This window comes from Erythrolamprus reginae, chromosome 3 (assembly GCF_031021105.1).
Source record: "Erythrolamprus reginae isolate rEryReg1 chromosome 3, rEryReg1.hap1, whole genome shotgun sequence".
In the NCBI taxonomy this organism is placed as follows: domain Eukaryota; kingdom Metazoa; phylum Chordata; class Lepidosauria; order Squamata; family Dipsadidae; genus Erythrolamprus; species Erythrolamprus reginae.
Genome location: NC_091952.1, coordinates 49,590,910 through 49,662,998, shown reverse-complemented (window position 1 = coordinate 49,662,998; position 72,089 = coordinate 49,590,910). Strand labels below are relative to the sequence as shown.

The 72,089-nt window shown below is 40.4% G+C and overlaps 1 protein-coding gene across 1 annotated transcript; it reads left to right on the top strand.

The window, feature by feature from the left end:
* Positions 1-16,406: 16,406 nt before the first annotated feature.
* TULP1 (TUB like protein 1) lies at positions 16,407-69,061 on the top strand. The gene is made up of 13 exons (XM_070748517.1): positions 16,407-16,428; positions 24,704-24,838; positions 26,632-26,784; positions 28,599-28,754; positions 33,115-33,228; positions 37,370-37,498; positions 40,583-40,671; positions 40,810-40,980; positions 46,872-46,984; positions 50,578-50,686; positions 52,832-52,930; positions 55,015-55,186; positions 68,928-69,061. Exons 1-13 carry the CDS (start codon positions 16,407-16,409, stop codon positions 69,059-69,061), a joined length of 1,596 nt encoding a protein of 531 aa, XP_070604618.1.
* Positions 69,062-72,089: the final 3,028 nt, after the last annotated feature.

The following is a 72,089-nucleotide window of genomic DNA, read 5'->3' as shown; positions in this document are numbered from 1 at the left end:
GAATTGTATTTCTTAACAAAAAGCAGTGGAATAATTATGGAAATGCCAAGTTAATTGGGTTCCCACCAATATTTATAGAGTTCATGACATAATTTTAAAATGCTATTTTTGCAACGACTAATCCAAATGTTCAATGCTTGATGAAACCTCAACTGGAACATGAGTGGTTGTAAGCACTAATCGACAAATGCCACATAGTTGTTGGCAATCAGTGCACTATGTGGTTGAATTTGCATCTGTCTAGAAGTGTCTTTTTGAAATTGTATTGCTATGTGAGAAAGATCTGGGAAAGGGGATAAAGAGATGCTGCCTGGGGAATTGTCAGATAAGGGATCACATAGCTGGATAATGGGTGTTCTGCCCGCGTGTCTCAACCGCCTGTAATTACAGGGTTAATTAGTCCAGGAAGACACACACCACACGATAAAAGGAAAGCCCAAAAGGTTTTATAAACAGAAAAACAGAAACAGCTCCCTTTTTAAATGTCAAAGGGATTTTCTGGTACACACAAGGCACAGGTTAAATGCAGTCCAATTGCTCACCCAATAACTGGGAAATTGAGTCCAATTCTAAAGTCCAGAGAGTCCACACACACAATCCTGAACAGCAAAAACCATGATCTTGATGAAACAATGAACCAGATAAACTGCCATGAGGCTAAAACACCAGGGTGCACTAGGAGAGCAATAGGACAGGGGACGGAAGGCACTCTAGTGCACTTGTACTCGCCCCTTACTGACCTCTTAGGAATCTGGATAGGTCAACCGTGGATAATCTAAGGGTAAAGTGTTGGGGGTTTGGGCAAATGGCTTCAGAGTGTTAAGTTCAGTGACACCACAGCACATAGGAAGAGCTAGCCCCCATTTCTTGCACATCGGAGCGCCAGTTCATGACGCTATGTGGATCTACCTACTCTGAGTAAGCAAGTTTTTTTATTCTTACAGAATTAAATATGAAAGATGTGTTCTAAAAAATCCACAAATCTTCAATGTACACTCTTCCCAGAAATATCCCTGTTGTCTACCCTAGATACATCCCATCGTTTAGGAGAGGGTTGAGTGTGTGGCTCTTTCATTAAGAAAGTGATCTTGGTTGGGTGTACAAAGATGTGATTGTACACATAAAGGATGTCAAAAATTTTATACTAGTCAAAAAGGTTTGGGAATGCTTATTCTGTCTTTAGTGATTAATTTGGTTCCTTTGCTTTTTCCCAATACCTCTCCTAACATAACTTGAATTTTTTTTCTTGCCTGCCTGCATCTGGTTAATAGCATCTGGATAATACCCTAGTAGTAAAATGCCACCTAGTGGAAAAATATTCCCCTAGCCCTGAAATGAAACCAGTTAATTAACTGAACAAGATGAGTTCTATCAAAACTAAGATAAGATCGCCAGAAACAATTATCTATGTTTTTAATTATGAGCTTGTTTTTGAGCCCAGTGCAGAATTGCTTCATTAAAAGAGTAGATGAAGTAAATAATCAAGCTTATAAACAGATTCGTGTAGGTTTTTGCTGTTGCCTCCTTACAGGATTCCCACCTCACCCTCATTCCCATCTGAACTTTGTCAAGAAAAGCCAAAGTTAATGAGGCTTAGTCACATTATTTTTAGGGATAATCTCATTGAATGCCTCCTAATATTGGCAAATAATCCATCTGAATAGAAAGGTTTTCTGTAGATTTAAAATGAATATAAAGCATCGGTAGTAAGATAGTAACCGGGCATTTGTAAGTGTTCTTTCGGGCTCTCTGGTAGACTTCTCCCAAAAATTCACAGGTACAAATTTCAGACACACACACACACGTTTGAAAATTCAAAACAATGTTCTTTATAATGAAAAGTCACTTAAACCAAGCCCTCTTTTGGTATAGCAAAGAGCACTCGTCTCCAACCAAACTGGTAATTTGTACAAGTCCCTTATCAGTTCTGTGATACTTAGCTTGCAGCTGTGAGGCAATTCACAGTCCTTCTTCTTTCACAAAGTGAAACACACTTTGCTCTGTTTTAGTTTCAAAGCGGGGAAAAATCAGCACACAAAAGGTCAAAGTCAGTAAAGCAGTCATGAAACACAATGATCAGATAATCCTCCACAATGGCCAAACCCACAGGCTACTATTTATAGCAGCCTCACTAATTACCACAGCCCCACCCAACCACAGGTGGCCTCATTTTCTTTGATAATAATCTCTCAGTTGTTGTTGCCTATGCATCGCTCTCCGCATGCGTGGCTGTATCATTAACTCTTGTTCTGAATCCAAGGAGGAGCAAGATAATTGATCTCCTTCTGAGCTGTCTGCCACACTCTCCTCCTCCCTGCCACTCATGTCTTCTTGGTCACAGGAGCCTTCATCAGCAGATTCCACTGGGGGGGGGCAAAACAGGCCTGCAGCATGTGGATGTCTCCCCCACATCCACAGTCCTTGGGGCAGGAGCTGGGCCAGAGCTAACCATAACAGTAAGGAGCCTACTCTTAGCCATTCCTATTCCATTTCTTAGTTTTAAATTAGCAGCTAAATAAAGCATCCCAAAAGAGAGCCTTTTTGTTGCCTCTCCCATAACTTCATTATTGAAAATGTTCTACTATCTTATAAAGGGACTGTATTTTTTTTTCCCTGAACAATATGTGCATATGAAAAATTAGCATAGCAATAAGGGGGGAAAGTAAGAATCTCACTTTGTTTCTGGAAAACAATTAGCAATATCACAGAACTGCAGGCTTAATATGTTTCAGGTATTTTAGCAGTCTAGCATCTATATTTTGCTTGTTGAGTCCACGTAATATTTTTCAGGATATTGCATCCCCAAGTCATATCGTGACCACAATAGAAATGTCAGTAGACCCAACTGTGCAGTCATTGTCATTGCCTCCAATTATAGTTGCAGAGAGAACAGAAAGCTAAGGAGCACCTCTGGACTGTTGTGGTTAGCTCTGGCCCAGTTCCTGCCCCAAGGACTGTGGACAGAACCAGTAGGGAAATTTTTTTGAATTTCACCCATGGCTTAGATTATAAAAAGGTCCAAGGTAAAATGGAGAAGATACTATTTTCCTGATAAAGGACATATAAACTAAGACTTTGTAGAATTCCAGTACAAATGAAGGCATATACATGTCCTGGGATAATGATGCAAGATCAAATTTGGGTCGGTTACTAGAACCAGAAATGTAAACATCTGATCTTTCAGACTCCAGTTCATGTCAATTTGAGATGGTTACATAGGGCAGATGCTTCTAGCTTGTCCTGGTTTAATGCAAAGCACTGATCCCAGGAAGAAAAAACAATGCTGCTCACCTCAGGGTCACTGCATCATGTGTTACGTTTCTACATTTCTGCAATCCGAATCACCTTCAAAGATTGAACCCAAAGCACAGCACAGCCCTAAGACACAGTATTTCTAGATTTAAACCATTTGTGTTGGGTCAGCAACAGACCCCACTAACCCTCTCTTGGATCCAGAGGTGGGTTCCTTTTATTTTTTCCTACCTGTGTGCATCACAATATTTTGTGTGTCGCCTTCCACAATTTCACGTCCACACATCCTCATAGGGATGATTTTACTTTCGTGAATGCTCAGAGCTGAAAAATTTGCTGAAGATTACAAAAAAATATATGGCGGCCTGCACAGATCAGCACAGAGAGCACCGGAGCTGTTGCACCAAAATTGCATCATCGATGGGTCACTACTGGAGCCCCTGCACCAGATTGTACTGTTAAGAACCCATCCCCTGCTCGGATCTACCAAAATTTGACCTATTGCAGAATACTATGAATAGGGAGAAATGTCTCCAGCAATGATTCATAGCATCTTCATTTCTTGTCATTTTGAACAGTTGTAGGTATTAATTTGTCTAGCCAAGGCCATATAGTACCCTCTTGTGGTCAGTATTGGAGATTACTGATCATAAGACTCAAGGCCATTGAGTATGGATGCTTGCTCATATTTTCTGTATTGTTGTTCACCCATTCAAATTAATCCACCAGGGAACACTGGGGAAATACCTGAGGATTGGAAAAGAGATGATGTGGTTCCCATCTTGGGATGGGGGGAAGATACCCAGGAAACTACAGACTAATTGACCTAACATCAATACCTGGGAAGACACTGGAAAAGATATTAAACAAATCTGTGAACATCTAGAAACAAAGTTATAATTAAAAGCCAGCATAGGTTTTTTAAAAGCAGATCATGGCAATCCAATCTTATTTCATTCTTTGACAAAATGATTAAATTGTAGACCAGCAACATGCAGTGGACATAGTATACTTAGACTTCAGAAGGGCATTCGACAAACTAGATTACAATCTACTTCTTGGTAAGCTAGAAAAATGTGGGATAGACAGCATCACCACCAGATGGAGTTGGAACTGGCTGACAAACAATAGTCAATGACTGACCCTTAATTATATTATATCTACATGGACAGAAGTAAGCAGTGTGGTACCACAAGGTTTTGTCTTAGGCCCCGCACTCTTCAATATCTCCATAAATGACTTAAGCAAGGAAATAAGGGAACTCAACAAATTTGCAAATGTCACTAAGCTGGCAGGAATAACCAACACCCCATACGACAATCTCAGGATCCAAAAACATCTCAAAAGACTTGAACAATGGACCCTATCCAAACAAAATGAAATTTAATGCCAAGAAAAGCAAGGTTAAGGAGGGAAACAAACCAAAGGTACACATACAGATTAGCTGACACCTGGCTCAAAAACAATGTGTGAGTCCCAATGGATGATCAATTAAATGTGAGCCAGCAGTATTTGGTAGCATCCGAAAAAGATAATACAATGGTTGTATAAACAGAGGCATAGAGTCAAAATCATGTGATGTATTAGTATCACGTTATAAAGACTTAATAAAGTTACATCCAGAATTACTGCATCCATTTTGGTCACAACATTACAAAAAAAGAAAATGTTGAGACACTGGGAAAAGTGCAAATAAGAGCAACTAAGAAGATTAAAGGGAGCAATGGCCGGAAAAGCTCTCTTCCTAAATTCCACCAGTAAGAGTTCTTCAACTGATGGGGTCTGCAACATATTATATCATAATCTTTTGACCAGATCAGAGCATTGTTTATTTATTTCAGAAATGCTTCATAGTCTTCCAGGGGAGACTCTTTGCCCCCATTGCTATTCATCATCGCTATAATCCCGCTGTCACTCATCTTACAGAAAACAAACCTAGGCTACCAAACTGCTAGGAATTCACCAAAAATTTCACACCTGCTGTATATAGATGACCTGAAGTTGTACGGAAAATCAGAAACTGAGATACAGTCACTAGCCAACACTGTGCAAATCTTCAGCAATGACATCAGCATGAGTTTGGCCTGGATAAATGTGCCACAGTGGCACTGAAAAAGGGGGAAATCACTGAAAGTGAGGGCATTGAAATGCCAAATGGTCAAACCATCAAGTGCCACCAGCCAGAAGCCTAGAGATACTTGGGCATCTTGCAACTGGATAATATCAAGCATGGCCATGTGAAAACTGTGATCAGCAAAGAGTACATCCAGAGGACCAGAAAAAATTTGAAGAGCAAACTGAATGGTGGCAACACTATCAAGGCTATAAATACATGGGCCATACCTGTCATTAGATACACAGCTGGCATAGTGAACTGGACTGAAGCAGAGCTGGACAACCTGGACAGGAAAACCAGAAAATTAATGACGATCCATCATGCACTACACCCCCGCAGTGACGTTGACAGGCTGTATTTACCAAGGAAAATAGGCAGCAGAGGACTTTTGCAAGTGAAGCAGACAGTAGAAGAAGAGAAGCATGCATTAGCTGACTATGTGAAGGGGAGCAAAGAGTCAGCGTTGATGGAGGTCAACAATAGGAAGCTTCTCAAGGTGAAGCAAACTAAGGACCAGTACAGAAAAAATGTAACTCAATGTTGTATGGACAGTTGGCGGAACAAAGCATTGCATGGACAATTCTTGGAGAAGATTGAAGGCAAAGTGGATAAAGAAAAGACCTGGTCATGGCTTACAAGTGAAACACTCAAAAAGGAGACAGAAGGACTAATACTGGCGGCACAAGAACAGGCCATTAGAACAAATGCTGTCAAAGCCAGAATTGAAAAATCAACAGACGATCCAAAGTGTAGACTCTGTAAAGAAACAGATGAAACAATTGATCACATACCCAGCTGCTGCAAAAAGACCGCACAGACTGACTACAAGCATAGACATGATGCTGTGGCACAGATGATCCACTGGAACTTGTGACGGAACTACCATTTACCAGTGCAAAGAACTGGTGGGATCATAAGCCCGAAAAAGTGGTCAAAAATGAGCAAGTAAAACTACTGTAGGACTTCCGACTTCCGACTGACCGAATTCTGAAGCATAACACACCAGACATTGTGATCGTGGAGAAAAAGAAAGTATGGATCATTGACATTGCAGAATTGAGGAGAAGCAGCTAGAGAAATTAGTGAAATACGAAGATCTAAAAATCGAGCTGCAACGACTCTGGCATAAGCCAGTGAAAGTGGTCCCAGTGGTACTTGGCACGCTGGGCGCAGTACCAAAGGATCTCAGCGGACATTTGAAAACCATCAGAATTGACAAAATCTCCATCTGTCAATTGCAAAAGGCTGCTTTACTAGGATCGGCAAACATAATTTGCCGCTACATCACGCAGTCCTAGGTGCTTGGGAAGCGCCCGACTGGTGATGAAATATGAAATCAAGCATAGTGATCTCGTTTGCTGTGTTGTACTGACATAATAATAATAATAATAATAATAATAATAATAATAATAATAATAATAATAATAATTATTATTATTATTATTATTATTATTATTATTATTATTATTTATTAGATTTGTATGCCCCCCTCTCCGAGGACTCAGAGCGGCTCACAACAACAATACAACTTGTACAAATCTAATGTTAAAAACAATTTAAAACCCTTATTATAAAAAAGAAAAACAATCACACAACCTAACAGACAACCATAGTAGCTAGAGGTATATTAATTTCCCCATGCCTGGTGACATAGGTGGGTCTTCAGGAGCTTTCGAAAGGCAAGGAGGGTGGAAGCAGTCCTAATCTCTGGGGGGAGTTGATTCCAGAGGGCCAGGGCCACCACAGAGAAGGCTCTTCCTCTGGGTCTCGCCAGACGGCATTGTTTAGTCGACGGGACCCGGAGAAGTCCAACTCTATGGGACCAAATTGGTCACTGGGATTCGTGCGGCAGAAGGCGGTCCTGAAGATATTCTGGTCCGATGCCATGTAGGGCTTTATAGATCATAAGGCGCGTGCATAAGTGCACCACTGTGCCTACCGTCCCTGTCCTATTGTCTTCTTTTGTTACTTTTTATCATTACTTATCTAATGTTTAATTTGTACAAATTATCACCCTATAATAGTTTGACAAAATAAATAAATAAATAAATAAAATAACCAACACTTTGAATTGTGACCGGAAACTGATTGGCAGCCAGTGCAAGCTGCGGAGTGTTGATGAGACATGGGCATATCTCGGAAAGCCCATGATTGCTCTCACGGCCGCATTCTGCACGATCTGAAGTTTCCAAACACTTTTCAAAGGTAGCCCCATATAGAGAGCATTACAGTAGTCAAACCTCGAGGTGATGAGGGCATGAGTGACCGTGAGCAGTGACTTCCTGTCCAAATAGGATCGCAACTGGTGCACCAGGCGAACCTGGGCAAACGCCCCCCTCGCCACAGCTGAAAGATGGTGCTCTACTGTTAGCTGTGGATCGAGGAGGATGCCCAACTTGCGGTCCCTCTCTGAGGGGGTCAGTAATCCCCCCCCAGGGGAATTACTTATTTGCTGATTGTTATTGCTAATTGTGAGGGAATTAGGAATCTCTAAAACAGATTATAGCTTTTTTTTTGTTGCTGTTACAAGTGAGCATTACAAAATTGGACTTAAAGTTTATGGAATTATCAATGCCACTATGATCCAAAGACATTTGCCAGTGAGAGATTTTAGTGGGGGGGGGGGATCCAGGCTACAACATTAGTGTGGATAATTGCACAAAAGCACCACTTGCATTATTTGGCAGGCGTAGTACAGACAATCTTACAAAGCTACAATAATCTTCTCTTGGCCCTGTTTAAATAAATTGCAGCGACAGATGTCCCGTTTGTCTAGTGCCAGTCCATCAGCCTCTGAAATCCTATTAGGTAATTTGAAGGAATAAACATAATCTCCATAGCCTTCCAGTTCCTTTTCTTCACTATCTTTCCACCAACGTCTCCGCTAGTTAGCCGAAGAATCCTGGGTTGATGTTTTGTACTGCTTCGGAATATTTTTGAATCAATGATTTGAATCGATGAATTTTATTCAGGCATTAAAAGTTAACACGTGATAGTGGGATATTAAGAAATTTTTAAAAAAGGAACAACCACAAGATGGAGGCGGTGAAGACTTTGGCTTGAAATACAAGGCATTGAAGTCCTATATCCTATAGAACGCTACTTTATTTATGCTGGTGCTGGAGAATACGTTGCATTCTTCCCACACAACTGCAAAAAAAAGGTGACAGTTTTCTCCAAGACCAAGGCTTTTCATCTTTGAATTAGTGGTTCTACATTCTTTACAATGCCTCTTCAGTCAGACATCCTTCGTGAAGTATGGGCGTCCGAAGGGTAAGTCTATGTATATTCTCCTTAAGGTAAGATAGACTATCTTTGGCATGACATTGGCTATCTAGATTGGAAGTCAAAATAGATTATTTTCCAGGTTTGGAATGTGGTGAGACTTAGATAAGATGGCTTCAATTGACTCACCATCTCTGAGTGAATTTTCTCTTCGTTCTAGGATTTACTGGATGCTTACTGGACCAGAAGTCCTTCTCAACATGTCTCAGGATTAAAATAATAGGAAGCTTTTAAGGATGCATTTATGAAAATGTCTATAAAGATTCTCAGTCAACCAAGTCATGGTTATCCAAAAGGTATTTTTTCAAGATGCAATTAGACTTTTTGGGGTGTTTTTGAAGACGTTTTGCTTCTCATCCAAGAAGCTCCTTCAACTCTTGAATAAGAAGCTACCGGTAACTGTTTTCTAAGAAAAAAGAAAGAAAGTCCAGTTTCCTCTTGAAAAAAAGCACCTTTGGGACTATGACAACATTAATCTCAGCTCCAAATGGTTTCCTATGGGTTCTTATAGTACAAAATAAACCACAGGAGTGAAGTAAGAGAAATGAGTGAAAAACTAGTTTAATTTTCCAGTCTCTAAGCTGAAAGTTTGCTCTTTCACATTAACCATTTAACAGCCTGACCTCCAAACTATTTCCTAGACGGCTCGCTTGATGGACTGAAGAATTTTTCTACTTTTATCTTCCATTAATTATAATCAAAGATCAAAGATCAATACAATTTCATTCAATGTTGTGAGCACTTCAATAAATACATTGCTAAGAAAAAAATTAAATAATCTGAGGAGGTTTGGCTGCCTTGTGCTGTTTTGCTCCTATTTTTTAAAAAAATGAGAACTTGATTTGTTTTAACTTTGATCCTAGGATGTGATGAATTATAGAGGGCTAAAGTGGGGTTAGAATGGCATGCATTTGTCATCACTTAAAGATCACTTCATTTGCCTATTCATTAAACTTCCTTAAACTGGTGGGGGGGGAAGAGAATTTGATATGTACACAGTTTTAAAGCTACAGGTTTACTACAGCCATGGGCAACTGAGATAATTTGGCCTACTGTAAAAGAGTCAGGTTTCGCTTTGTGCTATACCCATAATCAAATTGTTTTGAATATCGGTCTTATCATTCTTTGTTGAAAGGCAGGGGTGGGAATTCTACTTTAACATATCTCAGGGGTACCAAGTTTAGAAAGACTGGATTAAAACAGAATAAATCTCTCCCTGGTTACGAGATTAATGGTTGGGCCCCAATCTCTATTATGAATTCACCATATAGTGTCTCTCAGTTTGCACACCATTTGCAATATGGAATTAATCACCCAACTTGCCAGTTTCGTATTACAGTATTGTAAATTTCTATTGGATGCAAATTTCTCTGGACCATTCAAATACATTTCATAAATGCTAGAGAAAACTGCTGACTTAGGCTTTTACTATCTAGAAAACTGTGCTTTTCTATTATTATTATTATTATTATTATTATTATTATTATTATTATTATTAACATTTATATGCCGCCCCTCTCCGAAGACTTGGGGTGGCTCACAACATATAAAAAACCGTATATATCTAGATAAAAATAAGTTAAAATTAAGAGTTATATTTAAAACAGAAACTAAAAAGCCTATTAATATGCACATATACCATTCAGCAAGCTTACTATATATTCATTGGCCAGGGGGTAGAATCTAATAACCCAAGCTTGGCGGCATAAGTGAGTGTTTAAACTATTACGGAAGAGTAATACAGTGTTCCCTCAATTTTCTCAGGGGATGCGTTCCAAGACCGCCCGCGAAAGTTGAATTTCCGCTAAGTAGAGATGCGGAAGTAAATACACTATTTTTGGCTATGAACAGTATCACAAGCCTTCCCTTAACACTTTAAACCCCTAAATTGCAATTTCCCATCCCCTTAGCAACCATTTAGATTATTACTCACCATGTTTCTTTATTAAAGTTTATTAAAAAAAATATTTATTAAAGATGGACGAAGGTTTGGTGATGACATATGACATCATCGGGCAGGAAAAACCACAGTATAGGGGGGAAAAACGCAAATTATTTTTTAATTAATATTTTTGAAAAACCGTGGTATAGACTTTTCGCGAAGTTTGAACCTGCGAAAATTGAGGGGACACTGTATATGTTGCAGCCCCAGCAAACAAGATTCCCTGAGTTCTAATTATTGTAATTTTGGGTCTTGAACGTAAGTATATTCTCATAAATATTTTTGTTTATGAGAATGCCATATACATCCGCCATATAAGACAGTCCAGGTTAAGAAACCAAACTTATACAGGTCAGGACTACTTTTATTGTAAGAAATAAGTCTGGTGGCTTCTCCCTCCCCTCCCTTTATCTTCATGTAAACTAGAGGGGGGGATTGTCTAAGACAGTCATGGCGAACCTTTTTTTGCTTGGGTGCCAAAAGGGCACACGCATGCAATGCCCTCCCCATACAAATGCACACACACACCCTCTGTTGCCCCTCCCATGCATTCACACAGGCCTCACTGAAGCCTCCGGACTTCCAGTAGGCCCATCGGGCTGTTTTTTGCCCTCCTCAGGCTTTGGACCCTGGGGAGGGCAAAAAACAGCTCAACAGGCCTACAGGAAGTTATTTTCCAAATTTCCGGTAGACCCATTGGGTTTGTTTTTAGCCATCCACAGGTTCCAGAGCCTTTCCTGAAGCCCGGTGAAGATGAAAATAGCCTCCCCCACCCTCTGGAAGGCCGAAAATCATAGGACAATGCCTGGCGTGCCCTCAGATATGGCTCTGCGTGCCATGGGCCTAAGATATTTTCTCACCTTACTTCCTTGGCCTGAGTTGAAGGACCATTTATCCAATCATTCCCTTAAAAGAGGCTCTTTCTCCTTCAAGGCCATTCCTCTCTCTTCTACAATATATCTCCTTCCCCCTGCTATCTAAATGTAATGATATAAACTCTTCTCCTATCTGTCTCCTGTTGTGACTAAAACTCCCATGGTTCTTCAATAGCATTGGCAATCAGTGAGTTGCAATGGCTTGTTTATATCCTGTCCTTCTGCTGCAAAACAACCATTCAGGGCAACTTAAATATTATTTAAATTATCTTTCATAGAGCAGCAATGTAAGATAATCAACAAAGAGACTGCCAGCTATAAAGTAGAATCTGAGTGTTGGAAACATGTCCCTGACAGATGGCTGCCTATCCATTCTTTGGCTATATAAATTCAGGAAAGGGGACCCCACCATGTTTCTGGGTTATCAGTTCAACAGTGAAACTCAATTAATTGATAGATCCCCCCAAAAAAATATCCATTCCAAAATTGCCCTCCAGTAATTCAAATCCATTAGTCCCTGCATTGTATCTTTCAACAGTGGAGAACAATCTTAATTATATTTAGGGAAACTTAACTTTAAAAAATAAAACACAAACCAGTTATGATCCACTTAAATCTCAAGCCTAGATCCAAGACAATTTCTGGGCTTACACATTGCATTAACCCAGAGTTTGTTCAGAAACTATCATTGATCAGTGGAGGGGGTCAACTTGCCTCTTGGGTAGCAGATTGCAAAGTTGGAAAAAGATAGCCCAGAGTTTTTGCCCCACCAAATATTTTTCTATTGATATATAGTATGCCGATCAAGGCTTCTGGGAGTGATCAAGGCTTCTGAAATCCATACAGAGGGATCTGAATAGATCTGCATAGTCAATAGTGACAACAAATTGATCCAGTTGTTTGCAATCCATAAAAAAGTTTGTGTGCAAGAAAATAATGTTTCAGGTATCTTGCATTCAAATTATGTGATATTATCGGCAATATAAAATACCTGCTATGTCTGATATAAAAATAATGCTAGCTAGAGTTGATCAGACATGGAAGGTTTAGTTTAACATTTAAGAAGGGTGGAAATATCAGTTTTGGCATAGATTTATTCTTTCTGGCACACCTTACATCAGGAATGAAGAATATGGATTGGAATCAGTGTCATAGAAGTTGACAAGGACTAAGAAGTATGATGCCGATGTAACAAATTGAGCAATGATGGCCTGTCTATAGTTTCACCTGTTAGCAACAAAATGTCTCATTGCATGAATGCATGAACAATATGTGTGCTGTGTGTCAGCACTGCCATCTGCTGGCACAGTTAGGTGTCACCTTTAATCCTCACATTTGATATACTGTATAGCATGTGGAAGTAGAAGAAATAGACACCTAATATGGTATATTCTAAAAACTTTCAAGTGGTATACCATTCAGAGTCACATTCAGGTGAGATTCTAAATAAACAGAATTACAAAATTAACAGGTGTCACCTGTCAATGACTACTTCAGCTTCAACCGCAACAACACAAGAGCACGCAACAGATTCAAACTTAATATTAACCGCTACAAACCTGACTGTAAAAAGTATGACTTTAACAATTGAGTTGTCGAAGCGTGGAACTCATTACCAGACTCAATAGTGTCAACCCCTAACGCCCAACATTTCTCCCTTAGACTATCCACGATTGACTTCTCCAGGTTCCTAAGAGGTCAGTAAGGGGCATACATAAGTGCACCAGTGTGCCTTTCGTCCCTTGTCCAATTATCTTTCCTTTATCTCATATATCATATATATTTTCTTCCTTTCATATATCTTCTCCTCTATTTTATAGTTTTCTTTATATATATTACCTCATGTCTATTTTTTTCTATATGTATTGTGTATTGGACAAAATAAACAAACAAACAATAAGGGGGTATGTTTTGGGAATGTCCAGTAGTGCCGAACCTTTGGAAAATAGTGCAAGAGGACACTAATAGGATATTAAACATATGATGGACAATTACCAAGGAAATGGTGGTATTAGTCAAAAGGAATGAGATGGGAGAATTTAGAGAAATAAAAGAAGCAGTGATAGAAAGCACTCAGGCGGTAATAGCCCTAGGCTGGAAGGATGCGACAAAATGGACAATTCAAAATTTGTATCGGTACATGGTGGATCATATTCAGTTTGAGATTATGGATAAGAGGTTGAATTTGGCCAATGAAACTGAGTTGCAGGAACTGATGGGACGATGGGACAAGCTAAGAGGATATATTTAATATTATTTTTAAGATTATTTTTAATATTAGATTTGTTACATTGTCTTCTTTATTGTTGTTAGCCGCCCCGAGTCTTCGGAGAGGGGCGGCATACAAATCTAATAAATAATACTAATACTACTACTACTACTAATAATAATAATAATAATAACAACAACAACAACAACAACAATAATAATAATATATGGTCAATAGAATTCAAGACCAAGCTATAAAGAATAATTTAGAATTACTTTATGGTATGTAAATAGATATACAGTATTGCTCTTGAGTTAAAATGGTATATAGAAAATATGGCCCCATTTTGGTGGAGGGGCATGAATGTTGTCTGGTGGTGAACACTGAGCACACTGTTATGTGTTGTGTGCATGTTTCATTGTTATACTGTTCTAAAAATCAATAGAAAATTTTATTTTTTAAAAAAGAATAACAAAAGTGTTAGGATTTTAGGCTAAGACAGAGCAATTGAAATAAAACCCCAGAACAATGGATATCAACTCTAGCAGGGGTGTCAAACTCACGTCATGGTGACATCACATGACATATCAATATCGGGACTTTCCCGTCCCTTCGCTAAACTGGGTGTGGGCATGGCCAGCACGTGATGCATCCAGCCCCCAGGCCAGAAGTTTGACCGCCCTGAACTATAGGAATCAAATTGACTTCTGTTTCATGGAGGATGCGATGACCCAGGTTTGTTCCATAAACATTTTAACTTCCAGTTTAAAGTAGACCTTCTCAATCCCTCATGGTGTTTTCTTTATTCCCCCTTCAATAGTGCAAATGAGGAATCTGCACCCCAGAAACTTCATAAACCGGTAAGAAACGTCTTCTTATCCAACCTTTAGTTTGATTGTTCATATAGGCCTCACATACCGCATATACCTCTACAGTGGTACCTCTACTTACAAACTTAATTCATTCCGTGACCAGGTTCCTAAGCAGAAAAGTTTGTAAGAAGAAGAAGCAATTTTTCCTATAGGAATCAATGCAAAAGCAAAGAATGTGTGCAATTGGGGAAACCACAGGGAGGGTGGAGGCCCTGTTTCCTCCCAGGAGATTCCTAGAGAGGCCCCATGGAGGCTTCTCTCCACCTTTTCCAGCCCTGTTTCCTCCCAGGAGATTCCTACAGAGGCCCCACAGAGGCTTCTCCCCACCTTTTCCAGCCCTGTTTCCTCCCAGGAGCTTCCTAGAGAGGCCCCACGGAGGCTTCTCCCTGCCTTTTCCGGCCCTGTTTCCTCCCAGGAGATTCCTAGAGAGGCCCCCTGGAGGCTTCTCCCTGCCTTTTCTGGCCCTGTTTCCTCCCAGGAGATTCCTAGAGAGGCCCCACGGAGGCTTCTCCCCACCTTTTCCAGCCCTGTTTCCTCCCAGGAGATTCCTAGAGAGGCCCCACGGAGGCTTCTCCCTGCCTTTTCCGGCCCTGTTTCCTCCCAGGAGATTCCTAGAGAGGCCCCCTGGAGGCTTCTCCCTGCCTTTTCTGGTTACAGTTTTGGAGGCTTGGGTTTATAAGTGGAAAATAGTTCTTGAGAAGAGGTAAAAAAATCTTGAACACCCAGTTCTTATCCAGAAAAGTTTGTAAGTAGAGGCGTTCTTAGGTAGAGGTACCACTGTACACTATTTTGAATTTCTCTGCTTCCACATTCATGGCATCGGACCAGAATAGCTGCAAGACCACCCTCCTTGCCTTTCGTAAACCTCTTAAAACCCACCTCTGCCTTCAGGCATGGGGGAACTGAGACATCTCCCTTGCCTATGTAGTTTTATGTATGGAATGTTTGTGTGTATGTTTTTATATAAGGTTTTTTTTTAGGTTTTTAATGTAAAATTGTTATTTTAGACTTAATATTAGATTTGTGATTGTATACTGTTTTATCACTGCTGTGAGCCGCCCCAAGTCTGCAGAGAGGGGCGGCATACAAATCAAATCAAATCAAATCAAAAAATAAATGTGGCTCCTGAGATTACTATGTTGAATTTCACACCTGTGAAGTATCACGTCTTAAAATGTCATTCAATCATTACTGTGGCTGGATACTTGTTAATAAACAGGTTTTAACACCATTAGGGTTGAAATGGCCAATCACTACATCTTGATCATTATTTCCTGCATTTCATTCCTACCCTTCCTTCAACAGGTACTTGCATAACGTTGTTCCCTAACTCAGAGCTTTATGCTGAGATCATTGTCCTTCTCATGTACACACATATTTTTTATAGATAGGTGGGCACAATCCCCACAACTATTCCCTGTTTATCATCCTACATTATTTCAACATCTAGCCTTAATTAGATAAGCTACCTTCTGTTTCCCTGCATAGACAGGAGGTTGAGACTGCTAATCTGAACAAATTAATTTCATAAAATAAGATTGCCAGCACCTCTGGACTAGCACCATTTTTCAAGCATATTTCTCAACCGCATGACCTGCATTTGATCAGTCACAATTAATTATAGTTTATGACTAATGGGATTGACTGTAAGGTAATCTTGATCCATCTGCTTCCTCTGTGAAGTCTTTCTGAGTGACCTCAATTTCAGAGGAATTGTGTTGTGGTGTTTGAGAGCATCTTGCATAGTCTCACAATCTCATTTAACACATAATGGAGTGATAACCCTGCAGTGGGCCACCTAAAGGGAGCAATCAATGTAAACTTTTGAAAGCTTCTCATCTCTTCAAAAGGTAAGATGCTACAAAAAGAAGATGAAGGTAGGTGAGGCAGACAGTTTGGCCTTGAAGCCATAAAGCTTATGTCATCAAAGTATGTGATGCTTCACATAGATTACAGATTTTGCTGTGATGCAAGAAATAGTTATTCCCTATTTTTTTAAATTATACAATCCACCAGCACCAAATCCTCTTTCCATCTTTAGTGAAACATAGAGTCCTAATTTCCCAATCACATTTAACTGAACTCCATACAATGTCCAGGATAATTGTAAACTGTCTTTGATACTCTCTAATAAATGCAGCCAATGTGTGAGTGAATGAATCTATGTACACTGCTCAAAAAAATAAAGGGAACACTTATTTTATTTATTTATTTATTTATTTATTTTGTCCAATACACAATGAGGGTTTTAGTGGGTATATATCTATATACACATAGTAAAATACATGATGAAGGTTATAGAGGATATACTCATAGTAAAATATATCTAAGAAAGAATAGAAGTTATAGTAATAGAACATGTCAATGAAAGAATAGAAGAAGAGATATAGGAATAGAAGAAAGATATAGGACATTATAGGAGAGCAATAGGACAGGGGACGGAAGGCACTCTAGTGCACTTGTACTCGCCCCTTACTGACCTCTTAGAAATCTGGATAGGTCAACCGTAGATAATCTAAGGGTAAAGTGTTGGGGGTTTGGGGGTGACACTATGGAGTCCAGTAATGAGTTCCATGCTTCGACAACTCGGTTACTGAAGTCATATTTTTTACAGTCAAGTTTGGAGCGGTTAATATTAAGTTTAAATCTGTTGTGTGCTCTTGTCTTAAACAACACAATATAACTCCAAGTAAATCAAACTTCTGGGAACTGTCCAAGCAACACGGATTGACAATCAATTTCACATGCTGTTGTGCACATTCAACTTTGTACAGAACGAAGTATTCAATGAGAATATTTCATTCATTTAGATCTAGGATGTGTTATTTGAGTGTTCCCTTTATTTTTTTGAGCAGTATATTCATATCTGATCACACCTAAGTTCCAAGAGGGCTTCAGTCAGGTCATCTTCAGGTTTGACTGGACTTGTTGGGACCCCAACATCCATATTATATTTCCACCAAAGTGGTACCTATTTATCTACTCATCTTTGTGTGCTTTCTTTTTTTTAAAAAAAATGTTTATTAAATATTAACATTTTTAAAAGGGGAGACAAATATAACAGAAAAATAACAAAATGCATAGTATAAAGTAAAATAATAGAACGTAATAACAAATATTGGTGTGCTTTCAAACTGCTAAGTTGACAGGAGTTGGTTCAAATTGATGGAAGCTCATTGCCCAAACAGCTTGCACTTTTTGTTTTGCTTTAGTTTTGGGTTTTGAACTGTTGGCCTTTCAATGGTCCCTGAGTCCGCATGAGCCACTGTGTCACCTTAGAAAGATGGCTAGGCCACACTGAGAGGTGTAACCTCCATCCTTCTCTTTCTCCTGGGTTTTTGAACATAGGCTGCAGCCGTATGCCATTACCATTGTGTAACAAAGGAAGGTACATGGGTGGAAGGGGGTGTCTTCTACCTCCACCCCTTTATTATGTCATCTAATAGTGGGTGAGCATACTAATTATTTCTGCTTCCTTGTATTTGAAAAGAACCTGTAGGTTGTTGAGAAAGAGGGGGGTGAAAGGGAGGGAGAGACTCGGTTTAACCACTCAGTTAAAGACCTCCGTATACTAGTAACAAAAGATTTAAGTACCAAAGCCCACTGCAACAACATAGCCAAGGAGGCTTCAAGAGTTGTAAACCTAATCCTACGTAGTTTCTGCTCTGGAATCTCACACTACTTACCAGAGCTTACAAAACTTTCGCCAGACCCATTCTCGAATACAGCTCATCCGTTTGGAACCCATATCACATCTCAGATATTAACACCCTTGAAAATGTCCAAAGATACTTCACCAGAAGAGCCCTTCATTCCTCCACTCGAAACAGAATACCCTATGAGACTAGACTTTCAATCCAGGGGCTAGAAAGCCTAGAACTAAGACGCCTTAAACAAGATCTAAGTATTGCCCACAAGATCATATGCTGCAACGTCCTGCCTTTCGGCGACTACTTCAGCTTCAACCACAACAACACAAGAGCACACAACAGATTTAAACTTAATATTAACCGCTCCAAACTTGACTGTAAAAAATATGACTTCAGTAACCGAGTTGTCGAAGCATGGAACTCATTACCGGACTCCATAGTGTCATCCCCAAACCCCAACACTTTACCCTTAGATTATCCATGGTTGACCTATCCAGATTCCTAAGAGGTCAGTAAGGAGCGAGTACAAGTGCACTAGAGTGCCTTCCGTCCCCTGTCCTATTGCTCTCCTATATCTCCTATTCCTTTCTTCTATTCCTATATCTCTTCTTCTATTCTTTCATTGGTATGTTCTATTCCTATAACTTCTATTCTTTCTTAGATACATTTTACTTTGAGTATATCCTCTATAACCTTCATCATGTATTTTACTATGTGTATACCCACTAAAACCCTCATTGTGTATTGGACAAAATCAATCAATCAATAAAATAAATAAATAGAATCTAGAGCTAGGCAATTCACAATAGGTGAACAATCTCAACCATCATATCCAGGCCCATTTTTTTGTTTCTCCAAAATCATATCAGCAACATTCTTAATTTGGCAGCAAACACTAGTGCAAACTTTCTTTCTTCTCTCTGTATAAAGACAAGCAGCCAGTAAGCTTCATTGAATGGTTTTACCCCAAAACCTTCCCAATCTCCAAAAAATTTAAGTCTGGTAGCAACTGCAGCACCCCCATATCTCAAAGACAATCAAATCCAGCCAAAAATGTGCTTTCCCACCTTAATTTTTAAAATTGTACATCACAGCTTGGAAGATACACAAATTAGGCATGCAACTACATAACACAACTGTTGCCTGCTTGCTTTCTTATTTATCAACGACTTTGTAAACCTGTCCTTGTCTAAAAGTCTTGCTTTTCTATAGTTTGCAAATACTCAAGTTGATTGTCCCCATCATTTGAAAGCAAAGGCGACATAACTGCTTTAACCTTGTCCTACAAAGAAATGCACACTCTTTTCCCACAACAGACCTAAGGAACGGGTTGCCCTACCTGGAGTCCTTCCATAGCCACTTTCAAGAAGAAACAATATTTCAGGAGTTGTCTCTCACATCACAATATAAACTGGCTTTCATACAAACTCTGCAGTTATATTTAAAACATTCTGCTTCCTCGTGGGAGTTATTTTGAACATGTGGGCATCATTTTCCATAGATTAGATAGATAGATAGATAGATAGATAGATAGATAGATAGATAGATAGATAGATGGATGGATGGATGGATGGATGGATGGATGGATGGATGGATGGATGGATGGATGGATGGATAGATGGATAGATGGATAGATGGATAGATGGATAGATGGATAGATATAAATCAATAACTTTCACTGCTTAAGTCTTCTTATATCTGATGGTTGCAATATTGTAGCTGCAGAATAACAAAAAGGGCTGAAGAATATCCCCAAATTTGTTCTGGCTAGTTGAAAAGGATGTCTATTTCTCTTGGGGAGAAATAGCATCTGGTCTTGCCATGGCATAAGCAAATGAAGCCATTGTGTTTTCTCTAACATCTAGGCTGAATTGCCATGTTCTGTCTCCCTGTCTCCCTTACTTGACCAAAACAACTTCTTGTTTGTTTGTTATTTGTTTGTTTGTTTCTTTGCTATCAATTGGAACCCTGACTGGTAAGTTGTTTTAAGAATCGTTGCTACCTTTAAACTTTGATTATTGAATGGAATTTTCTAGGCTTTATTGTCTTCATTTGTTTTTAAATCAGTGACTGTAATAATGAGATTGTGTTATATGAACCCTGCCAGTTAAATTCAAGCAAGCGTGGTGCTGTTGAAAATGGTAGCAATACGTTATTTAATTCGACTTCTATACCGCCCAATCCCAATGGGACTCAGAGCAGCTAAGTTAAGATTTCCTACCATTTTTTCATATTAGCCCTCTTTAGATGTTAATGTCATTCAGATGAAGGAAGCTTCTTCTAATATGCCTATGTGCTTTTAAAATTATTGATGCAAGGGGAAAAATAGTATATTTATTATTTTCCATGGAGACCGATTGTCAAATTCTGTCAGATATCAAATACAGAACATCAGAAATTGATTCAAAATACAGGATTGGATATACATCCTTAGAAACCATGGTGGTAGGTTTTCAGTGCAATCCTAAACATATTTAGGATCTCACAGAAGATGCAGCTTAAAGCAAAGTCAGATTTCTTGCCTTTGTAACAAGCATTGCCTAGAAAAATACTACAAACTTTATTACTGTACTGTTTATCAAATGCTGAAATCCCCTGACAAAAGACATTATCCTACTTACGTGTGAAAGATATCATCTCAATCCTCGGTGGTGCTATTTAACGATCCTTAATAAAAGTTGTCCATCATATAATTACGAAGTATTTTTGCCATATCTGAGACAAGCCATTCCCACCTTTCTGTGCCACATTTCAAATCTTTATTTAAGTGTGTTGAGGTAGTGGAAATAGTTTACAAATACTGTCTCCTCAGCTAATTTTGCCCTGGCTTCCAATAATTGGACTGAGATGTTGACCTTCCTACTTGAAATAGACACTAATTTACATATGTATTCTGTGCTGGGTGGATTTTACTTCTAGGATTCCACAAAACTACCTTCTGTTATACAATTTTATGGAAATCAGGTTATCAAACACAATTGTTGAAGTAATATAACACGTTGTGCCCAAACCCACCAACACAAAAAATATATATTATGAATTAATACTGTTTGATATCTTGGTTTACACATTATATTAAGACAATGGCTGAGATCCTATAACATGCTGAATCAAATCCATTTTAATATACTGAAGTTTAATAAGATGAGGAAAATCTACCCAATAAGTAGCAATTCTTAGCAGAAGTAATGGAGCTATAGAGCAGGCAGGTATTCTACATTGTGATATTTATGTAATCTTAAGATTTCCCCACAAATTTCTCCTACCTGGCAAATTGCTGTACAGTATATGGTACCATATCATTACATACATGTCTTTTGCACAATATAGCTGAAGAATGATATATATTCATTAGTTTATGGCAAAATTCCAGCTGATACATTGAGACTAAATATAACCCATATTACTAATGATGACTTACTATGAAACCGAATAAAACAGTTTCTTCATAGGTTTCATTAGCCATCAAAGTAGCTCTAATCATTGTGCAGCTCAAAATAATTGAAGACTCATTAAAGTTGGCTGTAGTTGGCTCTGTCCTATTCATCACTGTTCATAACAGGAGGGTTTCACTAGGTGAAACTTTGCTTTTGCTTCCTGTTCCTATCTCCTTCCTTTTTTAAAATTCTTCTTTAAATTTCTAACGTTGGTTAGGAAGAAAACCATGATAATGTGATTGTGGCTTACTTCAAACATTTTGAAAAACCAGTGACTATATTTTAAAAAATCTTTTTCACCAACTCGTAATTTTAGAGGCATCAACCCTGGACATTTAATTTGTGGGATTGGCAGTAGTAGATTAGTTTCATGTATTGGTTGCTTTGCTTATTTTGTAATATGCCCATGGCTGCAAACCTCTCTGAAATTACTCATTTAGTTCTCCTCCTGGTATTTGTCACTTGTGAGTAGGCCTGAGTTATGGTATCTTTTCACAACTTGTGCAATCATACAAGACTGGTTTTTTCTTAGGTTTTGATTCATCCCTCACATCTCCCTTCTTTTTTCAGACAACTAGTATTGGTTGCATTTGTGTGACACAAATGGACACACATTAACAAAACCAGAGGCATCTAGCGCATACCCTTGTATGTGTTCTCATCAGCTCAGACCAAAAACTACAGTTCAAATACTGTAAATCAGCAATTTATAAATTCTGATCTCGGAATTGTAAATGTAACACTAATTTTGCTTTTTGTGACCAATATAAATACAGTGATACCTTGTCTTACGAACCCCTCTTCATACGAAATTTCAGTGATACGAACCCAGTGCTTAAGATTTTTTTGCCTCTTCTTCCAAACTATTTTCACCTTACAAGCCGCCGAAGGAATCCCTTCATTTTTGCTGGTGCTGCTTTGAATCCCAGCGAGGGGAGCCTCAGGAGAATCCCCGCTCTTCGGCTGGCAACGGAAGTTTACTGGCGGGGATTCCCAGTGGCGCAAGGCAAAAGGGGTGACTTTTGGGATGGGGTTGCATGCATTATTTGCTTTTACATTGATTCCTATGGGGAAAATTGCTTCGTTTTACAAACTTTTCATCTTACGAACCTGGTCACAGAATGAATTAAGTTCATAAGACAAGGTATCACTGTATACCCATGCATTTTTTAACAGTGATGGCGAACCTTTTTTTCCTTGTGTACCAGAAGAGCGTGAAAGCACACTATCACACACGCACAAATGCCCACACCCATAATTCAATGCCTAGAGAGGGTGAAAACAGTTTTTCCCCACACCCTGGAGGCCCTCTGGAGGTCAAAAATGCCCAACTTCTAGTGAGCCCAGTAGGCTCGTGTTTCACCCTCCCTAGGTTCCAAAGCTTTCCATGGAGCCAGGGGAGGGTAAAAATGCCCTCCCCTTCCCCTGGAGGCTCTCCGGAAGCCAAAACGCCTTCCAAGAGCCTCTGTGAAAGTCAAAAATCAGCTGGCTGGCACACACATACATGTAGGGCAATGGCTCGCATGCCAGCAGATTTGACTCCGCATGCCACCTGTGGCTCCTGTGCCATAGGTTGGCCATCACAGGTATAGACTAGATCAATGAAGGGCTCCACTTACCTTTTCCTACCAGTACCGGGTTTCCGAGGCCAGTACGGGGGGGGCACGTGTCTGATATGTGTGCATGTGCCCCCATGCAAGTTTTCGATTCTGCACATGCACCTGAAGCAAAATTCAGTGCAAGGAAGCTTGGTTGGGCAAGATTTCAGCAATTTTAACTCTCTTTTTTTTGTGTCTGTGCATGCGCAGCAACCGCCTGTGCTGAACTCCGGAGCCCAATAAAAAGTCCTAACAGATCACTGATCCCATTTGTACCGGGTGGGGCCCATTACTGGACTAGATAAATATACTGAAGGCAGAAAAGTTGGGAACACATAGGTAACAGAAGGAAAACTGTCAATACAAGGCAACATTTATACAGTATAATCTCTTCAGATTTTTAACTTTTGGTTGAAGGGAAGGAGGGAAGGGGAGGGAAGGGAAAAAGGGAAGGAGGGAGGGAAGAAGGGAGGGAGGAAGGAAGGAAGGAAGGAAGGAAGGAAGGAAAAAAGGAGTAGTTTTGTGGATCCTAATGTATCAAGGTCAGTTCAGGTGTGAATGATCTGTTTGTTGATGTCCTTATCCCCTGCCATTCTCTATGTGGACCTTTGTCCCCACACTACCGCAATCTCTGGTATTCTGAACCTTTACTTTGAATACTGTTTCTTAGCATTCCTCTACCACTGATGGCGAACCTATGGCACGGGTGCCACAGGTGGCACGCAGAACCATATCTGGTGGCACGCAAGCCGTTGCCCTAGTTAAGCTACAACATGAATGTCTGTGCAAGACAGCTAGTTTTTAGCTCGCACAGAGGCCCTTGGAGGGCATTTTTGGCTTCCAGAGAGCCTCCAGGGGATGGAGGAGGGCATTTTTACCCTCTCCTGACTCCAGGGAAGCCTTTGGAGCCTGGGGAGGGCAAAATACAACACTATTGGGCCCACTAGAAGTTGGGAAACAGGCTGTTTCCAGCCTCCAGAGGGCCTCTGGGGGGGTGGGAGAAGGTGTTTTAGCCCTCCCCAGGCATTGAATTAAGGGTGTGGACACTCACACATGTGTGATAGTGCACAACTATGCTCTTTTGGCACCTGGGGTAAAAAAGGTACTCTCTATGAGATGCTTTGAAGCAGAGATTCCAGAGGTAGAACTTCCAATATCCATAGCAAATTACAAAGGTCTATCTTACATATGGTAATACTGTAAAAGTCTGCATTTTCTCTTAAGCAATTTTTTAAAAAAATCTATAGAATTTCCAATAAATGCCCATATTTGCCATCAGAACATCTTTTCTGTGGTCAAGACTAAACCATTGGGGACAGGTGTTTATTAAACAAAAGTATTTGAACTGTAGGAGGACACTGATGGTATTCTTTATGTAGCACAACTATCATGCCACATTCAATGTAGAGATTATTTTATCATTAGGATACTGCATCTCTCAACACCTTCTGCAACCTGTTTCTACAGCCACCCATCCATTGGAGCAGACACTCAGGAAGAAGTTGAAAGACACTACCCTGGAGGCAAAGCCTAAAAAATTGAGAGTGAAAAAGCAGGAAAAATCAAGCTCTGCAGAAGAAGCCAAAAACACTTCAGCTACTAGTAAGGAGAGGAGCAAAAATTCATTGTCATGCCAGAAATATAGATATTGGTCCATGAAAAGGACTCAATGCTGTTATCTTATTTGGTAGTAGCAGACCTGCTTAAAATCACTGAGTTTTCAGGTCCTCATGAACCTGGCAAAAAGCATGTGGGCAGTAATGGGCTACCAAAATTTTTACTGCCACACTGTGGGGGAGTTCTGTCGGGCTCTCTGGTAGAATCCTCCCAAAAATTCACAGGTACAAATTTCAGACACACACACATTTGAAAATTCAAAACAATGTTCTTTATAATGAAAATTCACTTAAATCAAGCCCTCTTTTGGTATAGCAAAGAGCACTTGTCTCTAGGTCCCACAGAGTGGGCCTTCTCCGTGTCCCGTCAACTAAACAATGTCGGTTGGCGGGCCCCAGGGGAAGAGCCTTCTCTGTGGCGGCACCGGCCCTCTGGAACCAACTCCCCCCGGAGATTAGAACTGCCCCTACTCTTCCTGCCTTCCGTAAACTCCTTAAAACCCACCTTTGCCGTCAGGCATGGGGGAACTGAAACATCTCCCCCTGGGCACGTTTAATTTATGCATGGTATGTCTGTGTGTGTGTCTGTTAGCATATGGGGTTTTTAAATATTTAAATATTTTAAATTTGTCTGATTGCTTATGATTTGTTTCTACATGTTGTGAGCCGCCCCGAGTCTTCGGAGAGGGGCGGCATACAAATCTAAGTAATAAATAAATAAATAATAAACAAACTGGTAATTTGTACAAGTCCCTTATCAGTTCTGTGATACTTAGCTTGCAGCTGTGAGATTCACGGTCCTTCTTCTTTCACAAAGTGAAACACCCTTTGCTCTGGTTTAGTTTCAAAGTGGGGGGAAAATCAGCACACGAAAGGTCAAAGTCAGTAAAGCAGTCACGAAACACAATTATCAGATAATCCTCCACAATGGCCAAACCCACAGGCTGCTCTTTATAGCAGCCTCACTAATTACCACAGCCCCACCCAACCACAGGTGGCCTCATTTTCTTTGATAATAATCTCTCAGTTGTTGTTCCCTATGCATCGCTCTCTGCATGCGTGGCTGTATCATTAACTCTTGTTCTGAATCCAAGGAGGAGCTAGATAATTGATCTCCTTCTGAGCTGTCTGCCACACTCTCCTCCTCCCTGCCACTCATGTCTTCTTGTTCAGAGGAGCCTTCATCAGCAGATTCCACCGGGGGCAAAACAGGCCTGCAGCATGTGGATGTCTCCCCCACATCCACAGTCCTTGGGGCAGGAGCTGGGCCAAAGCTAACCACAACAAAATGTTTCTAGTTTTATTGCTTCAATGCTAAAACGAGTGGTAGTTGTGCCCAAAAGAGGAAGGAGTATTTTCAATGGGTAAATCTTGACTGAAATGGCCTTCCATGACTATTGTGGTACTTTGGATCCCCTAATTTTATGGGATCTCTCCTGAATGTGTTAGAAAATGCTGTTTCCCATCACGTGTGATCTTAAGAGTGATCAGCTCCTAAGATTGCAGATGCCATATTGTAGTCAAATTCATTCAGCACACACACATTAACCCAGGTACACCCAAAATATCCTGTGGCAATGGGGGTATTATCACCTTTTGGTCTCAATAATCAACACAGGTCAAGTGAAACATAGAACAATTCAATTTGATACCAAAAGTCAAGGTGTTAGCTGCTTTTCCAAAGCCATGCCATTCGTCCCATTGTCAGCATTGTACCTGTATTATACCCCATCCTTCATTTCTCAAATACCTGTCTTCACTCTAGTGTCTCTTTCTAAGCTCTTGTCAGAACCGTAAAAAAAACTAAAAAGGAGAAGCCACGAGAACAGGACGAGAAAGTCACACACGTCAGATTGATGAAGGATCCCAGGAAAGAGAAGGAATCCTCTTCTTCTCATTCCAGCGTGAGCAAGACACCAAAAAAGAAACAAGGTAAAGAACCACCAGCTCCTGGCTCTTACGTTACAAGTAAGGACTTTTCTGCAGAACAGTGTTTCTTAGCATGGGCAACTTTAAGATACAGCATATGGAGTTCAAATCCCAGAATTTCACAGCCAGCAGACTAGTGGTGAAATCTATTTATCTTTCCTACTGGTTCTTTTTCACCCATGCTCCACTCACGCATGTACTTTTTCATCCTCTGCGCATGTGCAGAATGCTTTGTGTATGAGCAAAGAGTTAAAAAAAGAAAATAGTGGCATCCAGGTAGGTGGGCGGAGCCTCATGCTGCCGCCCCTACCAGTTCTCCAAACCACTGGTGACCACCGCTACCAGTATGGCGAACCAGGCCAAACCGGAAGCATTTCACCCCTGCAGTGGGGTGGGGGTGGAACATGGGGAATGGGACATCAGTGGGGGTGGATATCATTCTGGGAATTGAAGATCACACATTTTCAAGTTGCTGTTGCATAGGTAAGCTTGAAAACCGTTGGTGTACAAGTAAAAAAAATATTTGGGGTGTGGGGAAGTCATCACAAATGTGAAAATTGCACTTTTCCAGCATTGTTACTGAATTTTTTAAAATTTAAAAATATTAATTGAATCTCCAACCCGATGAAACTGAAAAATCCTGAAAGTATATGGGTACCTCTACATACGAACTTAGTTTGTTCCGTGACCAGGTTCTTAAGTAGAAAAGTTTGTAAGAAGAAGCAATTTTCCGCATAGGAATCAATGTAAAAGCAAATAATGAAATAATGTGTGATTGGGGAAACCACAGGGAGGGTGGAGACCCTGTTTCCTCCCAGGAGATTCCTAGAGAGACCCCACGGAGGCTTCTCCCCGCCTTTTCTGGCCCTGTTTCCTTCCAGGAGATTCCTAGAGAGGCCGCACGGAGGCTTCTCCCTGCCTTTTTTGGTTACAGTTTCGGAGGCTCGGGTTTGTAAGTGGAAAATGGTTCTTGAGAAGAGGCAAAAAATATTGAACACCTGATTCTTATCTAGAAAAGGTCACAAGTAGAGGCGTTCTTAGGTAGAGGTACCATTGTATAGCATTTCCCCACTCATGGGCACCTGCATGGTATGGTTTAAAAAGTCAAAACGGCAGCCAGGACAATGTAATCACATATAAAAATGTGTTCCTTCCAGGTGAAGAACATATTAAAACACAGGCTGAGCATTGATCACAAGATTGTGGCCGTCATCCAGTGTTTTTTACCATACCTTACAGACATCTCTGCCCCTAATCTATCTAGTAGCGCAAAGTATCATGCAAATTTTATTTATTTTTTTTATTTGATTGATTATGTGCTGCCCATCTCATCTGGAGGTAACAAGTGAGATAAATGTAATTGTGAAATTGCAGTGATCTGGGAACAAATCCTTCATCATTATAACAATAATTATAATGGTATGTGGTGGGATTCATTTTTTTTACTATTGATTCTGTGCGTGTGGCTCAGTGAACATGACATAGCTTGGTGGGTGTGGCAGGGGGAGGATACCGTAAAATCTCCATTTCCTGCCAATCAGCTGGGACTCAGAAGGCAGAGAATAGATGGGGGTGGGGCCAGCCAAAGATGGTATTTAACTGTTTTCCGAACTACTCAAAATTTCCGCTACCAGTTCTCCAGAACTGGTCAAAACCTGCTGAATACCACCTCTGAATAGCTACTGCCAAAACAGAGCAGGAACATTGTTAGCTCTATAACTAACAGAATTGTTAGTTTGTTTTCCCCTTTTAATTGCTTAGAGATCTTTGCCTTTTTTATTTTCTATCTATTGATCTCTACTTATTCAAAGTTTTAGAGGATTCTGATGAAGATGAAGATGAGGAAGAAGAAGAGGAAGAATGGGAGGAAGAGGAGGAGTCTGAAAGTGAAGAGCCACCAAAAGTGCCCAAAAGAAAGCTCCTCAAAGCTACTTCGTTGGACAAAAGTAAAGGAAGGAAGGTCAAAAGTAAAGGTAGGCTTGAATTTCAGAATCATTTATTTATTTATTTGTTTGTTTGTTTGTTTGTTTGTTTGTTTGTTTATTAGATTTGTATGCCGCCCCTCTCCATAGACTCGGGGCGGCTAACAACAATAATAAAACAGCATATGACAAATCTAATATTAAAATAATTAAGAAACCCTTATTAAAAATCAATCATACACACAAATATACCATGCATAACTTGTATAGCCCTGGGGGGAAAGGAATACCTCAATTCCCCCATGCCTGATGACAGAGGTGGGTTTTAAGGAGCTTACGAAAGGCAAGGAGGGTGGGGGAATTCTGATCTCTGGGGGGAGCTGGTTCCAGGGGGTCAGGGCCACCACAGAGAAGACTCTTCCCCTAGGTCCCGCCAAATGACATTGTTTAGTCGCCGGAACCCGGAGAAGGCCAACTCTGTAGGACCTAACTGGTCGCTGGGATTTGTGCGGCAGAAGGCGGTCCCCGAGATATTCTGGTCCGATGCCATGAAGGGCATAAAGAAGTTATGGGCCATAAAGCAGTTGGCTTAGATGTGGCTTTATTTCCATGAAACTTCTAAAGTTTTCAGGTGTAGACTAAAATTATTCCCCAAAAGCCTTTGGGAAACCACACCTATAAGCTGCTACCTATATTATAGATATAGCCAGAATGAAAAGTTTGTTTGTTTGTTTCTAGTACTTTGGATGTGTGGCACTTTTCAATGGGCATGTTTTTAAAACTGGTTAAAGTTAAAATTCTTTTAACTACTACAAAATTCACTTTTTAAACAACTACTATGCAAATTTAGTGAGACAAAAGGGGCGGAAAAAAATTATGACCTGGGAGGACCTCCGCAAATAGGCCTGAGATTGGAAGGCATTCATAACAGAAAACACTGAGAAAGGTGTAAAACAAGTGATCACTTTCCTCCTCTACAGCTAAAAGCAAACATCCTCTCTACCTTCACCTGTAATTATTTTTATTTATTTAGCGTATTAGGACCTCTGATGGTGCAGTGCAGGGGTGGGTTCTAACTTACCTCGCCGCTGGTTCACTTCCTCCTGCTCCAAGTGGGTGCATGTGCATTGCGCATGCCCAGGCATAGTGCCAAAAACAAGATGGCGGTGCAGAAGCCAAAAACAAGATGGCGGCAGCTACCCCTCCATCGAGAGAGGCAGTTCGTGGGCAGGGTCAGCTGGCAATTGCTCCCGATTTGTTGAATGGGGGAAAATTCCCACTACTGGTTCTCTAGAATTGGTCTGAACCAGGAGCAGCCCATCTCTGCTGCAGTGCTTAGAATGCCATATTGCAGGCAAACTCTGTCCGTCACCTGGAATTTGATCCTCAAAGCTTCAAGGTTGACTCAGCCTTCCATCCTTCCGAGATCGGTAAAATGCAAAGATTATTGCCCAGAGAGTGCTGTAAAGTCCTATGGGGCAGTATAAACGCTTTTGCCATTGCTGTATTTATATCCTATGCAACTTCCTCCCCCCGTGACCTCTTTGGCTTATGGAATATAAAATTGCAGCATCTGAAAATGAAATTAAAAGAGATTAATAAATACAATGACTAAGACCGTTCATAAAATCTATTGCTGAACTTACAAAGACCTTTCTGCTTGCGTGCCCTTGGGAAGGAAATACATTTTTTTGAAAGCTGCCCAAAAGTAGGTGACTACTTTTGAAACAGGAACGCCGTTCTCGGAGTCCCAGTCCTCCAATCTCCTTCAGGCTGGACACCTAATGCATTCTTTCACCTGTGCAAGGTGAGCAGATTGTAGTTGGAGCAAAAGCTCAGGAATGCAGGAACTGGGTATGACTAGTCTAGAGAAGAGAAGGACCAGGAGTGACATGATGGCAGCATTCCAGTATTTGAACGGCTGCCAACTTATTTTCCAAAACTCCAGAAGGCAAGAAAGGGAACAATGGATGGTCTCCTGCTTGAGCAGGGGCTGGACTGGAAGACCTCTAAGGTCAGAGGTGGGTTCCTACCAATGCAGTCTGCTGCGCTGCTCTGGTAGTGTACCGCCAATTGCGCAATTTTGGCACAATGGCTCTGGTGCTGTCTTTGCTGATCTATGTGCACTACCATCCTTTTTTCCTATTCTTCAGCAATTTTTCAGCTCTCTGAGCATGCGCAGAAGGAAAACCATCCCTCTGCGCATGTATGGAAGCAAAACTCACGCAGCGCACCGTTAGGAAAAGGTAAGAGGAACCCGCCCCTGTCTAAGGTCCCTTGCAGCTCTATTCTGATTGATTGAATGAAATGAAGGCTCCATCTGTACGGCTTCAGAAAGCGACAGACAGCCCATGCAACGAACTTGCAGCATTAACTCAGCTCAGCAAACAAGCAGATAGACACACTCTCTACCCGCTGCAGTTTCTGAGTTACTTCACATGTAGCAAATTGCAGACTTCTGAAAGATGACGAGGGCATGAGTCATAGTCTTCAGCACCACATATGTCATAGAATTTAAATAACAGAAGAGGACTTCAATTAAATGTTGATTAATGTTTATTGTTCTTCCTGATACATTCTAATGACTGTAATTATGCTTGATTATATAGCGATATTGCTCAGATCTTCCATGCAAAGTTCCGGTGATAGACCATTTTCTGCCTGAAAAACTACTTTATTATTTGGGTAAAGAGGATGAACAAATGGAAGATTGCGACTTGAAACGAAAGAGTACACGATAAAGAGTAGGACTTAATGAATAGAAACAAACAAACAAAAACAGTTGTATATCTGTACAGGTTATCCTGAACTTGCGGCTGGTAGCCTAGCACCCAAAGTTATAACAAATCCTCCAAAAGCTAGTTCTGATCCAATTTTGAAGTTATAACAGATGCACAACCATGGTATCCCATGCTAGCTTTTCAGAATCTGGCAACCAGATCATCTTTACAATCATTTGGAGCATCTTGAGGTCATATGACCACATTTTAGCAATAGCATTTAGACATATATACCACTTCACAGAGCTTTACAGCCCTCTTTAAGTGGTTTACAGAGTCAGCATATATTGTCCCAAACAATCTGAGTCCTCATTTTACCCACCTCGGGAGGATAGAAGGCTGAGTCAATTTTGAGCCTGGTGAGATTCGATCTGCCAAACTGCTGGCAGCTGGTGATCAGCAGAAGTAGCCTGCAGTACTGAACTCTAACCACTGCACCACTGAGGCTCTTTTTAGCCTTTATTTCCAATTTCTGCCAAAAATAATAATAATCACCCATTGGGTAAAATGGATTTGCTTAATGGCCATATTCGCTCAGAGGTGGGTTGCACTTACCTTCGCTACTGGTTCGCATTGTGATGTTTGGTGTGTGAGAGCTCGTTCCACTTGCGTGTGCACCAGTGAAGAGCTACAAAAAATTTTGCTACCACACTGTGGGCGTGGCTTATGCAGGACACCCTGTGTTTTCTTTCAACATCTTTCAATGCAAATTGGGTGCTCTGGGGTGGAGTTCCATTTTCGCTACCCCACTGTGTCCCGTCCCTCTGTCTGGGCAGTAGCCCACCCCTGGTGTGCATGCACATCTCCTTGTGCAATTTTGCTTCAGTGCATGCTCAGTAGCAAGATTCAACCCAAAACATAGCTGAGGAGCTGATCAGCTGTGCTTTGGGTGAAGAAATAAAGGTTGGTATTAACCCAGGGGGATCGGAGGGCTCTTTTTGAAGCAGGGGAATAGCAATAGCATTTAGAGTTAGATAATAATAATAATAATTATTATTATTATTATTATTATTATTATTATTATTTATTAGATTTGTATGCCGCCCCTCTCCGAAGACTCGGGGCGGCTCACAACAATAATCAAAGACAATATAACATTGCAACAAATCTAATATTAAAAGAGAACAATATATAAAACCCCAACAATTAAAAAACCATGCAACACATACATACGAAAAACATAAAATATAAAAGCCTAGGGGAGATGTCTCAGTTCCCCCGCTTCACAGTGTTTTACAGCTCTCTCTAAGCGGTTTACAGAGTCACCATATATTGCCCTCAACAATCTGGGTCCTCATTTTACCCACCTCAGAAGGATGGAAGGATGAGTCAACCTTGAGCCTAGTGAGATTCAATCTGCCAATCTGCTGGCAACCAGCAGAAGTAGCCTGCAGTACTGCACTCTAACCACTGCGCCACTGTGGTTCTTGTGAAAAGCCATCCAAACACGGTAAAATTCGCCAAAGATTTCCCCCAAAAATGGTGGTGGCCATGGACCAGCACCAACCAAACTGGATCTGCGATGCCATCGTCACATCATCAGCGGGTTGTGAACGGTTCGAGTGATCCGGGAGGAACTCGTTTCTGTATTCGCTTAATGATTCTTATTCTCATTCTTTCACCTTGGGCAGGAAACAAGGCAGAAGCGGGTATCAAGGCAGCAACTACCAAGGCTGTGAAAAAGGACTCAACCTCTGTCTTCCACGTGAATGAGGATAACAAAGGCAAACGGGTCAAAAGCAAAGGTGAAAAGCTTTACATCCATATTAGCTCTACTGACCTTACAGGCCCATGGTCCAAAAATGCATCTCTCTAATGATATAGGACATTGTGGATACTAACGTTCTGTTGACAATGAAGCGGAGAAGGTATCACAATTGGATTTAGGATTATGTGTGCATGGGTATGTGAGAGAGAATCTGAGGAAGGCAGTAGATGTGACTGCATTTATTATTATTATTATTATTATTATTATTAAATTTTTTTTATTTTTTTATTTTTTTTTACAACACAGCAAATGAGATCACTATGCTGGATTTTGTATTTCATCACCAGTCGGGCGTTTCCCAAGCACCTAAGACTGCGTGATGTAGCTGCGAATTATGTTTGCCAATCCCAGTAAAGTGGCCTTTTGCAATTGACAGATGGAGATTTTGTCAATTCCAGTGGTTTTCAAATGTTTTCAAATTATTATTATTATTATTATTATTATTATTATTATTATTATTATTATTAATTAGACTTGTATGCCGCCCCTCTCCGAAGACTCAGAGTAAAAACATAGAAACATAGAAGATTGAGGGCAGAAAAAGACCTCATGGTCCATCTAGTCTGCCCTTATACTATTTCCTGTATTTTATCTTAGGATGGATCTATGTTTATCCCAGGCATGTTTAAATTCAGTTACTGTGTGCGAATAGAGAAAAGGGTAGCATTATGGCTCACAGCTGATAGTGGACCCCGTTAAAGAGGAGACTGACTTTGTGATGCATCAGTGGTCTGTGCTGAGTGTGTAACCTCTACTAAGACAGTTATTAGTAGTCGGTTATTGATTAAAATAAGTTTGAACAAAATGTGTGTTTACTACATTCTTAGCTGGGGCAGAATAGATTGGAGCCTGCATGTGAATACTGCATATGGGATGATGGGGAAGAGGGTATGATGATGCACTTCTCTGTATCTCCTAATAGGGTACACATGACTCCACTGCAGGGGTGAAATTCAAAATTGTTCCCTACCAGTTTTGTGGCATGGCTTGGTGGGGGTGGCAGGGGAAGGATACTGCAAATCTGCATTCTCTCCCCCTCTGGGGCCAGACAGAGGTGGAATTTGCGGGTTCTCCGAATTATTTATTTATTCATTCATTCGTTTTTTTGTTTTTTTGTTTGTTTATTTAATTTATTTATTCAATTTATTTTATTTATTATATTTATTTTACTTTATTTTACTTTATTTTACTTTATTTTACTTTATTTTACTTTATTTTACTTTATTTTACTTTATTTTACTTTATTTTACTTTATTTTACTTTATTTTACTTTATTTATTTTATTTATTTTATTTATTTTATTTTATTTTATTTTACTTTACTTTACTTTACTTTATTTATTTTATTTATTTTATTTATTTTATTTACTTTATTTACTTTATTTATTTTATTTATTTTATTTATTTTATTTTATTTTATTGTTGTTGTTATTATTATTATTATTATTATTATTATTATTATTATTATTATTATTTATTAGATTTGTATACCGCCCCTCTCTGCAGGCTCGGGGCGGTTAGTTAGTTAGTTAGTCCAAAACACAATAATACACAATGAAAGTTATAGAGGATACACTCGAAGTAAAATATAACAAAGAAAGAATAGAAGAGAAAATATAGGAATACAGTAATATATATCAATGAGAGAATAGAAGAAAAGATATATGGATAGAAAAGAAGATATATGAGATATCCTACTCAAAATTTCCATTATGGTTCTCCAGAACCTATCAGAACATGCTGAATTTCACCCCTGCTCCACTAGCTTCAGCCAGATCCAATAAAATGCAGCCTCTGGTGTATCCTTGCATGGTGTCTTTAGAGATAAACAAACTGCCCTCCCAAATCCCTTAGAAAGGTTTGCTTGCGCAATCCATGAAGCACATTTATTTCCTACCTTTGTTTAATGTAAGTGCATGAAGGATTCAAAAAGAACTCTGAGACTAGGCTCCTTCTCAAAGGTCTCTATTGAGTACATCATATCAGCACAGCTTCAATAGGAATCACTTCTCAATCTTCCCTGGGGTTTTAGTATAATCAAACTAAGAAATAGCCCCATCCTCAAGTGGTTACAGTCAGGTGGGGTTGCCGCTCCCATTGCTCCCAGTGCACTGCTTGTGCAGCTCTGCAGCTCTGGTGTGTGTACAAGCATGTCTGAACGATATTTTGCTTCTGCGCATGCACAAGAAGCAAAATCTGATGAGGGGACATGCGTGCGTATGTACAAGATTTTGACAATTTTTTTTGCTTCCACGCATGCGCAGAAGTAAAATTGCTGAAATCTCATGCACACACGCATCCCCTCTTGAGATTTTGCTTCCTGCGCATACATAGAAGTAAAATCTTGCTTAGACACAAAGCTGCAGCTCAATTTTTGCTACCGGTACGATGGTATTGACCAGTAGGAACCCACTACTGGTTACAGTATACAGTGATCCCTCGATTAGCACAGTCTCGATTAGTGCGAAACGCTACAACACAGTTTTTCAAAAAATATTAATTAAAAAATACTCCACGGTTTTTTTGCTATACCACGGTTTTTCCCACCCGATGACGTCATACGTCATCACCAAGAGTCACTTCTCTGTTTCTTTCTCTTTCTTTCCTGTCATTCTCTGCTTCAATCATTTTCTCATTTCTCTTTTTTTCTCCCCTTTTTTCTATCATTTCTCTCTCTCTTTCTTCCTCTCTCACACTCTCTTCCTCCCTCTCTCATCTCTTTCTTTCCTTCTCTCTCTTTCCTTCTCTCTCCCCCCCTCCACTTGCCCACGAGAAGAAAAAAAGCAACCTCTGCCGGGCAGCTCCCCTTGTGCCCCCGCTTTGTGCCTGCCTCTTGTCCCTCTCTTTTGGGGATTTTTTTTTCTTTTCTGTCTGAGTGCATCTGTGTGAGCGCGAGAGAGGGAGTGCGTGTATGTGTGTGTGTGTCTGTTGCGGCTTGGGCTGGTCGGCCTCGGAGGCGGGAGAAGGCGAAGAGGTAGCAAGCGGGGAACCCGGCGGGGTGGATGGCGGCGGCGGCGTGTGTGTGTGTGGTGGCCGCCTTCAGCTTGGGGTCGCCGCCGGCGTGCTCGAAGGACGCGCTGCCGCCCGCCTTGGAGCCCTCGAAAGCCTCGTCGTCTTCTGTGCTCTGCTCGCCGCTGCTCCCCAAGCGGGGTGCAGCGGCTGGGAGCTCGCGCCTTTTCTCCCCTGCGTGGATCCTGGCTAGCCGTCGCGCCTCTCTTGAAGATGGGGAGCCTGGCGACGCGCTGTTTTCCCCCACCGAGGACAATCGGGGTAAACTCTTTTGGTTGGGAACCAACCGGCCCGGTGCTCTTTTGGCTCTCTTGGGGTTTCCCCTTTGCCTGGGCAGCAGGAAGACCCAGGGAAGGTTCCTTTGGCCGCCCAACAGCTGATCTGCTCCGCAGCGCGGCAGCAGCGAGGAGCCGAAGATGGGGTTTCCCCTTTGCCTGGGCAACGGGGAAACTCCATCTTCGGCTCCTCGCTGCTTCCGCGCTGCGGAGCAGATCAGCTGTTGGGCGGCCAAAGGAACCTTCCCTGTGTCTTCCCCGCTGCCCACACGCAAACTCCACCATCTGCGCATGTGCGGCCATGGAAAAAAAAGGGTGCGCATGCGCAGATGGTGTTTTTACTTCCGCACCACTATAACACGGAAAATCGATTAGCGCGGGAGGTCTTGGAACGTAACCCCCGCGCTAATCGAGGGATCACTGTAATTAAACTTGGAAATCCCCAAGTGTTACAGGTCATGTTAGTCAATTGGCCTAATTGGTGGGCTCTTTGGGTACTCTTTTCCCAAGCTTATCTGTTGCCAGTAGAGATGACCTTGGTTCTCACGAGAGAGCTCCCTGTTTTGTCTAGTGATGCATTCCAACCTCCTTCCCCTGTGTGGCAACTGAAGAAAAGAAAGATGACTTAGGTTCAGTTCAAAGTCAACCTAAGTCTTAGAATTCTTCATGATGCCAGCGTTGAATCAGGCATCAAGTGACATTATTGGATAAGTCATCTTTTCGGTGGATTTGGGGCAAATTTAGCAATATGTGCTAGGAAATTTGGTATTAATATGAAGAATCTAATCTGATTAATTTCTCCCTGGGTTAAAAACTTCTCACTTAATAACTGCAGTGCTAAAAAATAGCGACACAGAAGAGGATTCCAGTTCCAAGTCAACCAAATCGGAGAAAAAGAAAAGTGAGGCATCAATGTTTCAGACTGGAAGAGAAGACCTCAAGGAGAAGAAAGCTAAAAAGAAGGGTAAGTGCAGCATTTGCTGATAGAAATAGCGAAAGAAGATACATTAGCTTATTCAAATGACCTCTTGGTACTGGTGTGTACATACCGTGTTTCCCCAAAAATAAGACAGCGTCCTATATTAATTTTTGCTCCAAAAGATGTGCTATGTCTTATTTTCAGGGAATGTCTTATTTTTTCCCCAGTGAATTGTATCCTGTATCCTGCTGCAGAAAAAATGCATCCAAACATGCAGCCGCATGTTGGCTGTGTTTTAAATCTGATTGATGCAGCATTTTGGGATGCAATTTATGGACAGCAGTGTTATTCTTGACAAATGTATCTTTTTCTTTTATTTATTTATTTATTTATTTATTTATTTATTTATTCATTCATTCATTCATTCATTCATTCATTCATTCAAATTTTATGCCCTCCTTCTCCTTAGAATCAGGGCGGCTTACAACATGTTAGCAATAGCACTTTTTAACAGAGCTAGGCTATTATCCCCACAATCCGGGTCCTCATTTTACCCACCTCGGAAGGATGGAAGGCGGAGTCAACCTTGAGCCGGTGATGAGATTTGAGCCGCTGACCTTCAGATCTACAGTCAGTTTCAGTGGCCTGCAGTACAGCACTCTAACTGCTGCGCCACCCCGGCTCTTTATGTACTTTATGTTACATACTTTACTTTATTTACATATCCACTTTATGTACGCTGAGAGCATATGCACCAAGACAAATGCACCAAGACACTTGGCCAATAAAATTCTATTCTATTCTATTCTATTCTATATGTTCTGTTTGGGAATGCTGAGAAACGAAACGTCTCCTACGTCTTACTTTCGGGGGATGTCTTGTATTAGGCAATTCTACGAAATCTCTCCTACGTCTTACTTTCAGGGGTGACTTATTTTCGGGGAAACAGGGTAGGAGAGAGCTATGATTCATCATGCTTTTATATCTGCTGTTTTGAAAAAACCCCACTAAATAGTCAGGGACTTCTTACCACTTGCTGAAACTAAAATCAATATGTAAGCCCTTTTATCTGATCCATCAGTGACAGCTGCAAAGTAGAAGCAGGAGCAGAAATGGTTTTTTTTCCGAGTGGCCCAACATTTGTGAAATGTCTTTCCATAGAATACAGATGTGCTTCTCCTTTTGCAGACTTTGGGACCGAGTGCAAAAAGCACAGTCTAATTATATCTTTTGGGTGGGCCCATAGGGCCTGCAAAATAGATGGCGGTACAAAGCAATGCACCTTTTTTTTTTGCATTTTGAAGGGTTCCGTTTTTGCTTTAAAGTCTTAAAATTTGCAAATGCGCATTCATTTATTATTTATTGTTTATTATTTTTTTCTTTAATTATTGGATTTATATGCCGCCCCACTCCAAGGACTCAGGATGGTTTACAATATATGAAAGAGACAATATATATCGAAATCCAAATAATTAAAATTCAAAGTTACAACTAAAAACTAAAGAACCAGTTAAAATACATACATAGCCATTCAATCATCAAACTCATTATACATTCATCGGCCAGGGGGGAGAATCTAATGACCCCAAGCTTGGCAGCATAGGCGAGTCTTTAGACTTTTACAAAAGGCAAGGAGGGTGGGGGCAATACGAATCTCTGGGGGGAGCCAATTCCAGAGGGACGGCCCCCCCACAGAGAAGGCTCTTCCCCTCGGTCCCACCAAGCGACATTGTCTAGTTGACAGGACCTGTAGAAGGCCAATTCTGTAGGACCTAGCTGGTCACTGGGATTCATGAGGTAGAACTTTTTAAAGTTCTGGAATTGTCACTAAGATTAATTAATTAATTAGATTTCTATGCTGCCCTATTCCTCAGACTCAGGGTGGCTCTGAGATACATGTTCTGTCTTTCTCTCTCCATGTCTATAGACTGTGGCATTTGAGGCAAAAGAAAAATTGTTTACCTTATTTAAAATGACATTTAAGACATATTTATTCCAGGCCCCAGTGATGTAGTTAATTATACTGTAATATGTGTCTAGTTAAAGTTTTATCTGGTATATGGAAAAGAAAGAAATGAGAAAGTGAACGTTTAAATTTTTGCACCTGCTGCTGAATTTATTCAGGATAACAGAGTTTGAATTGATCTTGGAGGTGTTCTAATTCAACCTCCTGCTCAATTATATCATACGGTTTGAAGGTATTAACATTAGAGAGCAGGGTGACATTTGTACATCTCTTTCCCTCCCTGTCCCCCCTGGTTTAAGAGACTGGCCCGACCCATCTTCCAAAATACGATAAGACCTGTCTACCTCGCAGGGTTCTTAGTTCAATCCAAGCTGACATTTGTACTTCTCTTTCTCTCTCTCCCTGTCCCCCCTCGGTTTAACAGACCGGCCCGACCCATCTGCCAAAATACGATAAGACCGGCCTACCTCGCAGGGTTCTTGGTTCCACCCAAGCATGGGTGGCAAACCCCACGGTTTACATCCAAACCTGGTTCCTTTATTTTCTGAAGATACTTTCCTGTGGCAGTTGATCAGCATGGTAGTTGATCACCAGCCAATCAAAACATGCCTGTTACGTTTGTCACCAGTCTCCATGCAAAGCAACTACCTGTCTTTTCATCAGCCAATCAAAACTTGCCTCCTATGTTTTCACCAGGGAATTCTATGTTTTTGGCCAGTTTTTACCTGTCATAGGTGCGATATCTATATAATATAGGTATGTCATAAGGGCTGTGTTCGAATGGAACGCTGTGTCAAAATTTCAAAGCAATCGGTGATTACTTTTCGAGATTAGCCCCGCCTAACAAAAATACATTTACATTTTTATTAATATAGATTTATCTTTATTTATTACCTGCTTGTTACATACACTATGTACTTTGTATCTGATACATATTGTAACTCACTTGGTAAAGGTACTTAGCACTTAAAAAAAAAACCAGGCTGAAAATCTATTAGATAAAGTAAAGGCTGCATCCCCAGATCAGTGACAAAAATATTTGCTTTTCTGACAGTGACAAAATGAGAAAAGGAAATTTAGAGATTGCTAGATGAAGGATAATCTAGATGTTGCTGTCATCTATATAACCATCAGGTGGTTGATTAAAAGTTTTTTTTCTACAGTTCCCGCCAAAGCCATTGAAAATGAAAGCAAGGAAGAAGTGGTCCATAAGAACTCCAATCGGAAAGGAAAAGTCAAGAAATCCAAAAAGGTAATTAGTGACAGATTCCTAAAGGAGGAAGCCAACTTCCTTGGCATACTAAAGCAGAAAATTAGGATTCCTGCCCCGTAATTTATTTAAAAGGGGTAAACAAACCAACATCTTCTTTCTCTTATTGCTGGACCACAGAAAGAAGAAAGGCCACCTTCTCCAGTCATCGAAGAGGACCACCTTGACGAATTTGTGCTGCAGCCAGCTCCTCATGGAATGACCATCAAGTGTCGTGTCACTCGAGACAAAAAAGGAATGGATCGTGGTCTCTACCCTACCTATTACCTTCATCTTGATAATGACAAAAAGGTGCGTGATTAAAGGAAGCAGCCTTGCCTTAGTGAGCATGTGAATATTTTCCCGTTACGTTTAGATTTAATATAAATATATATCCCCTGTCTATCATGCGCCAAAGGTAATGTACAATAAGAATAGAGCCCATAAAAGCCCATAAAACAAAAGTGATCCCGATAAGCAGTGAAACCATGTGATATTATGACCCTCAGTGGCACAAAAAGTCTTTACTTTAAAGCAAGTGAAGCAGAGGTGAGTTTCAACAGGTTCTGGCCAATTCTGGAAACCGCCAGCGGACATTTTGAGTAGTTCAGAGAACTGATAGCAGACATTTTCAGTAGTTCAGAGAACCGGTAGCAGACATTTTGAGTAGTTCAGAGAACCAATAGCGGACATTTTGAGTAGTTCAGAGAACCAATAGCGGACATTTTGAGTAGTTCAGAGAACTGATAGCGGACATTTTGAATAGTTCAGAGAACCAATAGCGGACATTTTGAGTAGTTCAGAGAACCAATAGTGGACATTTTGAGTAGTTCAGAGAACCAATAGCGGACATTTTAAGTAGTTCAGAGAACCGATAGCGGACATTTTGAGTAGTTCAGAGAACCAATAGCGGACATTTTGAGTAGTTCAGAGAACTGGTAGCAGACATTTTAAGTAGTTCAGAGAACCGGTAAATACCCCCTTAGACTGGCCCCACCCCCATCTATTCTCTGCCTCCCGAGTCCCAGCTGATCTTAATGCGGATTTTGCAATAACTTTCTCCTGGAGTGGTGAGAGAATGGAGATTTTACAGTATCCTTCCCCTGCCACGCCTACCAAGCCATGCCACGCCCACCAAGCCACATCCACCGAACCGGCAGTAACAAATTTTGAAATTCTGTTCTCTGTCTTTGGAAGAAGAGAACCTCAGTCAGGGTACCATTGTGAATAAAAGAGCAAAATGCCAATTTTTTCTCTCTGGGTCTTAGGCAGTGAGATAGGTTAGGAAAGCCTCTGATTCTGTTCAGATATCACAGCAAGGCTCATCAGAAAGAAGGCTGTCCTTTCGGCATATAGGAATGGAGGCATGGGATGCTAAATATATATCTCCTCTGAGAAAGATCTAGTGTCAGCCTGTTTCAGTGGGCCAAACAAGAAATGGTGTTTATGAAAATGTAACCAGTGTATGCAAATCATAGGAAATGAGACGTGACGATTAATTTCCTCCCCTACAGTCTTAGCAGAGAAAGAAAAACCCAGCTGTTTCGCATGTCAACTGAAGGCTTTTTGGAAGAGAAAATTGAGAGTTGCTGTTGAAATGCAGATAAGAGATTCAAAGAAGGTTTTAATCTACACATCCCTGTAAGACAAGGCTATCCAACCTTGGCAACTTTATGGACTTCAACTCCCAGAATTCCTCAGCCAACAAAGCTGAGGAATTCTGGGAGTTGAAGTCCACAAGACTTAAAGTAGCCAAGGTTGGAGACACTTGCTCAGGGGCAAATTGCTCCCAGTTTGCTCATGGCCATTGGAGAGCCGGTCGCAAAGGGAATGCGGGACTCTGTCCACCTGCCAGGTTGCTGCCATTTGGGTTCTATTACTCTCCATGTATGCACAGAATGCTTTGTGCATGCAGAGGGTAAAAAAACCCCCAAATGGTGCATTCGAGCAGGTGGGCGGAACCTCGCACTCCCTTCGCAACTTACTTGCCGATGACTGATAGGCATGAACAAACTGGGAGAATTTCATCCCTGCTCCTGTTGTAAGTGATATCTAGAACTTAAAATGGAGTCCTAGGAACGTTGTAATAATGAATATACTAATGCAGGTTTCTCAAACTGGAGATTGAGTAAGCAACTTTCTGGGCAGTGATGGACTACCAAAATTTTTACTACTACACTGTGGCCGTGGCTTATGCATTTTCTTTCAACATCTTTCAGTGCAAATTGGGCGCTCTGGGGTGGAGCTCCAAATTTTGCTACCGGAACTCCATTCCTGACTGTTCCTGTAGGAGCCCATCACTGTTTCCAGGGCAAAATCAATGCCAGGAATGACTTTTTGCAGCACCAAGCAAGCTGGATTACGAAGATAAAGCAGAGAGCAAAGCCTTGAGCACGTTTTGCCAGGGGTTCCAGCTTTGCCCGGGCAAACCTGATTTGTACAGTCAAACAGAACCATTGTCAAAACTCGCTCCCATTTTGCCTGGGCAAGCCCACGGAAAGCAGTTGGCACTGCACAACTGGAAAGTGTTGCATAAATTACATGGTGTAACTAAACTATTAATGGGATCATTAAAATGCAATGGCTATTTGACTCCTGCCCTATCCTAACCCACATGAAATCATTTGTTTTATTCCTGTGTGGATTACACAAATTAATTTATCATGCCAGGGGATTGCAGTGTGCTAAGTACTATAATCCCTAAACCGGCTGAGATTATCCATAATTGGATGTGGCAGCAGGTACTCCCGAGGAGTGACTGTAACAAACATAAATCAGTACAGATCTGAATGTTGGGATTTTAAAGGATTTCTGTCAAGCAATAAAAACAGGAAAGATAAAATGCTCATGGCCATTGGTGCATCACCCTTTTTATATGGGTGAACCTCATGGGTGGATAGGATGGGGTGGAGCTTTCATCAATATTTTAGACTTAGAATAACTTTGTGGTCACTTTGAATGTACATTAATCAGCATCCATTACAATGAAATTCCGTTGCATATAGTTCTCAAAGGATCACCACCTCCAATATTCACTACAAAAACACGACAAACTAAATTTAAAAAATTATTCATATACCCACATATCAGGGGTGGATTCTAACTTACCTCCATCTTCCTCCGTGTGAACATGCGCGCATGCGCCGTGTCTAAAACCAAGCTTTTGCGCATGGACAGAAGCAAAAAACAAGATGGCAGCTCCCATGGCGCCATTGAGAGAGCCAGATTGGGGGTGTGGCCAATCGGTGATTGCTCCCAGTTCAGTGAGTAGGAAATTCCCGCTACCGGTTGTATAGAACTGGTCCGAACCAGGAGCAACCCACCTCTGCCACATATATTATATGATACAGAAAAATAACACAGTCTAGTTTGGATATATATATGTTACATGATGAGAAGAATGAATCCTGCGAGTTTACCAGACAGATTTGCCCACCAATTTGATCCCTTTGAATCTCACTTGTGGGCATCCTTATTTTGAAAAAGAAATGTAGAAAAGACTTCCCCAAGTTTCCGTGCTTAGCCATAGAATTCATTAGATCAGACAAAGATGATGCTGAACACCAGGGGGGATGGGAGAACAGCAGCCAATCCAGCTGTCCTCTGCAATCCAACTTTAAACAGAGGTGAGTGCTGGTTTTGTTGTTATTTTTTATTTATTGGACTTATATGCTGCCCCTTATTATCTGTTCTCAACAATATAAAGTCACAACTGCCATTTTTTTTAGCTTTGTACTTTCCAAGAACTTAAGATGTTGCAATATAGCAGCACAGTATACGTGCGGATCTGAACAAGGTGGCCTTTTTGCAATTATTTTATTTATTTATTTGTTTGTTTGTTTGTTTGTTTATTTATTTATTTATCCAATACACAGTACATATGGAAGACAATAGACATGAAGTAATATATATAAAGATAATATGTAAAAATAGAGGAGAAGATATATGAAAGGAAGAAAATACATATGATATATGAGATAAAGGAAAGACAATTGGACAGGGGATGAAAGATACATTAGTGCACTTATGTACGCCCCTTACTGACCTCTTAGGAACCTGGAGAGGTCAATCATGGATAGTCTAAGGGAGAAATGTTGGGGGTTAGGGGTTGACACTATTGAGTCCTGTAATGAGTTCCACGCTTCGACAACTCGATTGTTAAAGTCATATTTTTTACAGTCAAGTTTGGAGCGGTTAATATTAAGTTTGAATCTGTTGCGTGCTCTTGTGTTGTTGCGGTTGAAGCTGAAGTAGTCATTGACCGGTAGGACGTTGCAGCATATGATCTTGTGGGCAATACTTAAATCATGTTTTAGGTGCCATAGTTCTAAGCTTTCTAGACCCTAAGTGCCATCCAAGATTTTTTGATACAGCAGACTGAAATGAGCTGCTGTTAGTAACAAAACAGTTTACTTTCACGGATCTTCTAGCAATTGCTCTGGACGTATTTGAGCTTTTCCAAAATAATGTGTAATAAACCAATGCTTTTCAAATAGTGGGGTGCCCCTCTCCAGGGGGTTGCAAAGCAATGTCAGTGGAGGATGTGGGACCCCGGGAAATTTGCTTTTTTTGCTGCAGGGAGTAGGATGCTCATCCTACCTGACACTTGTACTGGTACCTTCCTTGTGTTCTTCAGCATTGTGTCCAGGACATCTCATTCTAAAAGTAAATATCACACCAGTTCAATCAAACCTCTCAAACTTGCGAGACATTTTCTTTCAGAATGGGCTGCCCTGGATACAATGGCAAGAAATGCAATGGAAGTATCAGTACAAGTGCAAGGTAGAACGCTCATCTCGTAGCGGAGTACAATTTGGGGTGGCAGGTCAGGTGGGGTGGGTCGCGATACTATTTACAGTCAATGGCAGAGAGTTCCCCCCGCTGAAATGTTTACTTCTTCCTAGGGGGGGCCATAACAGAAAATAATTGAGAAGCACTGTCCTAAACTAATAACCTCTGCTGCAAAAAATGGTGAAAGCTGTAACTGGGATAGCATTTAACCAGTTTCAGTGGATCCACCAGTTGTGCTTGTTCCAGAACCAGGTTGTTGAAGATAATGGCCGTCTCTCAGTTAGACTGCTGTAATTCCTTTTATAGTAATTTACTGTAATTCCTTGAAGGTGATCTGAAACTGCAGCTAGCCCAGAACTGTAGTCAATTCAGCAGAAAAATGTTGCAAAAAGTTGCAGAGCAGTACAGAAGCTATACTGTTAGTCTGTAAGCTTCGGGGCCAAAATCAAGGTGTTGATTGCTTCCTATAAAGCTTTACACTTCACTTTCAGTTTTCTGCTCTTGCAGTCTTTGGGATCAGCCATATGCCCTTTCAACTTGCCCTACATGGTCAGTGTGATGTAGGTTTAATTTGTTATTCAAGTTATTAAATCAAATTAATAGTAATAATTAATTTATTACATAATAATTAAAATGAAGGAAATTATGTATTTTAAGAAAAACCAATGGCCTAATTTCTTTAAAAACATCATATTTTATATGGTTAAATATACTTTGGATGTCTCTTTGCAATTAAATATACTTTGGATGTCTCTTTTTTCTGTTTTGTTACCTCTTCCTGCCCCTGCACAATGGTTTAGTCATTTCTTTCTCTCTTTTCTGTAGATAATATTTAAGTGTATAATATTTTATTATATATTTTAAGGAAGAAACTGTTATATGCATATATTTGTGTACACACACAGAGAGAGCTACATATATATATATACACACACAATAGCTAATGTTTTTCAAAAAATGCTATTTGTAATGTTTTCAAGGTTTCATGCCTCATTATTTAAAAAGAGAGGGTGCTAGGGTCCCATTCCTTGAGAGATACGAGCACAGTGGAAAACAAATGCAGTTATCAGAGATACTCTGGTGGTAGTTTGGAGGGGGAGGGGTCAGTTCTCCTCTGGAAGTCAGGAGACACTCTTTCATTTTTTAAGAACCTGGCAGTCCTCCTCAGTAAGATATTAGGTGGAGAAGATTTTAATTGACGACAGCAAATAGGCATTATTCTACATTGGTTTTTAATGCATATATTTTGTATGTCGTCTACAACAAGTAGGCGGTATATGGATTGTAAAAAATAGGCTGAAGAGTGGAAAGGACACTGTAGATTCTATGGTTGGACACTGTGGTTAGTAAATTAAGATGTGTTGATTTCACATATCAATGGTGTGCTTTTTGGGTCTCCTTTTTTCACTTAGATCTTCTTGTTGGCTGGTCGGAAACGAAAAAAGAGCAAGACGTCTAATTATCTGATTTCCACTGATCCTACTGACTTGAGCCGAGATGGGGAAAACTTCATTGGAAAGCTAAGGTTAGGGTTGTTTCATCAAAGTGATTTCAAAAAGTCTTAAATATTATGCCAGAGACAGTTCCAACAAATTTCCCTGTACAGTTTGCCAGATTAGTGTTTTTTAAAAAAATAATGATACAAAACAGAAACAAAAACTGTATAACATGTTTGGTTTTCCCACACAAAACTCTTTAATTGTACAAAAGTACAATTCTACTATCTTCTAATATCTTCTGTCTTTATTTTGTTGTCTTAAACATTCTTATTCTATTAGCTTCCTATTTTCATAAGTTTAGAAGTACCAGATTTTTCAGAGTATAAGACGCACCTTGATTTTAGAGGTGGAAAACAAGGAAAAAAGTATTCTGAACCAAATGGTGTGGTTATATATTATTTAATAAAAAAAGCAGTGTAGCAGAATACTTTTTACAACCATGTACATTTTTTACAAACTTCAAACTGGACATTAGAATACAAACTATCTTGCCCTCAGGGCTCTGAGGGTTTCAATGGTCAGATATATGCTGCCAGATAAAAGCCCTTCTGTGCAGCACAGTGGTGAGATGTACCAATGAAAGCTTTTATTTGCCAATGCAGTGGTTATTAGCACAGATACTCAGGCAAGTTAGGAATATAAATTCAAGTTTCTTGAGTCAAGGAGAAACAAATCTCTACTACAAAGCAGATCATATCACAGTTTTTTGCTGGAACAAAGAAACAAATGCAATCCAGTGAATCACTTGTTTAGGGCAAAAAGCTCACAAGCAACATATCTCCTTCATCACAGACATTAGAATTGCAATCATATCAATTGCATTCAGAGGTGAGATTCAAAACTTTTAGCAACCAGTTTTCTGACTGGTTGCTGGGTGGGTGTGGCCATAGTGGGCATGGCCTACTCGGCCTCCTGCACCATGGCAGGGGGGGCATTTGCGCCCTCTCCAGGGTCCAGAGACATTGTTCAAGCCTCTGGGAGGATGAAAACGGCCTTCCCTGGGCTCCAGAGGCCCTCTGGAGGCCAGAAATGGGCCTGTTTTTGAATTTCTGGAAAGCCCATTTTTCACCCTCCCAGAGGCTCTGCCTGGGCCCTGCATTTATCTGGCATCCAAAATGGGTCGTCTGGAGACTCCTGGGAAGGGAGGGGCAGGGTGAGAGAGACCAGCCAGTCCTTGCAACTACCGGTTCAGCAAATTAGCAATTAGCATCCAGTTCACACGAACCAGCCCAAACCCGCTGAATCCCACCTGATTGCATTTCGCTTTCACACCACCCTAACTTAATTGCTTGAAGTGATCTCAAACTTTTCCAAATACAGTGGTACCCCTACCTACAAACACCTCTAATTACAAACTTTTCTAGATAATAACAGGGTGTTCAAGATTTTTTTTTTTTGCCTCTTCTCAAGAACCATTTTCCACTTACAAACCTGAGCCTCCGAAACTATAACCAGAAAAGGCAGGGGAAAGCCTCCGTGGGGCCTCTCTAGGAATCTCCTGGAGGAAACAGGGTTCGGAAAAGGTGGTGAGGAGCCTCCATGCGGCTTCTCTAGGAATCGCCTGGGAGGAAACAGGGCCTCCATCCTTTGGTTTCACCAATCGCACACATTATTTGCTTTTACATTGATTCCTATGGGAAAAATTGCTTCTTCTTACAAACTTTTCTACTTAAGAACCTGGTCACGGAACAAATTAAGTTCATAAGTAGAGGTACCACTGTATTCTACTCAATCCCTTACAAATTTTATTGTCAATCTAAGTAGTTTAATAAATCTTATCTTCACAGAACTATAATTTGGACAGGGAATGGTAGAGACTTCTAACAGTTTTTTTACAGCTTCTGGGGAAGAAATGGAACAAAAATACCTGTAGATTCTAGGGAACTATATTTGGGAAGCAGTAGTCCAACCAACTCTGGTCTAGTGCTCTCCTGATATACTTGGATTCCAAGGTTGAGTAAACTTGTGCATAGCCTCAAGCTGTGGAAGCTGTCAGATGTAATAAAAGTGATGTTACTTCATACTAAATTTTGCATGCTCAATATGTAAATATTAATAATTTTTATCTATACTCTGCGACGTTCTAGATTTAATGTAATTCATTCTGAGCAGAAGTGAAAATCTGATTGGGTAAATGCTTCCTTAGAGACCCACTTAATTTTTAGCCCAGAAATATCTCTCATCATTTCTTCATTAATAAGGCTGAGAATTGAATTCCGTTTCTGTGCATTTCTAACTCAGGTCGGACAATCTGTCTTCCCACTTCTTCAAATTTCATTGCTCTTTCATTGCCTCACAGCTGAGACAGCTTAAAGTCACATTTAGCTATTAGCTCACACACACCCTCTCCTCTGGTTGCAGGGCGCTGCTCTCTCTGGCCATCAAGGCTTGGGGCCGCAGGAGTGACAAAACACAAGGCTTCTGGAGAGTGACTTGATTGCACAATATAGTTAGTCAGGCAAACTGACAGGTGGCTAAGCCTGCTGTTCAAACTACTTATATACTTGCCCCACCCCGCCTCACATTAAGGGCAGAATTAGCGGCTGTTTTTCCACTAGCAGGTGACATTTAGTGGGAGGAGAAAGAGAGTCAGGAAACTCACCCATTATTTTCTTTCACTTATCCCACTAGAAATTTATATCGACAGCACCAGACATGACTCGCTGCTGGTCTTGCTATGGAAGAAGAATAGGGCTTGGCCATGGGGGCAAGGCAATGTATCTTGGTTGTTGGCCGATGGCCATTGCCAATCTTACCAAAGGGTAAAGGAAAGAAGGAAGGAAAGAAGGAAGGAGGAAGGAGGAAGAAAGGAAGAAAGAAAGAAAGAAGGAAGGAAGGAAGGAAGGAAAGAGGAAGAAAGAAGGAAGGAAGAAGGAGGAAGGAAGGAAGGAAAGAAACAAAGAAAGAAGGAAGGAAGGAAGAAGGAAGGAAGGAAGGAAAGAGGAAGAAAGGAAGAAAGGAAGAAAGGAAGAAAGGAAGAAAGGAAGAAAGGAAGAAAGGAAGAAAGGAAGAAAGGAAGAAAGGAAGAAAGGAAGAAAGGAAGAAAGGAAGAAAGGAAGAAAGGAAGAAAGGAAGAAAGGAAGAAAGGAAGAAAGGAAGAAAGGAAGAAAGGAAGAAAGGAAGAAAGGAAGAAAGGAAGAAAGGAAGAAAGGAAGAAAGGAAGAAAGGAAGAAAGGAAGAAAGACAGGCCCCTCTTCTTCAAGGGGAGGAAAGTTGTCTCAGTTCATAACTCAGGCTTTATTAGATCCAAAACGATAATCAAGCTAGTGCGTAAACTAACAAACCAGACACATCTTGCTATCAGATTGTAACAGAGATTGTCCCTGGGGGCAGAGAGGAAACAGTGGTCGGGCAGGTTTTAGCCAAGGAAAAGGGAGAGGCATGTGTGTCGCAATTTCATAGGCCCAGAGTTTAGAAAGATGCTCTGATTGAGTGACCTTTCCTTTCCCTTCTTCTATCTCATCCTGAAAACTTAATAGGTTTGTTGCAGCTACTTCAATGTATAATGTAAAATGACATTCCAAAGAAATTATACTTGTTCAGACTAAAGAGTGGTGTTGTTGTGCAATTTTTGCCCTTTTTTTATCCTTCCGGCCTGACTTCCATCTTTTCTTTTTAGATCCAATTTAATCGGCACTCGATTCTCGGTGTTTGACAATGGTGTAAATCCAGACAGAGCAAATGCTGACTGGTCCAATGTACGCCAGGAGCTTGCAGCTGTTATTTATGTAAGGAACCATTCTGTGAACTATTTCCCCATTAAACTTCTATTTAATAGGCAGCCACTAGACTAATCCATACCAAGATGGCAGGTTGCTTATCAGTACCAAGGAATTTTAAGAATTTTCCGTTCGCTGCGAAAAATCATCCTGACAGCTATATAGCTTGATCCAAATGACAGCAAAAGTATACTACAATATGAAGAAAAGAAGGAATGCCTGTTTTATATGTTGTGGTTTGGAATAATTTAATTTTTAGATTTTTTTTCCCCACTAGCAATTGTAAACCTGCAAAGAAACAATGTAATTTAATTTAGATCGTTAGGAAATGTATTATGTTAGTTAAATGTTATATCTGCATATTTCTTGAGACACCCTGGTCCACTCAAGTATATTGACACTTTATTACAATGTAGTGGATTCTATCAAACTAACAGTTCAAGACCTATGTGTTGGTTGAGAGTTGAGAGTTCTCCATGGTAGGAGGAGTTAGCCTCCAAGGGTGGCTTTAACCTTATTCGATAGTCAATCAGGACTGAGTATAATAATAATAATAATAATAATAATAATAATAATAATAATAATAATAATAATAATCGATCACATACTCAGCTGCTGCAAAAAGATCGCACAGACTGACTACAGGCATAGACATGATGCTGTGGCACAGATGATCCACTGGAACTTGTGCCGGAACTACCATTTACCAGTGGCAAAGAAATGGTGGGATCATAAGCCCGAAAAAGTGGTCCAGACATCCTGATTGTGGAGAAAAAGAAAGTATGGATCATCGACATCGCAATCCCAGGGGACAGCAGAATTGAGGAGAAGCAGCTAGAGAAATTAGTGAAATACGAAGATCTAAAAATCGAGCTGCAACGTCTCTGGCACAAGCCAGTGAAAGTGGTCCCAGTGGTACTTGGCATGCTGGGCGCAGTGCCAAAGGATCCCAGCGGACATTTGAAAACCATCGGAATTGACAAAATCTCCATCTGTCAATTGCAAAAGGCCGCTTTACTGGGATCAGCAAACATAATTCGCCATTACATCACGCAGTCCTAGGTGCTTGGGAAGCGCCCGACTGGTGATGAAATACGAAATCCAGCATAGTGATCTCGTTTGCTGTGTTTTATTGACATAATAATAATAATAATAATAATAATAATAATAATAATAATATATTAGATTTGTATGCTGCTCCTCTCCAAAGACTCGGGGTGTCTAGAAACATATAAATAGTGCCCTTCATCCAGTGAAGGGCTACCAAAATTTTTACTACCACACTGTGGGTGTGGCTTATGCAGGACGCTCTGCATTCTATTTCAACATCTTTCAATGTAAATTGGGTGCTCTGAGGTGGAGCTCATTTTCACTACCCCACTGAGTAGCCCACCCCTGCCTCCATCTTACATCCCCCCTCTTTGACTCAGTCCTAGTCCAGGACATTTGCCTTTGCTTCCAGCAATCGCTCCAGTCAAGAGTTCTTCTCATCTACTTTTGCCCCCCTTACTCGATAGTTCCTTCCCCCTGCAAGCTTCCCCAACACCTTTCTGACCTACAGTTGTGTGGAGGCAGACTTGGGGATTTTGAATTCCAGCTGTTGCTCACTACTCCATCCGAAGTAGCACACATTTGTTACTACGAGATGCTGGATGTGAGGTACAGAAAAGTGTAAACAATGGAGTGTCTTAAACCCTCTGGTCAGAAAGACATTCATCCTATAACACCGCCTGTGCCTCTGAAAAATAGAGAGTGGGCTTCACACCATTCCACGAGCATCTTTTCTGGGGCACCAAGCAGACAGGATTTTCACAGCATTCCCTAGTGGTGAAAGCAGCAACCTCCTAGTGGCAGGGAGTGGGGAAAAGCAACATCAAAGGATGGAAGAAGAAGGAGCTGAGATAAGGAAGCAGATTGGCAGGGGCAGGTGTGACACATTCCCTTCCTTATTAAATGTCCTTCTTTTTCTCTTTTCTTTCATATATCCGCTGGGACACACAGTCTTGGTTTTAGAAGCACTGGGCCATATGCAATATAAAACATCAAGCTAGCAGAAAAATGGCTTTAAACTGTTAAGGATCAGCTGAAGTTGATCATGTTGTGGAGATACATGATGGTAACTCAGTTGTGAACATTGTGGTATTTCTATTTCAGGAGACAAATGTATTAGGTTTCAAAGGACCTCGAAAAATGACAGTGGTCATTCCTGGAATGAATTCTGATAATGAAAGGGTGCCAATCCGTCCCCGAAATGTAAGTTGCACATAAACCTTCATACAGTGTTTCATGACTTCTAAATAATCCCAATGTTTGTAGACATCAAGTTGCCATTTTCTCTGATGTTCTCCTTATCATGTTTAATGAAATAAAATATTCAAATGTGCAGAGAGATATTTAGTCACAAAGGGTGCTGCATTTTTGTCGTGAAATTTTGTGCTGGCAAAAATATGAAATGCAGAACTTTCTTTTAGAATAGCAGATATAAAGGTGTTTCCAAGGCTTTATTTCAAAAACAATCTTCTTGAACTTGGCATCCTCCTGGTGTGTGGAATTGCAATTTCCATCATGGTTGGAAAAATTTTAAAACTGTAAAAAAAAATGTAAAACTGTATATTAATTCATATAGAAAGTATTAAGTTGCAGAAAAATGCTCTGCAGCTAAGGATCTCAACCAACAATATAATAGAAATATAAATGGCAAAGTGCTTCCATTGACAAAACAAGATTGAGTGGATCGAACACTATAGTATTTATTATACCATCTAGTTTGATATGAAAATATTTCTTCAAACCCATTTGGCCATCTCCTTCCAAAGAATAAACCTCATGTATATACAGGGTATGCTGCTCAAAAAAATGCTGCTCAAATAATACATCCCAGATCTGAATGAAAGAAATAGTCTCATTGAATGTGCACAACAGCATGTGAAATTGATTGTCAATCAGTGTTGCTTCCTAAGTGGACAGTTTGATTTCACAGAGGTTTGATTTACTTGGAGTTATATTGTGCTGTTTAAGTGTTCCCTTTATTTTTTTGAGCAGTGTGTGTGTAACATATTTTTGCTGAATTGAAAATGAAGGGAGACTAGTATAGATCTATTTCGAGATTGCTTCCTCTCATCAGTTAGCCAGACCCTCAGGTTGATTTGACAGAAAACACACACACACACACACACACACATATATAGTCTCAAACATCAACACCCTTGAAAATGTCCAAAGATATTTCACCAGAAGAGCCTTGCACTCCTCCACTCGAAACAGAACATCCTACGAAAATAGACTAACAATCCTGGGCCTAGAAAGCCTGGAACTACGGCGCCTAAAACATGATTTGAGTACAGTATTGCCCACAAGATCATATGCTGCAACGTCCTACCGGTCAATGACTACCTCAGCTTCAACCGCAACAACACAAGAGTACGCAACAGATTCAAACTTAATACGAACCGCTCCAAACTTGACTGTAAAAAATATGATTTCAACAATTGAGTTATCAAAGCGTGGAACTCATTACCGGACTCAATAGTGTCAACCCCTAACCCCCAACATTTCTCCCTTAGACTATCCATGATTGACCTCTCCAGATTCCCAAGAGGCCAGTAAGGGGCGTACATAAGTGCACTGGTGTGCCTTTCGTCCCCTGTCCAATTGTCTTTCCTTTCTCTCACTTATATATATTTTCTTCCTTTCAGATGTCCTCTCCTCTAAGTTCACTTTTACCCTTATATATGTTTATTTTTCTTCCTATGTATTTGTGTATTGGACAAAATGAATAAATAAAATAAATAAATAAAAGTTTAAAATAAAATTATTACCTCAGGGTTTTAGATGAAGAATGGAATACACGAAGCATAACTATATCCATACCGTTATTCTTTATTCAAAACATTTACAGCAGAAAATATTGATTCTGCAATCTGAGGAAAGGTAATCAAAGGTAATCTTTCTTGACCTGTGATCTCCGAGTTGGCACTCCAAAATTCCTAATCAATATGCACCAGGTTCTCAAAGCTTTGATGCATAATTTATATGTGAATATTGTCCTTCATAACCTCCCTTGAACTCCACTCATGAAACCTGGAGGAACAAGTATGTGCATACTTAGTTTCCTAGTATATTAATATCAGACTTCGTGGCACAACTTTTAAGAGGAGCAAGGCTAAGATGTTACCGTAATTATGCTCAAAAATATTAGAGGACATCTTGTGATGTACAGCGTGAGAATCAATTGTGTGTACATGTATTATTTCTATATGCAAATATAACCGAATAAATATTTAAGAAGATCTATTTTTGAATTACTTTTGGTAATGCTTTTTCTCACAATTTCCTAGGATAATGATGGGTTACTCATGAGGTGGCAGAATAAGATAATGGACAGCTTAATTGAGCTGCATAACAAAGCCCCTGTATGGAACGATGAGACTCAGTCTTATGTGCTGAACTTCCATGGGAGAGTTACACATGCCTCGGTTAAGAACTTCCAGATTGTGCACAGTGACGACCGTAAGTCTTGTGGGATTGTGGATTATTTTATTTTTTAAAAAATACTTCTATATTCGTGCTGACTGAAAAGCTGCTGCTGCTGCTGCTAGGTAGACCCAAGTCTAAGGGAGGGGGATTTTTGCAAATTCAGAGTCAGATTAGGCATTGTGGTTCAAAAAGGAAGTAAGCAAGAAAATCAAAATGAAGTCCTGGGTTTGCATGCTGCAATGGACCACTGAATTGTGTTGCCCAGTGGAGGCTTTGTGATTGACATAGCATCCAAAGTTTCAAAGTATTTCCCAGAAAATTAAATTCCTGGGCTGGAAACTTATAGTCAGATCTAACTTTTTGAAGTTCCCTTTTGAAGTTTCGTTTGCATTTTTCTCCTTTCTTTCCTTGATGCAAATTATCTAATCAATACAGTATTTCTCAGGTATCCAAACAGTATGGATGGGAAAGATTAGTCTGATGCTAATGAATTAGTTATATCAGTCTTCTTTCCTTTCTTCTATTAGGGACATTGGCAAGACCTTCATAATTAATTTGTTGGAGATGGTTAGCTCCCTACTTGTTCAAGGGAGATATATTAGATTTAAGCATAAGCAAAACAAGGTACAGTTTAGGGCAGTGAGGACGAAGCTTTTTTTTTCTTGGGTGCCAAAAGAGTATGCACGCACGCTATTGCACAGGCGCGAGTGCCCACACCCATAATTCAATGACATAATTGGCTGTGTTCACAAAATGCACTCAAAACATAACATTTGGCTCAATGGCATATGTGAACTAATCCATAGTTCTTTGCGAAATCCACAAAGTTAGCTTTAAATGTTTGCCTTGATTTACATTGCTGAAAAAAATAAAGAGAACACTTAAACAATGCAATATAACTCCAAGTAAATCCAACTTCTGTGAAATCAAACTGTCCACTTAGGAAGCAACACTGATTGACAATCATTTTCACATGCTGTTGTGCACATTCAACTTTGTACAGAACAAAGTATTCAATGAGAATATTTCATTCATTCAGATCTGGGATGTGTTCTTTGAGTGTTCCCTTTATTTTTTTGAGCAGTATGTAAAGTGGAACCTTGATTTATGATGGCATGCTCAGAATCATACCAAACTCCATCTATAAAAAAGCAGTTGTTTCTAAGTTCTTATTGAAACACAATTAGCGCATTTCTTTTCCATTTTGTTCCATCTTTTATTTCCATCACGAAAGTCTAGTCAACGTATAAAGGAATTCAAACAGAAGTTGGCTCCTCTCGGTTCCGACCATTTCACCTGAAGTGGTAGCAAAGCACTGGTGACATCACGATGACGTCACAGAGCTGGTGCAATCAGTGCCAGTCCGTGGGTGCCGCCATCTTTTTTAATTTTTTGTTTTTATTATTTGGTGGAATTTTTTCCTATTTTTTTTCTTCTGCACATGTGCATAAGATGCATTTCCAGCACTGCGCATCTTACCTTTTGCCTTTAAAAAAAATGGCACTGCACGTCCACATCTCCCATCCAAGTTCTGGCCAGTCCCTAAACTGCTTATAAATATCTCCACAATCACATAAATTTTTCAGATTTCTATATGGCCATGTGAAATTTTTTTTGTAATTGTTGTGGTTGGCTCTGGCCCAGCTCCTGCCCCAGGGAATGGGGAAGTGGATGCAGGGGAAACTTCAACATGTCACAGGCCTGTGTTATTGCCGACAGAATCAGTTCAGAGTTTAGTTTCCTCGGATGAAGAAGAAGGTGGGAGTGACTCGGCAGAGGAGGGCTTGGCACATAGCCAAGGCAGTCAATCTTCCTTATCTTCTATAGCTTCAGATGATGACATTTTGGACCCACGCAAGCGCAGAATTATGTGTAGAAGAGACCAAGTAAGAACATATTACATGAAATAAGGGAGGCCACTTGTGTTTGGGTGGGGCTCCAGTAATTAGGGCTGCTGCTATAAATAGCAGCATGTGGGTTTGGCCATTGTGGAAGAATATCTGTTGCAGTTTCGTCAGGAATCTTGTGTGCTGGACTTTGTTGCTTTTTCACACCTTTGAAACCAAAGCAGAGCAGCGGGTGGGTGTGTCTCCCTTCGTTGGAAGAAGAAGGGGTGTGAAGTTTCTCCACAGCTGCTGGCTAAGTACTTCATGACTGCTTAAGGGAAATTGTACAGACTACCTGGTTGTTTTGGGAAGAGTGCTCTTTGCAATATAAAAAGAGTGCTTAGTTTATTTTGACTTTTGTGATAAAGATCATTGTTTTGAATTTTCAAACGTGTGTGTCTGAAATTTGTATCCTTGAATTTTCGGGAGGCTCCTATCAGAGAGCCTGGCAGAACAGTAATGGGACCGTCTTTTGCCTCATGTGTCCCAGCGACCGGTCAGGTCCCACAGAGTCGGCCTTCTCCAGGTCCTGTCAGCCACACAATGTCGTATGGCAGGGCCTAGGGGAAGAGCCTTCTCTGTGGCGGCTCTGGCCCTTTAGAACTCACTCCCTCTGGAGATTCATCCCGCCCCTACCCTCCTGGCCTTCCGGAAGGCTTTGAAAACTTACCTTTGCCGGTAGGCCTGGAGCCACTGAACTTTAACATCTAGCTCCAGCCTTTAGTATGATTGTGGTGTGAGTGAGTAGGGTTGTAGGATTTTAAATGTGGAATTTTTACATTGTTTTAATATTGGACTTCTGAATTGGTTTTTGTATTTTTATATGTCATGAGCCGCCCTGAGTCCTTGGAGAAGGGCAGCATATTAGTCAAACAAACAGGCAGATAAACAAACAAACAAAGTGTTATAGAGTAAATAAATGAATCGTTCAAACCAAAACCAAAGCAGATCTTGGAGATTATTCCTGTCTGAGGCAGTGGTTCTCAACTTTTTCTTCCCCACAGACTCCTTTTAAATACTTTTTGTGGCCATGAGCCATGGCCATGGCCGCTCAAGACTGAACTCAAAATTTAAATCATAACATTCCTTCAAATCATAACATTCCTTCAAAAAAAAAATCCTTGAAGTTTTCAAGGAACCCCTGTGATGACATCAGCTGCCACTATTTTAGGGTAATTTCAGTCTGGGTATGTCTCAAGAGATATAAGCATGTTTGTTCTCTTAAACCTGGTTATGGTATTTAGAGTGCTTAGAGAAACATCAAAGAAATTTATTAGACATTGTTTTGGACTAAGATTTATTTATTTATTTATTTATTTATTTAGTTAGTTAGTTAGTTAGTTAGTTAGTTAGTTAGTTAGTTAGTTAGTTAGTTAGTTAGTCCGTCCAATACACAATGAAGGTTATAGAGGATATAGTCATAGTAAAATATGTCAGAGAAAGAATAGAAGAGATATAGGAATAAAATATAGGAATAAAGATATAGGATATAGGAATAAGATATAGGAATAAAATATGTCAATGAAAGAATAGAGAAAGGATATAGGAATAGAAGAAAAGATATAGGAGATATAGGAGATTTCCAAATGGTAATTCAGAATGGCTTCTGTGAAATCTAGAATTTATCATGATTCCAGGGACACGGGGTGAATTTTGCAATCAGGTCCGAACAAAAAAAAATTCCATTGTCCTGGATAGTAGGGTATGGAATACTGTAACAGTCCACAAGAGGGAGCATTATAAGAGGCTGACTGAAGTAATGTTTTGAATGGTTTGAGCCAGTGTTTCCCAACCTTGGCAATTTGGAGATATCTGGACTTCAACTCCCAGAATTCCTCAGCAAGCATTTGCTGGCTGGGGAATTCTGGGAGTTGAAGTCCAAATATCTTCAAGTTGCCAAGGTTGGGAATCCCTGGTTTGAGCCATCCAAAAAGCAAGCTTTATTTTCTTTTGCTCACTTGATTCCATACAGCACCTTCCACACATTTGAGCATAAACTCATACAACGTTTGAACGTGCCCACGGGTGTTTTCTGAAAAGTCACAAACTTTCAGAATTGGATAAAGTACACCCAGAACAGTTGTAATGGCATAATTTGAGACTTCCCTGCACATGATTTGTAATCTCTGATTCAAGAAAACTTCTCTAAATTTCATGGTGGCAAGAAATATTTTGAGGATGGCAAAGTGCCAAAGAATGTTACTGGTACATTCTTTGTCAGTCAAGAATTCAGTGACCTCATATCCATTATAATAAGGGACAGTCCTTAATTTCAGAAAGCTGTCGTTTATATTTATTTAACTTTTTCGTTTTGGTCCTGGATTTTTCTTTGTCAATCAAAGTCGTTAACATGAACAGTTAATTAAAAACAATCTTTATGAACTGCTTTCAGATTTCTCCCTTTTTTAGGTTTGTCTTTTATGGTTCCCCCCACCACCAGTGTTTCCTCTAATATTTTTTTTTGGGGGGGTGGAAAAGTATAGTGTCTGAGCAGCAGGCCCTTCGGGACTGGGCGGCACAAAAATAATAAATAAACAAACAAACAAACAAACAAATAAAAAACCCACCCTGTTTTGCCTCAGAGAATTTCAAAATAAAATACTGTACTGTGTGTCTATAACAGTGAGCTCATAATAGGGCAACTCTATCAATATCAAAATGCCACTTAAATAGTTGAGCTAGTTTCAAACTAGATTTTGATTTTCTTTCTCTCTTCCTTACTCCCATTCTTTTTCTTTCTCTTTTTCTTCCTCTCTTTTTTTCTATCTGTTTCTCTCTCTTCCTCTGTTCCTCTCTCTCTCCTTCCCTCTCTCTCCTTCCCTCTCACTCTTTCCCTCTCGGCTTCTGGGCAGGTTTGGAAAACTCTGAGTTGATGATGATTTTTAAGTGAGCGATTGCTCACTGCTCAGCTTAGAGGGAACTATGCCCACCACTACCATGAATTCTTCAGCCAGCAAAAGCTGACTGAGGAATTATGGGAGTTGAAATCCACAGGTCTTAAAGGGGCCAAGGTTGGAAACCCGTGGAAAAGAAGGATATGTATCCAGAGTTTCAAATCAAGTCGTGCATGTTCTTTTGCTGACCACATGGGGCCATTCACAAATTTCTCTGTTAACCTATGGACAGCCCTCAGAGATAACAAGCACGTTATCTCTAATCTCAGGATAAAAAGATGGGAACTGCAGAGCCTCTGGTCCTGCAGACTTCTGACTTTTAACCTCCATTCCATTCCATGAACGTATAAAGCAGAGAAGAGAAGCTCATTTAGATCCACATCTGTCAAGAAAAGTGAAACTGTATTGAAAGTTAGTAGGTATTATTTAGTAAATAGTATATATGACTGCAAAAGTATAGATATAAACTTGAAGATTCCACACACAAAATTAACAACTGTGTACAGTTTTAAGAAAATAAATAAGAGTAGAGTGTAGGGTGGGTTTCTCTTACCTTAACCACTGGTTTGGAAGTGCGTATGTCATGTAGTTGCACATCCATAGAGGGTTCTTGGCCAGCCCCTTTCAAGCAGTGGTGATCAGGGAACCGTTTTGGGGGCATGGCAAGCCGGTCATCACTACCGGTTCAGCGAATGGGGTCAAATTTCCGCTACCGGCTTGCGCAAACTGGTCTGAACCAGTTGCAAGCCACCATGTCTGGCTAGGTATGGATGATCCTATATACCAGTGGTGGGGAACCTTTTTTTCCTCGGGTGCCAAAAGAGTGTGGTTGTGTGCTATCACACATGTGTGAGTGCCCAGGCCCATAATTTAATGATTGGGGAGGGCAAAAACAGGTTCCCCTACCCCTCGGAAGCCCTCTGGAGGCTGAAAATGGCCTGTTTCCCAACTTCTGATGGGCTCAGTACGCTCGTGTTTCACCCTCCCCAGACTCCAAAGGCTTCCCTGGAGTCAAGGTACGGTAAAAATGTCCTTCCCCATCTTCCCGGAGGCTCTCTGGAAGCCAAAAACACCCTCCCAAAGTCTCTGTGTGAGCCAAAAATCAGCTGGCCAGCAACACATTCACATTGGAGCTGAGCTAGGGCAACGGCTCATGTGCCAGCAGATATGGCTCCACGTGCCACCTATGGCACCCGTGCCATAGGTTCGCCATCACTGCCCTATACCTGTGATGGGGAACCTTTTTTCCCCATTATAGTGTGTGCATGTGCTACCGCATGTGCGTGTATGCCCACACCCATAATTCAAAGCCCCACACTTGCCCCAACCCCTACACATGCAAGTGTGACCCCCCCCACTCCCCCATTTCATGACTTCCAGTGGACCTGGTAGGCCCATTTTTCACCATCCCCAGGTTTCAGAGGCTTCCTTGGAGCTTGGGGATGCAAAAATGCTCCCCCTACCACCACCCCGGAGGCCTTCCGGAGGCCAAAATCACCCACCCAGAGCCTCCGCGTGAACCAAAAATCAGCTGGCGGGCATGCACTTGTGCGCTGGAGCTGAGCTTAGGGCAACATAGCAGCAGGTATGCCGCATGAGTCCCAGCAACCGGTTAAGTCCCACAGAGTCGGCCTTCTCCAGGTCCCATCAACTAGACAATGTCGTTTTGCGGAACCTACGGGAATAGCCTTCTCTGTAGGGGGCCCCAGCCCTGTGGAATCAGATTCCCCTGGAGATTCGCACTTCCCCCACTCTCCTCGCCTTCTGTAAAAACTTAAAGACCTATTTATGCCACCAGGCTTGGGCCATTAGACCCTAGCCCCATAGCCGATGAAGGTAGTATGTTTCGATGATTTATAACGCTATTAGTGTTTTTTAAAGTTTTAGTTATATTAATTGGATGTTTTAGTTACGTATACTGTATATTGTTTTTTGACATGTTGTGAGCTGCCCCGAGTCCTCAGAGAGGGGCGGCATACAAATCCAATAAATAAATAAATAAAATAAATAAAATAAATATGGTTCCACATGCCGCCTGTAGCATGCGTGCCATAGAGTCGTCATCATGGCTCTACACAAACAGTATATTTATTTATAAAATGTATTGGCCGCCCATTTTACTAAAGCGTAATTCTGGGTGGATTATATACCAGCATCTACAATCACCACTACTATCCAGTTTCAGCCAGGTCATCCAAGACTGATGATATTCATTGGCAAAAATAGTGTCCAGTGGAACTTCTTCTTTCAGTGCAAATTGAAGAAACTGAAGGCCAATCAGGATTGGATGGGGTGTATAGAAAAGGTCCCTATATTTTATCATGGATTTGATCCAAATAAAGAATCCTTTACTTATTTACTTGTAAAAAGCCATTCATTCAGATTCTAATTATACGATGGTAGTTGATCTTCATTGTGCTCTCCTGGTGAAAGCACATGGATGATATTGACCACGGGTCTTTCCTATGGATTAATTGTGATATGAACTCAATATGCCGACTTATTTATTTATTTATTTATTTATTTATTTATTTATTTATTTATTTATTTATTATTTAGATTTGTATGCTGCCCCTCTCCGCAGACTCGGGGCGGCTCACAGCAAAATAAAACAATTCATGACAAACCTAAATTATAATTTAAAATATTTAACCCTGCTGTTCTGTTCGGGTCTATTTGACCCGAAGCCAAGTTTGAGTCCCTGTAAAAAATTTTCCCTGCATATCTGAAACTTGAAATTTCATGACTATTCATCATTTCAGGGGTTCTCTCTATGATAATTTTTTTGGGGGGCTGGGGGGCTTAGTTTTTGCTGGGCAAAAAAAGTTAAAAATCTTCTGTTCCCGGGTCACCCTGACCCGGACCGAAAACTCTTCATTTGCAGTGCTTATGTTTGGTCTTTTTGAAAGCTTTTTTCACTTGGAAAGTAGTCTGAACATTTCTGCACACAATGATATGAAAATTGAAATGAAAAAAGTAAATCTTATTGGTTTATTTTGCTGATATAATGCAGCCCCCCCGTTTTTGTGAAAGTTTTTTCAATTTATGGATAGTTTTGCTTGCAAAATGCATTCTATTTTACTGAAGTTGGTGTGGGATTGGTACCTTGAACATTTCTGAATATAAGAAAAATATAAAGGAACTGAAAAAAATGATTCTTACTGGTTTTTTAACATCAGAAATAAGGCCTTCTCCCCCCCCTCAGCTGCTTGCAACCATTTTCACTTTTTATTTTTTTATGCTCCAAATCCGAAATATTCTTTAAAATCTTAGGCATTCATTTACTCAATTTAACAATGCTGATCATCAAAAAAATATTTGTGGGGGTGGGGGAAATTTTTTTTTTCTGGGCAAAAAAAAAGTCACGTTTAGTCTGTTCGGGTCATATAGACCCGGACCAAAATGATTTTTTTTTAGGTACTTGAATTTGGTCTTTTTGAAAACTTTTTCAACTGGAAAACTAGTTTGAACATTTATGAACATAATGATATGAAAATTGAACTGGAAAAATTGAGACTTATATTTTTATTTTGATCAAAAAGCCCCTCCCCCCATCCTTTCTGAATTTTGTGTCAATTTCTATTTTTTAAGGCTACAAATCCCCAAGGAATTTCCCCCAAAAAAGGTTTGATATACTAAATTGAACATTTATGAATATAAGAAAAATATAAATGAACTGGAAAAATGGTTCTTATTGGTTTATTTTTGCCACAAAAGCCCCCCCCCCCCCTCGGCCTTGCTGTGTGCCATTATTGTCACTTTTTATACATATTTGGCTAGAAATATTTGGAATATCCTTTTGAAAATCAACCACATTGTAGCCAGAGGACTAATTTTATGAAACAAATCCATTTTACTAAAAAAAAGTATGTAAGTTTGAAATTAACAGCATAATTTTTATATAAATTGAAATAATTGAACATGGGGGGAGGCATACATTTATGTGCAAAATAAACCAATATGCATCAATTTTTCCAGTTCAATTTTCATATCATTATGTTCAGAAATGTTCAAGCTACCAATCCCACACCAACTTTAGTAAAATAGAATGTATTTTGCTAGCAAAACTATCCATAAAGTGAAGACTATTTAAAAAAAATGGGGGGCGTGCATTTCATCAACAAAATAAACCAATATGCATCAATTTTTCCAGTTCAATTTTCATATCATTATGTTCAGAAATGTTCAAGCTACCAATCCCACACCAACTTTAGTAAAATAGAATATATTTTGCAGGCATAATTATCAATAAACCTAAAAAAAATTCACAAAAATGGGGGGGAGGCATATTTATGTGCAAAATAAACCAATAAGGATTAATTTCTTCAGTTCAATTTTCATATCATTGTGTGCAGAAATGTTCAGACTACTTTCCAAGTGAAAAAAGTATTCAAATTGACCAAACATAAGCACTGCAAATGAAGAGTTTTCGGTCCGGGTCAGGGTGACCCGGGAACAGAAGATTTGTAACTTTTTTTAAACAGAACAGCAGGGTTAAAAAACCTCATTTACTAAAACAAACATACATACAAACATACCATGCATAAATTGTATATGCCCGGGGGAGATGTCTCAGTTCCCCCATGCCTGACGACAAAGGTGGGTTTTAAGGAGCTTACAAAAGGCAAGGAGAGTAGGGGGCAGTTCTAATCTCTGGGGGGAGCTGGTTCCAGAGAGTCGGGGCCACCACAGAGAAGGCTCTTCCCCTGGGGCCCACCAACTGACATTGTTTAGTTGACGGGACCCGGAGAAGGCCCACTCTGTGGGACTAATCGGTCGCTGGGATTCGTGCGGCAGAAGGCGGTCTCGGAGATATTCTGGTCCAATGCCATGAAGGGCTTTAAAGGTCATAACCAACACTTTGAATTGTGACCGGAAATTGATCGGCAACCAATGCAGACTGCGGAGTGTTGGTGAAACATGGGCATACCTAGGTAAGCCCATGACTGCTCTCGCAGCTGCATTCTGCATGATCTGAAGTTTCCGAACACTTCACATTAATGGGATCTAGGGATTTAAAGGTGTGTTTTGTGTGGTCAATGAGACCACCTTTTAATGTTTTTTCTTATGTTATCTTATTCTTTTGGTGCTCAACCAAAGCGATTGTTTTGATATTGATGCATAAAGAAGACCAAATATCATCACAATAGCATTTCATTCCACTTTGCGTATATATTTGAGAAATAGACACACTCCACAATCTACACTAGAGCAGTAAACAGCCACTGCCAAACGATTTTCAGCCTGTGTGACTTGTCTGCTTGTCACCTGTCCAGCCCAATCAGGAGATGTTACTATCTGGGGGTGTAGGGTTACAGGATAGAAAGAACCTGCTCGGGGCCCCAGTTATTTTTACAGATTTCTTGCCGCTCTCGCTGCAAACAAAGGGAGTCACGGTCAAAACAGGGAATCAGAGAGGCCTTTAGAAGGCCACACACAGGTCTGGCGAAAGAGCTCATCTTTTGGAGGGAGCACAAATCTGCTTTCATTCTCTCTCCGTTTAGCTGGGAAAAAAGAAAAGGGCTTGCTTAGTACTCGGTTGAAGAGACGTCAGCCATTCATTGCCCAGCAGGTAACAAGTCAACACAGGCAAGGGTTCTCCATTGCTGCCACTACCAATGTGGTTGTGTGCGCAGCTCTGTTTGACCATGAACCCCTCTGTGAGATTTGGCTTCTGCGCATGCGCAGGAATCTAAATCTCATGTGAAGATACTCTCGGGCACGAGATTTCATTGATTTTCAGCAATTTCTCTTGCGCAGAAGCAAAAAACACCGAAAATCGGCAAAATCTCTCATGCGCAAGTGTCTTCACATGATATTTGGCTTCCTGCACATGCGCAGAAGCCAAATTTTGCGTGGCTGTGCACGCCCGCTTGCTAGTCATATGGAGCTGTGCTCCCAGCTACATTTTCCCTACCGGAATGCCGTCGCCCACCGTCCCCCTAGGAACCTAACAGTGCCAGTCAATATCTAAACGTTCTGGGTTGTCCTCTGTCCAATCATTCCTTAGCATCTGAATATTTTTGTTTTGCTGCATATGATCTTCGGTCACAATGGTTAAAGATGCTGAGCTTGTCGAGTGGAAAACAGACAGTCCAGGTTTGAGATCCTAGCACTGCACAACAGGATGAGCTCTTGTACCTTGCCCCAGCTCCTGCCACCTGTTAAGCCCCAGCTACGGACCAGAGAAAATATAGCACACACTCAGAAAACATGGTACATACTATGAACCAGAGAAAACATACCACACACTCACTATATATAATTGATTAACCACTACTAATAAACTGGCTTAGTAGCATTCACACACAAATAAATCTAAATCAGTCTTTTCTTTTAAAAAAACCCAGCTGTTAATTATATGGCATTAACAGCTGGCATAAGTCCATAAAGTCATAAAGCAAAGATAAGTATTTAGTTCTGGATATTGCAGGAAGCTTAGGAAGGTTAGCAAGATGCCTGGAATCAGTCCACAAAACAAAAGCCAAAAAAGATCAGTCAAGCAGAGGTTTTCCAAACAAGAGACACACGATTGAACAAACTATCAAACAAGTTTATTATTTATTTATTTATTAATCAGATTTGTATGCCGCCCCTCTCCGCAGACTCAGGGCGGCTCACAGCAATAACAATACAATGGAAACAAATCTAATATTTAAGTTAATTTAAAACCTCAATTTAGAAACCAATCATACATACTAACATACCATGCATAAATTTTTATAAGCCTAGAGGGAGGGGAAAGTATCAATTCCCCCATGCCTGACGACAGAGGTGGGTTTTAAGGAGCTTACGAAAGGCTAGGAGGGTGGGGGCAACTCTGATATCTGGGGGGAGTGGCTTCCAAAGGGCCACAGAGAAGGCTCTTCCCCTGGGTCCCGCCAAATGACATTGTTTAGTTGACGGGACCCGGAGAAGGCCAACTCTGTGGGACCTAACTGGTCGCTGGGATTCGTGCGGCAGAAGGCGGTCCCAGAGATATTCTGGTCCGGTTGTTTCCTGCAGAGTTTTCCCCATCTTCGTCATTCCTTAAGTAGGCTTGGGGAGTGGCCAGTTAGGCCCAAGCCTACTCTTGAGGAGACCTCCTCCTGAGTAGCCATTCCTGCCTTTTGGCAGCTCTGCGTGCTCGTGCATTACTGCTTTGAGGTGCTGGAGGTTCCAAAGGCCCTGGCTGAACCTCTGTCTCTGGCACTAAGTCTCCGCCAGCCTCTGCACTGTCCAACTGCACAGGCCACTTGCGCATAACCTCATCAGCCTCGTGTCGGACAGGATCCGCTACCAGCTGCACAGGTGGCTGGCAGGTCAGAACACTACTTCGCAGTTTGAAAGCATGCAAATGTGAGTAGATAAATAAGTACCACTTTGGTAGGAAGGTATTAGGTGGGTGGGTGGGTGGGTGGGTGGGTGGATGGATGGATAGATGGATGGATAGATAGATAGATAGACGTGGAGAAGATGAAATAGCTCTGTAATGCTATTGCTGTATTTGTAATGCTAGAAGATTTCACTCAGAAGTATTACATTCCGAACTATAAGCCAAGTACTCTTTTGAGAGATAATATTATGGGAATCAGATTCAGATTTCAGTGTCTTGACAATTTGTAGCACTTATGTTATAATAATCATCCTACCTTTAAATTGAGTGACATAGTGCAGAAACTCAGCAAGAATGTTGGTGAGGTATGTGTGTTGTGGGAGAATGGGAGTTTCATTCAGCTCTTTATTGCTCTGAGAATTGCTTTTCCTATTGTATCCTCCTCCTCTCTTGGGCAATAGGTCACCAGACATAGCTTTATTTCCCCAAATTCTTTTTTCCACATCCCAGATTAGAAGTGCAACTGATTGCCCTGCAAATTATCTAATGACACTATTTACCTCATGTAGGTTTGTTGCCAATCTCTTTGGGCTGGATATAGTATAATTGCAGAACGTACATAGGGGGCATAAGAGTCTGTATCCAGGATTCTCCCATGCCAAAGGTATCTGTAGGGTGTGGTCAAAAAAAAGTTTAGATGCCAGTCGTGACGTGTGATCACAGCTCTGTGACACACATTTTTTAAAAAAAACCAGATAGAGATTTAGTTGCACAGAATTTTATAAAATATGGGATAAAGTATATAAATGGTGGAATTTTAAAAATAGTGGTAAAATTATATAAGTAAGAATTTATACTTATTTGAATTTATTAATGAGAAGGTTAATTGTATGTATAGATGAAAGAATATTTAGAAATTAATATGACAATGTGTTCTTTTTTTCTTTCCCTTTTTTTAGGATATTAAATAAGTAAATATTAATTAATTAATTAATTGAATAACATGATAGTAATAGATAGAACGTAATAGTTTAAAAATAACAAAAATATAGAGCATTATTGTAATATCACTAATATTAATCTATTATCTTTTAATATTGTATTATTAGTTTAAGTATTTTATATTTTATAGATAAGAAAATCAGTTAAAGTTATATAATTTACAGCATATAAATAACAGAGTTAAATTTAATAAGAATATAGAGTGAGAGTGTTATATTTCTGGATCGATCTGAGTACAGTTAAGTATTTTTTTTTGTATTAGTTAGACTTCTATGATAAGCGGAGCAATGGTAGCTCCTTGAATGTTGAATGTTGTCTGTCTTTGTTTAATGAAAAATAATAAAAAAATATTTACAAAAAAGAAATTATCCTTCAGGAGGTTAGGATACAAAAAGAGAGAGAGATTTAGTTGCACAGTTGTAGCCACCATTTTGACTTTTTTGACCATGCTCTGTGAACACCCAGGCTCCCAAGCTCTCTTATGCTTTTCCTTTTAGACTGAACAATGCTAAAACAACAACAACAAAAGAGTAAGGGAAAACATCTCCTTGGTCACCTTTATTAATAGTCATCCATCTCCATCCACCTTCGTTCAATTTGTCCTGTCATGAGAGGACCCAAAGTTTCCATGGTGAACTTGTCTTCTCACTCAATAATGTCACCTTTCTTTTCTGCAGCTGAGTACATCGTCTTGCAGTTTGGCCGAGTGGCGGACGATGTTTTTACCATGGACTACAATTACCCGCTTTGTGCCGTGCAGGCTTTTGCCATCGCTCTCTCAAGCTTTGATGGGAAACTGGCCTGTGAATAGCATACCTACAATGCCATCATGCCAAGGTTTGTACCAAGTCTGGACCTGCCAGGTCAAATTCCCCAGTCTAACAGTATAAACACAACTAGGCCTGACAAAGGCAGGGGTGAAATGCTCCTGGTTCGCTTGTGCCTGTCGGTCATTGGAGAGCCGGTTGCAAAGGGGAAACGATGTTCCACCTACCCATCTGAATGCCGCATTTGGGTTCTTTTACCCAAAGGATAAAAGAACCCAAATGGCAGCATATGGGTGAATAGGCGGAGCCTCGCACTTCCTTCGCGACTGGCCCTCCAATGACTGACAGGCATGAATGAACTGGGAGCATTTCAACCCTGAATGAAAATCAGCAGGGATGATATGAAGGGGAATGAGATCTCAGTTTGTATTGTATTAAACATCACCAAATACTATTGGGGAAAATCTGGCAGAATTCTGAGAGCATATTAGTTTTTTAGCTATATTAATTTTTATACGTTCTGAGCCGCCCCGAGTCCTTGAAGAGGGGCGGCATATAAACCCAATTAATAAATAATAAATAAAATAAATAAATATTAGCCCGTTATGTTAGCTAGTAATACCATATGCAAATATTTGTCTTTAGTATCTGCCTGTGAATACTTGAAGCCATGTGATTGTGCATATTGTTAAGTTACCCACTCCTAAAGGATTTGAAACCAGCTGCTCATCTCAGGCTATCAGTGATTTGTTGTATGCTAGTTTGCATCTCCGGGAGATTTGAGTGTTTAGATAAGTGTTTCTCAATCTCAGCAGCTTTAAGTTGTGTGGGCTTTGATGCTGACTTGGGAATTCTGGAAATTGAAACCCATGTAGCTTGAAGTTGAGATTGAAAAACACCAGTTTAGGTACGTAATTTGCTGGCTTGTGGGGTGGGTAGATAGTTTTGTTTAGTTACTTGAAATTGACATGGAAAAACAAAGCTGTTTTCCTGAAATGATAATTATCAATTTAAAAATAAAGGATGGGACAAGGTCTATTTTATCTTTTCCAAAATCATAGCCTGCCTGCTAGTCACAAGAATCTAAATGAATGTGTGCATTTGTTGGTTATAAAAATATAAATTACTTGTGACTGAAGAGCAACTAATGCATTAGAGTTAAGTTTGCAAATTGGGGTCTGAAGACCTTTCTTTAAATACTATATTAAATAAACTAATTTGATATAGTAGGAACAAGGTATATATATATAAAATATATATATATATTTGTTTTCGTAGATTTTCACGGGTACAGGTATGACGGTCTTGGTATGTTCGGGTTTCTTCCCGTGTAGGGTTTAGAGCTTTCTGGCGATGTTTCGACGAGGTCCCACTCGTCATCTTCAGGCTGGTGCTTCTGTCCTTGTTCTAGGGCGAACACAGTGAGACCTGAGCTTATATAGAGGGAAGGTAGCTCAGGTCTCGTGTTCGCCCTAGAAAAAGGACAGAAGCACCAGCCTGAAGATGACGAGTGGGACCTCGTCGAAACGTCGCCAGAAAGCTCTAAATCCTACATGGGAAGAAACCCAAATATACCAAGACCGTCAATATATATATAATATATATATATATTATCCATGCCTCAATGAATAGAGAAATTTTGGTGTTTAGATAACCATAAATTCTTTGGGAATGGGGCTATTTATAAAATTTAAGCAAATTTAAGCTGCAATATAATATATTTCTACAAATAATGCATCCTGTCTCTGTCTTTTTCTTCTTCCTCTTGTTCTTTTCTTCTTTGTCCCCAGTTTCAATGACATTTCCTCAGCCAGGGAAGAGGCACGCTCACGTCTTCAAATTAGCACTACTGCTCTTCCAGAACATTCCTGAGCATTACCTTATCACTCTGAAGATTTGAAAATGTTGCAAATTATCACCTGAACCTATTAGCAACAAATATGTCTGCCCCAAACTTGCTTGGCAGGATCCAGTTCCACCCTCTTTCTCAGCAGGGCCAGCAATTAAGGTTAATCTGTATGGCCCAGTTGTCCTACTAACCATTTCTCTGATGGCAACTTCTATCCACCCCCAGCCCACCAGGAAGGCCGACTGTACCCATCTTTCCTGTCATGTACCAAAAATGATGTTTTTCCTAATGCCCTGCTTCATTTCTGTATAGAAAAAGATCTCCATTCCAATCAGCTATCATGAACAACAGTGGGAAAACCATCCCAGTCTCTCCTTTCCCTTCCAGTTGGCACTTTGTTCTGGAATCAACTCTTGATTGATCTGAAAAAAGCAGACCCTGAACTCATGGGGACAATGCTAGAGGAAAAAAGGAAAAGCCAGAATGCCTGCCTGACCTCTTCTGAATGGATCTAAGTTGAGGAACCTGTTTTCCTCTTGGTTTCACCAGTGAAGTGGTGAACTTTTTCAGGTTTGCTTTAGATTTTTTTGTGTGCCTACATCCTCCCGTAGTTTCCACTCTGTTCACCTGCCTGCTTGTGTTGCAATTGCATCTCAACAATTTGGTGGGGGTTAAAACCCAAGACCAAGAAGAAGTGAGCCTTGTTGCTGCAATAATTCTTTTAAAAAACCCTGTTAGTTGATTTATTTTACTGAGCAGAAGTGAAAGGTTCAAGTTTTTTTTTAAGGTTCACTGATTGAGCCATGAAAAATGGTCCATCCTTTCCTTCCTTCCTTCCTTCCTTCCTTCCTTCCTTCCTTCCTTCCTTCCTTCCTTTCCTTCTTTCTGATAGATGTACCAGTCAGAAAAATATCAAGTACGAAGAGAGTCAACAGAGGGGGCTTCGTACAAACATTCCAACAATGGAAATCACTGCACTCAAAGACTCATCCACAGACGAGAAGGATGTTGGTACTTACTTTTCCAGTATGAAAAAGAAGGTGTGTGTTTGTATGTGTGTGTGTGTGTGTGTGTATCCCCACCAAGCAGGAGCTGTGCTAAGCAAAACCTACTCAGGCCACTGCCATGGTCAAAGCAGAGAAGAAAATTGAAGTTCAGAAAGGGATTTCTTATCCAGCTTTATTTCTAGCCTATTTATACACGGGAAATTAAGCCTACGGAGT

What these genes read in the sequence shown, in the direction of transcription:
- TULP1 (XM_070748517.1), top strand. Translation starts at nt 16,407, where the DNA reads ATGCTACAAAAAGAAGATGAAG. An exon ending in AAGGAAGGTCAAAAGTAAAG is followed by an intron (nt 28,755 to 33,114) that starts GTAGGCTTGAAT and finishes CACCTTGGGCAG; the next exon opens with GAAACAAGGCAGAAGCGGGT. An exon ending in AACTTCATTGGAAAGCTAAG is followed by an intron (nt 46,985 to 50,577) that starts GTTAGGGTTGTT and finishes TTTTCTTTTTAG; the next exon opens with ATCCAATTTAATCGGCACTC.